Genomic DNA, 72,089 nt, shown 5'->3' with positions numbered 1-72,089 from the left:
AAATTAGGATGGATCTATGTTGCCGCTCAGACAGACATCGATATGGTTCAAAGCTAGCCTTTCAAAAATATCCATCACTGTTGATATGTTCCACTGGCCAATATTCAGTTAGGCAGGTTACCACACTCCACTTGGGCACCATGCTCTGCTGGAGTGAGATGCGAATACATTGGCCAGTTGGTCAGGACAGGTTTTTAATACTTGGCCAGGTACTCCATCCAGACTGGGTGCTGTCCTCGGATTCAGTCTCCTGAGGGCAGCCTGCACATCATCCTTATAATCAGAGAGGAGAGGATCATCAGGGGACATGAGGGGGGTGGGGAGGGCGGTGTGGGTGCGCCATGGTGGTTCATCCTTGTTCTTCTGGTTGAATTGGGTGTATAAGGAATTGAGTTAATCAGGGAGTGAAGTTTAGCCATCTCCTATTGTACTGGTCTTGGTTTTCCAGCAGGTTATGTCATTTAGGCCTGGCCACAGCTGTTGGATACCCTTCATTGTTTCCAATTTTGTCTGGAAACTCCATTGCCCAGGAGATGGCTTTCTGTAGATCATACCTGCTCCTTCTGTAGTGATCTGGATCTCAGGACTTAAATACCTGCGATCTAGCTCTCAGCAGGTTTTGGATTTTATTGTTCATCCAGGGCTTCAGGTTGGAGAAAACCCTCAACAATTTGGTGGGGACATACTCATCCACAGCTGTTTTGATAAAAAAAAATTTGATAACCCTGGTGTAATCATTCAGATCTTCAACTACTTGATTAAAACAAAATGGATAACATTTATTTAATTTCACAAATGATCAACTGAAAACAATCAGTATATTCTAACCTGAACAATGGCTTTAGGATATTTTGTGCTGTACAGCATGGAAACAGGCCTTTCAACCTAATTCATCCCATGCGAAGTGGAGTTTCCAGACAAAATTGGAAACACTGAAGGATGCCGAACAGCTGTGGCCAGGCCTAAATGACATATAAAACCAAGAAGCTTCTTTGAGCTGGTCGCTTATCCCTCGAAACCTTTCCTCATCACGTTCTTCTCCAAATGACTTTAAAATGCTCTAATAAACAGGGAAATCGCATCACTTCAAGTCCAGAATGTTTTACCTCTCCCTTATTGCCTTTCAGATGACAGTGATATTCTTCAAATCTGTGCATGATTTGTGGTGATTCTGTGGTCCCAATGACCAGGTAGGTGTGAAATTATAGAAATTTTGGCAGTAAGGATGAAGGATGATGCATAACCTGGTGGTGATCTTTCAGGTTTCATTGTTTCGTGCACACTGCAGTGCTTGTCCAATGTGGTAAAAATCACTTAGGAACAAGCCAAATTTAAGTTGCTGCAATGTTCGCCCTAAATGGTATATACAAAGTGTTCCAGTAAGAGTGCAGTTTTATGAAGGATGATCCGTCTTCCAGATTTTTAACACTCTGTAATGCAAAATCACTAGCTGTACACTGCATTGTTCTTTCTGTTTTTCACTTCACCAATCCAGGGGGTATTACTTCCAAAGGAAGTGGCTTATTATCCTGTCCATAGCAGTCTTTCCTCTTGTATATGTCTTCATTTTATCAGATCCCTTGCCAGCTATGGGTTCTACCTCCAGATGACAATTTCCCTTTTCAGTCATTCAGTTTTTTTTTCCAAGTTAACTGCATGCACTATATTAATTTACAGAACTCTTAACACCCACACATACCATCATCCATTAATGCACGACTGAAAATCAGCTAAGCACAGAGTAAGGCCATGGGTGTCTTTGTGTCAGGAAATTGTCTCCATATTCACTCCACTGGCACCTTTGTTTTGACGTAAAATTCGCACAAATAACATCAACAGCAATTCAACACATAAAAGACATCTACAGAAATGTTATCAGTTGTACTGGTCTGAAAGACAAGGATTCCTGTAATTGATCCTGGAAACATAAATTGAAAGCAGGAATGCTCAGCTATGGACAAATTCTCCTCACGTGTTAGTCAGGCAAACATGCATTCTGGGAAAGCTGGAAGTCCAGGCAAAAGAGAGTGCTCTCTGTTTTTGTTGGCTGAACAAAAAGAAGACAAAGGCTCCTCTTCTTGCATATGGAGACTAGGAAATTCCCTAATGCTGTAGAGAGCAACAAACTGTGGGCGTGACAGAGAGGTTGAACTTAAAATAACCCCAATGCTGGGAAGCTAGAATTGACTTCCATGTGCAGATTGTTCCATGTACATATGAGGTTGTATTTGAAGTCATTCATTTAAATAGTATGGTATTAGGAGAAACAGGATTAGTAAAACCTGGAATTAAAACAGAACATGCCAGAAATACTTAACAGGTCTGGGGAGTGATTTCTAGGTTGGAATTTTAATGGTTATTTTAATATTTTGTGATTTAATTTTCCTATTAACTGACCTATTGACATTTTTCTCCTTTTTCTGCTTTATTAATTTATATTAGTTTTGACATCCAGATGTATTAGTTTTGCATGCTCTACCTTTTCCTTTCCTGATTTGGTCCCAAATTCTTTCCCACTATAAATGTCTTTTCTTATCTACCAGAGCAAGTCCCATTTTAAATCACTGAAGTTTGCTCTTCTTTATTTGACCATTATCACCTTACATTTATTTTGACTCCTTTTGATAAATTCATTAAACTGAATTATTTGGCAATCATTGTTAGATTATTTTCTTCAGTAGTCCACATTTGTTGTTCAGAACCAATTCCAACACTGCTGCCCTTAGAATGTCCAAGAGACTGGTTGTACTACAGAAATTCCACTCCTTTTTACACATAACCTTATTTTACCAGTCTATATTGGGGTAATTAAAGTCTCAAGTACTATCTTCTCGTATTTGTTGCAATTCTCTGAAATTTCACAGCCAGCTCTTCAGCGCTTGACGTCCTGTTTTGCGGAAACTGCAAAAATGTTTGGCCTGGAAGTCAGCCTGAAGAAAACTGAGGTCCTCCATCAGCCAGCTCCCCACCATGACTACCAGCCCTCCCACATCTCCATCGGGCACACAAAACTCAAAACGGTCAACCAGTTTACCTATCTCGGCTGCACCATTTCTTCGGATGCAAGGATCGACAACAAGATAGACAACAGACTCGCCAAGGCAAATAGACCCTTTGGAAGACTACACAAAAGAGTCTGGAAAAACAACCAACTGAAAAACCTCACAAAGATTAGCGTATACAGAGCCGTTGTCATACCCACACTCCTGTTCGGGTCCGAATCATGGTTCCTCTACTGGCATCACCTACGGCCCCTAAAACGCTTCCACCAGCGTTGTCTCTGCTCCATCCTCAACATTCATTGGAGCAACTTCATCACCAACATCGAAGTACTCGAGATGGCAGAGGCTGACAGCATCGAATCCACGCTGCTGAAGATCCAACTGCGCTGGGTAGGTCACGTCTCCAGAATGGAGGACCATCGCCTTCCCAAAATTGTGTTCTATGGCGAGCTCTCCACTGGCTACTGAGACAGAGGTGCACCAAAGAAGAGCTACAAGGACTGCCTCAAGAAATCTCTTGGTGCCTGCCACATTCACCACCGCCAGTGGGCTGATATCACCTCAAACCGTGCATCTTGGCGCCTCACAGTTCGGCGGGCAGCAACCTCCTTTGAAGAAGACCACAGAGTCCACCTCACTGACAAAAGACAAAGGAGGAAAAACCCAACACCCAACCCCGACCAACCAATTTTCCCTTGCAACCACTGCAACCGTGTCTGCCTGTCCCGCATCGGACTTGTCAGCCACAAACGAGCCTGCAGCTGACGTGGACATTACCCCTCCATAAATCTTCATCTGCGAAGCCAAGCCAAAGAAAAAAATTTTGCTGCTTACAGTTCCAGTAGAAAAAGGTATCAGCTATGTGTCATCAGCACCTTTATTCCTAAACTCAAATGAAACTAATTTGGTACTAGAAATGAGTGAAGAGAAATGGTCAGTCAATATTTTTGGGTGGAACCCTTTCTCAAGACTATATACATCTGTCCTCCATCAGGAATCCCTCAGGGTCCTCCATTTCATTCTTGAATGCAGAGCCATAAAGGGTCCTGATCCAAAATGTTGACTGACCTTTCTTCTTCATGGAGGCTGCCTAGCATGTTGAGTCCTTCCAACTTCTTCTTGTTTAATCAAGATTCAAGTATCTGCAGTTTTTCCCTGTCCTAAAATCACCTAGTTTCCCCTTTCAGTGTCTTTGCTCCCATTTCTACTTTTCCTCTCATCATTTCTAAATATTTTGGGTTCAAATTGATTTGATCCAGCTGGCTATTTTTGTATGTGTCCTTTTAAAATTATGCTCACCTGTTTATCTAAATTTTGTGGGTGCTCGAAGAATTAGTCTTGGGTGTCATCTTGCTAGTCTAGTGACTCATGACCTCTTCAGAAAGAGAGCCTCTACTGTTCATTGGTGGGAAGAGGCTGCACTCACAGCTCAATATGTATGTGAGCCTCTCCTGACTCTGCCTCTTTTTGTCTGCTCTTCTGATCAACACAGCAGCTTTTGGACATGCACTCCAGTTATCTTTTCCCTCACTCAACTAATTTTGTTATTCAAACTCAATATATATGCTATGTCTTGCATGAATGTCTTTGCTACCTTTCAGTCAAGAATATGAACATTAAGAATGCTTGACTTTCTGGAAGCTTCTCAGTGGAGAAATAACATGGATCATTTTAAAGATCCATTATGCCCAGTCATTTCCAATCTTCAGTTATCATTAGGAGAAAGCAGGTTTTTGGTCAATATATTTTTAAGGGCTCTTTTAAAAAGTACTTTTTGTTCCAATTAACTTTCATTCATGGCAATAAAATATGTTCTATTACTATTTCCATTTTCTTTCAAAGTACACAACAACCCAGGGAATAAAGATGAAGGACAAACCCATTATCATGCTTTATCCACACAGGATTCAGTCAGACTTATGAAATAGCAGGGGGCACATAGTAAGTGAACCATAACTAGAGCTGCAGGACAGCTCTGTGTTAGAGTCAACTGTTAATACAGCAACAATCACTGAGGAAAAAAAAACTTCAGAAGTTCTTCAGAAAGTTGTTGTCCAGCCAAAGTGATCAGATTAGCCAGTGTATGCAGAAATTTGGTAAGGTTTAACTTTTAAAATTGTTCAACATTTTCCAGAATTATGATTTTTGATGACAGGAACAGAGTTGGACATTCAGCAACCCCTTCTGCATTCAATGAAGTTAAGAAATAAAACATTCATGCAGAAAATAGTTATAATCAGGCCATGAAAACAGTATCAACCATGACCTTCAAAAAGGAATTGGATTGATAGTGGAGAGAAAGCAATTTGCAGAGTGACAGCAAAACCGTGGGGAACTGATGACTTTCTCTATCAAGAGATGGTACAGATTCACGAGCTTCACGAGCATGGCCAAACTATTCAATATACGATCACATGATGTATCTCTATCTTCACTCGTTTAACCAATCTTGGCTACGTTTTCTTTTGTACCTTTATCTTGAGAAAAAGAATACCAATTTCAGATTTCAAATTATTAATTAGTTTATATTTACTGTTTTTGGAGAAATCCACATTATGAACTCTTTCTTGAATGCATTAGATTTCTCTTCCGACCATTTTTTTCTCAGCTTAATCTATCAATTCTATTAAAAATCTGAAAACAAAACAATGAAGTCATCACTTGATCTGCTTTAACCAAGTGAACATAAACCTAGTTCAAGCCCTGTAATATCATAGATCTACTTTTTCCACATTGGTCATCTTTCCCAGAATTGTGCATTGCACAGGTACAAACTGTGTACAGATGGTGAATGGAATCTTAAGAAGTGCAAATTAAGCCTCAGGCATGCAGAACTCTGGTTAGTGTTCCATGTTGAATTCTGCATCTCAGGAGAACATATCACCTTGGAATGCTGGAATGCTTGATTCACTCATTTGCCATGTAGGCTATGAAGGGGTTAAATTATAAAGACAGATTGACAAGATAAAACTTCTACTCCCATGAATAAAGAAGGTTCAGTAGCATTTTAATTGAGATTTTAGGGAGAAACTATTTTGCTTCATGGTACATTTGAGAACAAATTCATACATAGTTTATTCCACACAAAGGATGGCAGAAATCTATAACTGTTCCTGAAAAGGCAGTTTCTGTGCAATCAATTGGAAAGGTCAATACTGGGATTGATAAATCTTGCAGGAAAGCATTTTGAGGATTGTGCAACCAAAGCAGACACAGTTCAAGATACAGATCAGCTGTGATTTAATTGAATTGCAGAACATTCACGAGGGACTCAGCTCCTACACAGTCAAAGTATAATCAAATCTCTAAACAGAATGCAATAGAAAAATGATCATTTTGATTGCAAATGTCTCTCATTTCAAGCCATTTCCTTTCCAAGAAATGCTGATAGGAAATGCATGAGTGCACTCTATAGTAATGGCTTCTGATGTGAATTATTTGTATGAATAATGATGATTTCATTTTCAACAACTTCAGTTCCTGTAATACTTTCAATCTCTGCCACAATAAAGAGTCCGTTGTTTAATCTTTGTCCACCACATTTCAGAATAAAAGAGTCAGGTTTAGCAATCATTCTCAGTGCTGCAACCATAACTTGAACACAATTCCAGAGTAAAACACAAAGTCAAACCTAGTCTTCAATTTCCTCATCTTAATGGCATTAATTTCTCTTGCATACATGGTTTAATATTTGAGAAAACTGCACCCAAGTGTATTTGTTGGAATAGTGGAGATTGCATTAATTGTTAATGACTCCTCTCTTCCAGACAAGTTGCACCATATACCAATTTCAATTACTGTACGAGTCAGCCTCACACTCTGTAATCCTCCTCACAGTCACACCCCCATGACTCAAAAAATCTGACCTCTTTCCAAATGACAGCATTACTGAGCCTCTTGTTCCAGCAACCAACTTGCTGGAAAATAATGTTTCACTGCAACTCGCTAGAAAAGTTTAAAAGTAATGGTATAAACTCATTTCCCATGGGAATTCCTTGCAGTGGTGGAGAGGGCACTGATCATTTCTGCCTTCAATAATTTAGCAGTTGTAAGCCAATAGTGAGATATTTACAAGCCACTATATTGCACTACAGAACCAATAAAGAATACGAGATCATATCCTGGAATAGTAAGTGGGATTTAGAACTGCAAAACTAATATAATCTTATCTTAAACAATTTTGATTTCCTTCAAATATTTTTTTCACATCATTTTGTTCAATTAGCCATGGATCTGGATTATCCTGAGCTGACACCAGCAATGGCCAGTCACCTGCACTGCATAAACCCACATTTAAACCTTCAAAATGGATGCCATGAACACAAACTCAGTGCAGGGATGAACCTTAACCATGTTGTGACTGGCTCACATTCTTTTTTTGTAAATGGCTCCTCACCTTTACACTGGCCATTAGGAAAAAAAATGCTTGAAGACCAAGACTTCACTTCAGGTGCAAAACTCGCAGTCTAATGTGAAAATGTGATTCCTGTCTTCCTTTACACCTCTAAATTATTAAAACATTACAGCACGGTACAGGCCCTTTGACCCTCCATGTTGTGCTGAACCATATAAAAGTGCTAAACCCTCCCTATAACCTTATATTTTCATTCTGTCCATGTGCCTATCTCCTTGGCTTGACTTCGCGGACGAATACTTGTGAAGGGGTAATGTCCACGTCAGCTGCAGGTTCGTTTGTGGCTGACAAGTTCGATGCGGGACAGGCAGACACGGTTGCAGTGGTTGCAATGGAAAATTGGTTGGTTGGGGTTGGGTGTTGGGTTTTTCCTCCTTTATCTTTTGACAGTGAGGTGGGCTCTGCGGTCTTCTTCAAAGGAGGTTGCTGCCCGCCGAACTGTGAGGCGCCAGGATGCACGGTTTGAGGCGATATCAACCCACTGGCGATGGTCAATGTGGCAGGCACCAAGAGCTTTCTTTAGGCAGTCCTTGTACCTCTTCTTTGGTGCACCTCTGTCTCGGTGGCCAGTGGAGAGCTCGCCATAGAACACGATCTTGGGAAGGTGATGGTCCTCCATTCTGGAGTCGTGGCCTACCCAGTGCAGTTGGATCTTCAGCAGCATGGATTCGATGCTGTCGGCCTCAGCCATCTCGAGTACTTCGATGTTGGAGCTGAAGTCGCTCCAATGAATGTTGGGGATGGAGCGAAGACAACGCTGGTGGAAGCGTTCTAGGAGCCGTAGGTGATGCCGGTAGAGGACCCATGATTCGGAGCCGAACAGGAGTGTGGGTATGACAATGACTCTGTATACGCTAATCTTTGTGAGGTTTTTCAGTTGGTTGTTTTTCCAGACTCTTTTGTGTAGTCTTCCAAAGGCGCTATTTGCCTTGGCAAGTCTGTTGTCAATCTCGTTGTTGATCCTTGCATCCAAAGAAATGGTGCAGCCGAGATAGGTAAACTGGTTGACCGATTTGAGTTTTGTGTGCCCAGTGGAGATGTGGGGTGGCTGGTAGTCATGGTGGGGAGCTGGCTGATGGAGGACCTCAGTTTTCTTCAGGCTGACTTCCAGGCCAAACGTTTTGGCAGTTTCCGCAAAACAGGACGTCAAGCGCTGAAGAGCTGGCTCTGAATGGGCAACTAAAGCGGCACCGTCTGCAAAGAGTAGTTCACGGACAAGTTGCTCTTGTGTCTTGGTGTGAGCTTGCAGGCGCCTCAAATTGAAGAGACTGCCATCCATGCGGTACCGGACGTACACAGCGTCTTCATTGTTGAGGTCTTTCATGGCTTGTTTCAGCATCATGCTGAAGAAGATTGAAAAGAGGGTTGGTGCGAGAACGTAGCCTTGCTTCATGCCATTGTTAATGGAGAAAGGTTCTGAGAGCTCATTGCTGTATCTGACCCGATCTTGTTGGTTTTCGTGCAGTTGGATAACCATGTTGAGGAACTTTGGGGGGCATCCGAGGCACTCTAGTATTTGCCAAAGCCCTTTCCTACTCACAGTGTCGAAGGCTTTGGTGAGGTCAACAAAGGTGATGTAGAGTCCTTTGTTTTGTTCTCTGCACTTTTCTTGGAGCTGTCTGAGGGCAAAGACCATGTCAGTAGTTCCTCTGTTTGTGCGAAAGCCGCACTGTGATTCTGGGAGAACATTTTCGGCGACACTAGGTATTATTCTATTTAGGAGAATCCTAGCGAAGATTTTGCTTGCAATGGAGAGCAGCGTGATTCCCCTGTAGTTTGAGCAGCCTATCTAATAGTCTTTTAAAGGCCCCTAATGTTTCAGCCTCTACCACCACTCCTGGCAAGGCATTCCAGGCCTCAACAACTCTCTGTATAAAAACTTACCCCTGATGTCTCCCCTACACTCCCCTCCCTTAATCTTATACATATGTCCTCTATTCCCACCCTAGGCAGCAGGTATTGGCTGTCCACCTATAATCTCATAATTTTGTAGACCTCGATCAATTCCACTCTCATCCTTCTACGTTCCAAAGAGATAAGTCTCAGCTTTTCCAACCTTGCCTCATAAGACATGCCCTCCAATCCAGACAACATCCTGGTAAATCTCCTCTGCACCCTTTCCATAGCCTCCATATCTTTCCTCTAATGAGGTGACCAGAACTGGACGCAATTCTCCATATATGGTCTCACCAGAGACTTTTAAAGCTGCAATATAACTTTACTCTTATACACAATCCCCCTTAATAATGCCCAGAATCCCATAGGCTTTTTTCTAAACTATCCTATCAACCTAATCAACTACCTTGAGGGATGTATGGACATGAACACCAAGATTCCTCTGTTCATTATGTGCTTCTTACTTCTTGCAACGCAGTTCCAAAAAATCCAGAATAACTTGCTTTCACTCTGGTTTTGTGAGTTCTAATATGGTCAATGAGCCAATATGGGAATTGCCGACTTCCCAATAGATAAGACAGATGGTGCCTGACAAGGTGTAGTGTATTTAGGGGCAAGCTATGTCAAACATATTAAAACACTGGTGAAATACCATTGTGCTGTCTTTGCAAAATGTTCTATATCCATTGGATGACTTGGTGAACCAATTTTATTGTCCTCTCTTAGGTCAACATCCCCAGTAATAAGGTTCCAAATGCACTTGATGTGCAAGTCACAAACTTTGTGCAACGAATATCAGACTCTTAAAGCAAGCATTCTGTTCCCTTATGGCAATAGATTACCAGTTGGACAAGGAAAAGAATTTAAAGATGTCCTCAAAGCCATCTTCAAAATATATATAATTTCCACAAAGGAAATCACTGGCACATGTTTGAAGAAGAATCAGGTGTGCATTGAAAATCTGTCCATTTGTCAGAACCATTCTGATAAATGCAGAATATACAGTGTATTAGTGTATCACCATGCAAAGTGCAGAAATAAACATCGGCTGTTTCCACAAATATACTTCAATTACCTCTAACATAATGTCTTAGTCAATAGTATACCAAGTATCTATGGAAGTTTTGAAACTACTATGTGGAGACAAGTAAAAGATGAGAGACAGTTTATTAAAAATACCTATGTCAATATAATAACTTGCACTCAAAGCTAAATTTGCCATTGACTAAGAATTCTGTTTGTTAATCTTGGTGCCAACACAACATGATTTCAATGACCTCAGATTCCCTGAACAAGACCGCCTCATTTTCACAAGGGATGTCCAATCCCCACCCAAAATACACAATGGGTAGACCCATTGTTTCTCCTTACTCTTGCCCCACTGAACTAGTTTCATCTTATCTTCACTCCATGTTTTGTCCCCTGGTCTAATCCCTCTCCACCTCACATTCACAATACTTCACAAGCTCTCCATCTTTTCAGTGACTTCAGATTCTCTGAACTGGACCACCTCATCTTCACAATGGATGTCATTTATACCTCCATCCCCCATACATAAGAACTTAAAGCAGACACCCTCTACCAGCACCCTCCTTTGCCTGGCAGAACTTGTCCTCACTTTAAACAACTTCTTTAATTCATCCCACTTCCTCCAAATCAAAGAAGTAGCCATGGATACCAGCTACACCTTCCAGTTAGTGGGCTTTGTGGAGCAATCCATTCTGCAAGCCTACACAGGCCCCTCAACTATTCCTCCTATACATCAGGGCTGTCTCAAGCACCTGCGATGAGCTTTCAACTTCATTCACTTCGCTGCCAACTTCCTCCCCGATCTCACACTCACCTGGCTCATCTCTGCCAATAGTCTCCCCTTCATGGATCTCTCTGTCTCCATCTCAGGAGACAAGCTTTCCACCAACATATATTACAGACTCACTAAATCCCATAACTACCTTGACTACACCCTGTCCCCTGCAAGGATTCCATCCCCTTCTCTCAATTTCTCCATCTGTGTCGTATCTGTTCCCAGGATGATATTTTCCAGTCCAGATCTTCCAGAAACGTGGCTTCCCCTCCACTATCATCAACTCAACCTTCACCCACATCTCCTCCATTTCCCGCTCATCTGCCCTGGCTCCCCCTGCCATCAGCCACAACAAACAGAAACCCTCTTATCTTCACCAACCACCCCACCAACATCCAAATCCAACGCATTATCCGCGCAGAATTTCCAGCACTTACAATAGGATCCAACTACCAGACACATCTTCCCCTCACCTCCCCTCTCTGCCTTTCTGTAGGGACCACTCCCTCTGTAGCCCCTTTTCCACTGGCACCCTGTCCAATTAATTAACTCTGAATTTACTGGGACAGGATCCAATAGAAAAGGGACAGCACATTTATTTCCACCGGGAATTAACCACCTCAAACCCTACTCATATCCCCATCATTTGCTGACACCAGCGTGCTGATAAACCCATTTCCAGTTGAAGGTAGAACACTCCAATCCCTGGGAATGAATTGTATTCAGTGGCAAAGCAATTAGGGTCCCAGTTAAGTGTGGCCCAGTGGAAATGGCACAAAGGGATTCCTATTCCTGGGACGTTGCACAGCCAACTAACTGCAATGCCAGTGGAAAAGGGGGTTGTGCACTCATCCCTCCCCACCAATCACCCCTGGCACCTTCCCCTGTGGATGGAGGAGGTGCCATACTTGCACCCACATCTCCTCCCTTACCACAGTCCAGGGGCCTAAACAGGCCTTTCATTTGAAGCAACACTTCATTTGTGTATCAGCAGGACTGATTTACTGTTTCTGGTGCTCCCTTTGTGGCCTTCTCTATCCCCATTTAATGCACCAAACTTAAACTAAGCCTATTTTTTATAAACTAGGAGATTAAAACTATTATTGATAATTATCATTTAAGAGACTGCAATGAATGAATTTTAAGATCTACTTTCTTAAAGTCTTGCTCCATGCAACAAAGGACGGATGACTATTGGGCACATTTGAAAGCAGATGCACTCTTAGGAATGCCAAGAGAACACAATGAACTTTATTGGGTCCTTAGATGAAAATTTGTAGTTCATTTCAGCTCAATTATGATCACCAAGGTTGTCAATGTACACTGCATTTCAAATTTGCTATACTTATTAGCCAGCAGAAATGTAATCACCAATACTTAATTATTTCCATCACAGGAGCTTGTCTTTTCAGTAACCAGCGAGCAATAAAACCAAAAATATATTTTCTGCTGAGCAAAGTTTGTTTTTGAACACTTTCTATGAAAATGAGATATTGCTTCTCAATTAAATTTGACAGTTTAGTGCGATGGAATAAGAGCATTGTTCAAGCTATGCCTTTAGTAAATTCAGATTTTGTTTGAGAAATGAACCATCCAGCCAAAATATGTAATTCAAAATGTTCTTTTTTTTCTTCATTCATAGGCTTAGAGTTTTGAAGGAAAGACCAGGTGTCACCACCTATTAATGGCATTGGTAAAACTACATCTAGTGCATTGTGTACAATATTAGTCTCTTTCTTTACAAGAGGATACAAATACATTGGAGCCATTTTATTCAACTAAGAGGGAGAGTTTCAACTTCCGGGGCATTGGAACTGGTTCTAAGAGAGGTGGGACCATTGCAAATCAAATGGTCTACAACAGCCATTTCAACTTTTATGGATGCCTTTCCCTGTGAAGCAGTCAAGTTTACTTAGTTTCTTCTATACTCTCGTACCATAAATATATTTTATTATTTCAATGTGTGAACCCCGCCCCCCCCACCCTTAAAAGTGCTGTGCCCGTCGGAGGGTCTGAATAGCCCCTGTTGAGAAAGGCTAGTCTACACCTAGGCAGGACTGGGACCAATGTCCTCGGGGGATCGTTTACTGGTACTGTTGGTGAAAGTTTAAGCTCCTTGGGCAGTGTCTTAAGAACACAATGATGTCCTGGGCTAAGAAAATTGGAGTCCATAAAACCTATTTTCTTAGCCCAGGACATCATTGTATTCCTCAGGAATTGACCCCATGACGTGGATAAGTGATATTCTCCCTTCAGAATTTTCACAATTTTTGGTGCAAAGTACGACTTCAGCCATTGAGAGTTTTCCATTGACTTCAATTTTCTAGGTTTACTTTTTGCTGCACTCAAATGCTCATTCAATGGCATTCAATTCTAGAGAAAGTGAGAGAGACAGAAAGGAAAACAGAGACTGACTCTGCATTCATGCATATATGTGGATACTTACGTGTTAAATCTGAGCTGCAAAACTAATTATTAATGATCTTCGACCAATATGTCATCCAAGCAAATGAGGTGGCTGGTGTCGCAACAGCCACTGCCTGTGAAAATAGTTCACAAATTGATCTCTTCCACTCCTCAAAATAGATCAGAAGCAAACCATCCTTGCTCTCAAAGTACTGCCCAAGAAGATGAATTGTCTGCACTTTATTGATGATGAGTCAAAACTATGGATATATTGGACAAATTCATTTCAGCTTGTTTGTATGCATATGAGATAATTTTCCACTCTATCATTTGAATGAGCATGAATCGCAAAAAGTTAGGTTGCAGGTGCAGCAGGTTATTAAGAAGGCAAATGGAATGTTGGCCTTCATCGCTAGAGGAATTGAATTCAGGAGTAGGGAGGTAATGTTGCAACTGTATAAGGTACTGGTGAGACCGCACCTGGAGTACTGCGTCCAGTTCTGATCTCCATATTTGAGGAAGGATATACTGGCTTTGGAGATGGTCCAGAAGAGGTTTACTAGGTTGATCCCTGGGATGAAGGGGTTGACTTATGATGAAAGATTAAATCGTCTAGGATTGTATTTGCTCGAGTTCAGAAGAATGAGAGGAGTTCTTATAGAAACATATAGGATTATGAAGGATATGGATAGGATAGATGTAGGAAGGTTTTTTTGAGCTGGCCGGGGAAACTAAAATGAGAGGACACAGTCTCAAGATTTGGGGGAGTAGATTTAGGACAGAGATGAGGAAAAATAGTTTTTCCCAGAGAGTAGTGAATGTTTGGAATTCTCTAACCAGGGAAGTGGTTGAGGCTGCCTCATTAAACATATGTAAAATTCGGTTAGATAAATTTCTACATGATAGAGGAATTAGGGGATATGGGGAGAAGGCAGGTAGGTGGAGTTAGGTCATAAATTAGATCAGCCATAATCGTATGAAACGGCGGAGCAGGCTCAATGGGCCATTTTTGGCCTACTCCTGTTCCTACTTCCTAAGTTCCTATGTTCCTATGAATGCCAGTGATCAAACTAACTGGAAATGACTTTTTTAACTGGGAGATCAAGAATACACTAAAATAGATATATCAACACTTCTAGCTGCAAATATGTTGCAATCACGTCAGACTTCAACCCTGAACTCATGGAATACAGAACATAGAAATCTACAGCACAGTACAGGTTCTTTGGCCCACAGAGTTGTGCCGACCTATCCTACTCGATCAATTTCCTTTTTATATAATCCTCCATTTTACTCAGCTCCATGTACCTGTCAAGCAGTCTCTTAAAAGACCCTATTTTAACTGCCTCCACCCCTGTTGCAATAGCACATACCATGTACCCACCACTCTGCGTGAAGAACTTACCCTTTATATCCCCCTGTACTTACTCCATGCATCTTGGTGCCTCACAGTTCGGCGGGCAGCAACCTCCTTTGAAGAAGACCGCAGAGCCCACCTCACTGACAAAAGACAAAGGAGGAAAAACCCAACACCCAACCCCAACCATCCAATTTTTCCTTGCAACCGCTGCAACCGGGTCTGCCTGTCCCGCATCGGACTTGTCAACCACAAACGAGCCTGCAGTTGACGTGGACATTACCCCTCCATAAATCTTCGTCCGCGAAGCCAAGCCAAAGACTTACTCACAAGCACCTTCAAACTATGCCACTTCATATTCACCATTTCAGCTGTGGGAAAAAAAAGCCTCTGGCCAACCACGATTAATGCATCTCATCATCTACACCTCAATCAAGGTCACTCCTCATCCTCCGTCACTCCATGGAGAAAAGATCAAGTTTACTCAACCTACCCTCATAATACATGCTCTCCAATCCAATCCAATCCCTTGTAAATTTCCTCTGATAAAGCTGTGGATAAGAATACACATGACACATTGTTCAAGCTTTGTTTCAAAATTCAACTTTCTTGGCAACCAGAGTTTATATTCAATAATCAGATCATATTTCACACAATTTAGTCACCATTGCAAAAAAAAATAATCTTAAGAAAATTTCTGGAGCAAAATAACTTTGAAGAAAAGGTCACAACAAAGTTATCCTTGGTACTGCCATTGTTCTCATGAAGCCTTTCTGGGTCAATGCCTTCACTAGAATAAGAACAAAGATGAAATTGCATGGAATCATCTGGGAATGTATACAAGTACATTCTAGAATTGACCTCAAGCTATGGACAAAGAATGAACAGAAAGTGAGACTCTCCTTTCAGGATTTTCACATACCTGTATTCCTTACATGAAATCCTAACATTATTACAAAGATAACAAGGTCCCAAACCAAAACTAAAATGTTGATAAATAATATTAAGCCATTGAGAATAATATAATGCTTTCAGAATCTATTTTCCAACTGCTAATTTAAGACTAATTTATTTATTTTTCTAATTAGAAACACAGCCAGCTTCATGTCTTATCCACTGCAGCATGCTGAGCTTTAGAATACAACAGAGAATGCCTGGAAATATCACATTCTGAGCTGGAGAGTGCATTCTTATAAACTCAGAAATGTTAAACCTGCTGACTCACCTAAAATTCTGCAGAGGACATCAGAAACCAGGAACAGGTAAATCAATCATAGTTCTGGCTTAACATTATTTAATTCATGACATTTAGCAAAGGTCCTGCTTGAAATCAGTCAGTCTTGTTTTCCAGCAGTCTAATGTGAAGGGATTTGGAGGAGCAGAGATTTGTCTGGGTCTGCTTTCTGGATGAGATTTGGTCCTGTGTAGAGATATAAGCCAGAGCAAAGAGGAACAAAGTTTTAAGATTGGCTTCAGGCAAATCTGAATCTTTGGGATGACTTTCATATCTTCATATGCAACTCATCAAAATATGACTTTGGTCTGCTTCCCTATCTAAGTTCTAGGTGATTGAGGGAACAGAGGAGCAAGACTGTAGTTAGCATTAAACGAACACTCCATGTTTTTGAAGTTTGCATGTACGCCTGAAACCTCAATATTGACCATGGCTATTTCAGCAGACTAAGCCCATAATTGATAATTTCAAGGGCTTCATTTGGACATAAGTATAGATGGTTGAAAAGAAATTCTCTGCTTATTTAACAATGGTACATATTATTGAATTGATTGATTGCTAGTGAAACCTTTGATAAATGACATGTATTAGTTTTGTGCCTAATAAGTGTACCATACATAGAGCTTGTTAAAATTAGATCATCAAACCTCTTAAAAAGCCATGGCTATCATAGCTGCTCTTAAAGCCAATTGCCCATCTACCTCTCTAAAAAAAATAATTTGGGTGGTTTTGGGGTAGATTGGATTCATTAGAAATGTTAAAATTTCTTCTCTACGAGAAGCACTAAATTGGAGAAGCTTATATAAGCTCCAAACTGAAAGAAAACAAGGAGATTATGTTTAATATTTTCACAACCTTGTTAAAACTTCAGCTACTATATTGCGTTTAATTTACAACAACATGCCTCAGAATGGAGGTTGTGTTCCCTGAATTTGTATAAAAAGGTTAATTTTGTCTTGATAATGTAATTGGTTGAATAAAATGCTGAGGCAAAAAAGAAAATTATGTTATACATAGATTTGTTATAAATACAATGTTTTACTCATAAAAATATAATGAAGCAGATTCAAAGGCATCTTTCTGGAGGGAATTGGATGTGCACAGAAAAACAATAAAATTGCAAATGGTTAGGAATAGAACTTCAACTATCCATTATCTATTGATGCTCAAATTCCCCCAGCAATTTGTTTCCAGCTGTAATACAGAATGAGTTCTGCTCACTAAAACAAGATATACACATCCAGAAATAGTTGTGGATCCCAGAAGTACATTCTGCAGTTATTTCTGTTTTTCTTTTTCAATATTTTTATTAACATTGAAATTTCTCATCCAAAATACAGAGCATGTACGGATACATGTTAAAATTCAAAAAGATATATTACACTTAAAATTATATCATTTCATCCAAGGTACTCCACATTTTAATCAAACAGATTATATTGTATTGATTTTTTATTATTTTATTTTCAAAAATTAAAATCTAAACCCACTACCAAGAAAAAAGCTGTTTGGCCAAAAGAAAGATGACAGAATTTTTATCAGTGATAAATTACCTCATGAGTCAACAGTTCTACCTTCAAAACAAATCAAAGATTATAAAAATAATTCAAAATGGGTCCGCCCAGTGTTATAACATTTACACTTAAATCGGAAATTAAGCAACTAATCTTCTCTAAATTTAAACATGACATGAATATGATTTGGAGGGAGTAACATCCCTCCATCTGAGCAATACCACCTGCCTAGCCATAAGAGAAATGAAAGCTAATACATGCATTTCAGGTGCCGTTAAAGTTAGGTCACTCTCTTCAACAATACCAAATAAAGCAGTTAAGGGATTAGGTTTAAAATTAACTAAAAAAAGTTTGAAATACTTTGTTCCAATATTTCTCAAGACACTGATATGTCCCGAACATATGACTTAATGAAGCATCTCCATTGTTGCATTTATAATAACGAGGAGATACATCCACATAAAAACAAGATAGTTTGACTTTGGACATGTGAGCCCTTTGGACTACTTTAAATTGTAGGAGAGAGTGGTCGGCACATAAAAAAAATGTATTAACCAATTTGAAAATTATATCCCAAGTTTCTTCAGAAATTAAAAGCTGTAGGTCCTGTTCCGAGGCTTTTTAAAATTTTATCTGAGGGATCCTCTCTTATTCCCAACAACATATCATAGATGTTAGATATTGAACCATTATAGGATGGTTGTAAATTAAAATTACATCAATTAAATTCTTATCATTCTTCTTAGGAAATGTATGCAGTTAGTTCAAATGGCAAGTAAGTGACTTAAAAAGCCAGTTTGAAGAGTTAGAGGCATCTGAATCTTGAGAAGGTCACAAAAAGCTACCTTTTTTGCCTTCTGTTCCTTGAGTTTGAGTAATTTATTATCTTGTGTACGGAGATGCAGTGAAGCTATAACTGAATATTGCTTGGATGCCTCAGCAGGTCAAGTACCATCTATTAAAAGTAAAACATTTCAGATGAGGTCCACTAGAGTAATATTCATTGAGCTAAGACTTTAATTGTGTTTCTTTTTCTACAGAAGTTGCTTGACCCTTTGAGTATTTCCCGAATGTTCTTATTTCTGATTTCCAGCATCTTGAGCTTTTGTTTTCATATTCAGTTGATGATGGCAGTGACCAGAAATCATACATCTCCCTGTGATCACTTCACTCAGCACCTCCTCTCCGTTGGCAACCACGACGACTACCCAGTGGTCAACCATTTCAATTCTGGATCATACACCCACACTCATGGCCTTATGTACTGTCCTATCCTGACCACTCCAGAATGGAGGAATGACACCTTATTTTCCATCTGGACACTCTCCAGACACATGACATGACATGAACATTGACTTTACTGCTTTCCATTAAACCTGCTTGCCTTTTCTTTCCCCTCCACCCTCTCCTGCCTTTCCAGCTCTTTCACCCACCCACCCAATCATCCCCCCTCCCCCTTCTTGCTGTGGTTCCTGCCCTCCTTTCTCCTCCTATCATTACCTGCCTTTGCCACTCCCCTCCCCCCCCCCACTCTTTTGTTTGGATTCTTGCCGGCATTTTCTCATACTTTGATGAAGGGCTCAAGCCCGAAATGTGGCTTCTGTATCTTTACCTTTGATACATAAAGGACCCTGTTTGACCTGCTGAGCTTCTCCAGCATTTTAGTTTTTTTTACTTCAACCACAGTGTCTACAGAATTTTGTGATTAACTTCATTTTACTAAATGTAGTATCCTGAGGCACTGTTCCCCAAGTAACTTGATGGATGGTTGACTGACTTGCTGTGCATGTCTTTGAGGGTAATTGAAAATAGACAAGTGCGCTTGAGGAGTTATTTGACATATTAGACATCCCTCCATCTATTTCTTCTTACACCCAGTACAGATTTTAGAAGTAGGAAATAAAGATGTAAAAAACTCATTGCCTCTGGCAAAATTTCAATATGACAAAAATGAAATGTGATCACTGCTTCAAATGTTAACATTTGGGTCAGATTTTGACCCAAAATGGTCAATGCAATGTTTTCGGTCAAATTGCCTGTCCTTTGGATGACTCAACCTGAAGTTTGGTTTGGACAGGCTGAGGCTCAGTTCCACATTCACAAGATAGAATTGGATGCCACTAGGTACTATCATGTGGTAAGCATCCTCGACCAGGACACGGCCAGTTGAGTAGTGGATTTCCTTTGGGACTCACCAGCTCTTAGCAAGTATAAAGCCCTAAAAGCCCTCCTTCTCCAGATTTAAAATCTCTCATGGCGTGAGCAAGCTGGAAGCCTCCTCCATGTTGATGGCCTGGGGGACTGCACCTCTTTGAAGTTAATGAATGACGTGTTGGCACTGGCAGATGGCCATAGGCCTTGCTTGCTCTTCGATCAGTTGTTTTTAGAGCATATGGCAGAAGACATCTGCCTCATGTTGTCTGACGAGGACTTTTATAACTTTCAAACAGTGGCCACCCATTCAGAAATTCTGTGGTGTGTGAAACAGCAATGCACAAGGCCCACAGAAATTAGTGCTGAGTCACACCCAAAAGCCGAGGCTCCACGTGTACCGGCAACGAAGGTGCACATTTCTCCAGACAAGTATGACTCCTTGCCAACCACCTGGTGTTTTACCATCAACACTGGGGTTCTGCAGCTTGCCGCTGCCAACCCCCTTGAACATTACTGGGAAACACCATGGTCAGTTGTCACTAATGGCTACAGCAGCTGATCACCATAACAGCCGACGAATTCTTCCAGTGCAAATTTCTAGATGACACGGGTGCAGAGGTTAGTGTCCTTCCTCCTTCAGGCTTTGACCCCCATACCAGGAGTGTGGATCTAGCAGTCACTGCGGTGAATAACAGTTTGATTCATGTGTACTGCACATGGACTATACCCCTGAAATTCGATTACAATAAGTTCACATGGAAGTTCATTCTTGCTGCTGTTTCCCAGCCGTTGCTGGGTGTCGACTTCCTCAGAGCCCACTTACTGATGGTGGACTTAAAAGGGCGCCAGTTGGTGAACACCACAATGTTCCAGACTTTCTGCCTTGGAAAAGCCAGGCTAACCGCCCCACACCTAGACACCATGGAGAACTCGAACATCAAATTTGTCAAACTTCTTGCAGAGTTTCCAGATATTGTCACTCCCCAGTTCTCCACTGCCACACTCAAGCATGGTGTTACACACCACATCCACACCCAAGGACCTCCTCTACATGCCCGAGCCCGATGCATGCCGCCCAACAAGCTGCAGCTTGCAAAACAAGCGTTCCACAAAATGGAGGAACTTAGAATCATATGCATGTCTGATAGCCCATGGGCTACTACATATGGTGCCCAAACCCATGGGAGGCTGAAGACCTTGTGGAGATTACAGACGTAATCAATGATGCTACCACTTCAGATGCTACATTGTGCCCCATATACAGGACTTCACAGCTAATCTTGCTGGGGCCATGATATTTTCTAAAATTGACATGAAATACATGTAAACACAGAGGATGGCCCAAGACTGTCATCACAACACCATTCAGCCTCTTCAAATTTTTGAGATTGCCTTTTGGGCTCAAAAATGTTGCACAAACATTCCAGCAATTAATGCAATGGGGCTTGACATGGATTTATGTTTTGCATACTTAGATGACATACTCATTGCCAGATACTCACACAAAGAGCATCTAAAGCATCTGCATTTATTCTGCCACTTCCTACAGGAGTTCGGGCTGTGAACCATGCCAAGTGCAAATTCAGGTAGTTCTTTATCGAGTTCTTGGGACATCAAATCAGCAGCCGGGGTATCGTTCCTTTCCCTAGAAAGTTGGAAGCCATCCTTAAATTCGTGAGACCTGATACAATCAAAGGACTCCAGGAATTTGTGGGGATGGTCATTTTTTGTCGCCACTTTCTACCATCTGCAGTTCATATTATGGAAACCCTCTTCGACCTCATGTCCGCGGTGCCAAAGAACTCGAGTTGACAAAGGAGATAATGGTAACATTCCAGCAGACCAAAGACACCCTAGCGAAGGCAGCATTGCTGGCCCATCCATAAATGGATGCACCAACTACCTTGATGATAGACACATCTGACGAGGCAGTAGGCGGGGTCTTGGAACAGTTCACTAATGGACAATGGAAGCCTGTGGCATTTTTTAGTAGGCACCTCTGCCCTCTGGAAATGAAATACAGCACATTCAATAGGGAACTGCTGGCACTGTACCTAGCGGTCAGACACTTCTGCTATTTTTCGGAAGGCAGGGACTTCACGGTTTTTACTGACCACAAACTGCAAAGATTCATAATCGCTAAGGCATCAGATCCCTGATCAGCCTGCCAGCAATGCCACCCATCTTACATATCTGAGTTTTCAACCAGGATTAAACATATCTCCAGTAAGATTAATGTGGTGGCTAATCCCCAACCCTGCTCCTTCCTTCAAGCAGTACATGCTATCTCTCTAGGTGTAGACTACATAGAGCTCACCAAAGCTCTGATCCAGAATGACAAACTCCCGGCTTATAGAAATGCTGTTGAGAGCCTACAACTTGAGGATGTAGCCTTGGGCCACAAGGTACCACTCTCCTGTGCAATGTTTCCACAGGTCAGCCTCACCCTATCATCTCTGCTGATATTAAATTTTTAATAATTTCCAGTATAATTGTATTAAATCAAGTTGGTACCTAAATACACGATTCTCAGATTAAATTGACAAAAATTGTGCTAATGTTAGGCTTATCAGTTCAGTTCCAACTCAAGGTAATTTCTTTTTGTACTCATCAAGGGAAGAGATTTCATTTGTTTTTTCAATGTGGAATGATGCTCTATTTTAATTTACACACGTCATTAACCAGCTGCCCTAGAGAATGGAAGGGAAATCTTCTCCACTTCATACTAACACTAGCAGCATAATTTTAGGATTGAAGGTGATAACGTAGTGTGATGAGCCCAGAGGACCCCAAAACCCAGCAGCAATAAATATTCACTGAGACAAATGGTTACATAAACAAAAGTTGCTTTTAATTATCTTTAAACATGAAAACAGAATCACACTTTAACTTATCACTATTGACTTAATTAACCTAACTTAACCCCCTTCTAATTCTAAGCACATGTATATGCAATTTGTGTATAAATTCAGAAAAGTTATTTGGTTCACAGTCCAATCTCACTTCTCATTCCTCCAAGTTCACTGGTTGCAGGCAATTCTTATACTGTGCAAAGAATTTAACATTTATAAGGTTCATTAGGCTTTGGTGCTCAAAAGGTAAATGGTTACTGCTCAGGAAGGTTCTTTTTGGTTTTCAGAGAGAGATTCATTGTACACTGGACATCTACAACTGATTCCTTTTTAATCAGCCAGTCCAGTGTCTTGCTGATGAAACTTGCTCCATCAGATTCTCCAGATGATAACCTCTTTCTCTCAGGTCACCACAGATTTCTTTTTTGTTTCTCTTATTCCAAGTGAAACATTAGACAGCCAGTCCTCTCCTCTTTCATGAACCACAGGAGTTTTGACCAGGGTAAACTAAGCACTCACAACTTGTCTAACAAATGGAGTTTTCCACAAGCTTGCCAGCTTGTCCTGTTCCAGTTCCAGTTGCTGCTGCTTACTGTAAAACTGTTGAACTGATCCCTGTCTCTGCCTCTATCTCTGTCTCGGTCTCTGTCTATCTCTCAGAGAGAAAAAACCTCTTTGACTCTCTCAGCTTGCAAAACTACATGACCCTCTTAGAACAGCAAGATCAACTGCAGACAGTCTGCGGCTCTGACAAGCTCTTTCATCTGTTGCCTTTTTGTAAACAACAATCCATTAGTAAAGTCTCATGGGGACTCTCTAAAGCTTCTGTAAAGGTTCTGGGGTCAATATGTCTAACATGAGCAGAGCTTCAGTATTTTAAATAAGATCCATTTTAAAGTGTTTGTATGTGAACTGCATTAACAAACCTTTCCCCAATTTATCTCCAAAAAACTTATCTCCAAAATTGCCCTCACCAATGTCTTATACAACTCATAACATCCCAAATCCTGTACCCAATACTTTGAGTTATGAATGCCAATATGCCAAAAGCTCTCTTTACAACCCTATCCACATATGATGTCACTTTCAAGGAATTATGTATCTGTATTCCCAGATCCTTCTGTTCTACCTCACTCCTCAGTGCCCTACCATTTACCGTGTATGTCCTTTCTTGGTTTGCCTTTCCAAAATGAAAAACCACACACGTGTCTGCATTAAATCCCATCTGACTTTTTTCAGCCTATTTTACCAGCTAGTCCTGATTCCTCTGCACCCTTTGAAAACCTTCTTCACTGTCTACAGTACCTCCTATCTTAGCTCATCTGCAAATTTACTAATCCAATTTACCACATTAGCAGCCAGATCATTGATATAGATAATAAATGGTCCCAGTACTGATCCCTGAGACACACCACTAGTTACAGGCCCTCTAATCTGACAAACAATCATCCACCACTAATATTTGTTGAGGAACTTTGTTTAACTGCATGAAAACTAACAAGGTCGGGTCAGATACAGCAATGAGCTCTCTGAACCTTTCTCCATTAACAATGGCATGAAGCAAGGCTGTGTTCTCGCACCAACCCTCTTTTCAATCCTCTTCAGCATGATGCTGAAACAAGCCATGAAAGACCTCAACAATAAAGACGCTGTTTACATCCGGTACCGCACGGATGGCAGTCTCTTCAATCTGAAGCACCTGCAAGCTCACACCAAGACACAAGAGCAACTTGTCCGTGAACTACTCTTTGCAGACGATGCCACTTTAGTTGCCCATTCAGAGCCAGCTCTTCAGCGCTTGACGTCCTGTTTTGCGGAAACTGCCAAAATGTTTGGCCTGGAAGTCAGCCTGAAGAAAACTGAGGTCCTCCATCAGCCAGCTCCCCACCATGACTACCAGCCTTCCCACATCTCCATCGGGCACACAAAACTCAAAACGGTCAACCAGTTTACCTATCTTGGCTGCACCATTTCATCGGATGCAAGGATCGACAACAAGATAGACAACAGACTCGCCAAGGCAAATAGCGCCTTTGGAAGACTACACAAAAGAGTCTGGAAAAACAACCAACTGAAAAACCTCACAAAGATTAGCGTATACAGAGCCGTTATCATACCCACACTCCTGTTCGGCTCCGATTCATGGGTCCTCTACCGGCATCACCTACGGCTCCTAGAATGCTTCCACTAGCATTGCCTCCGCTCCATCTCAACATTCATTGGAGTGACTTCATTTCCAACATCGAAATACTCGAGATGGCAGAGGCCGACAGCATCGAGTCCACGCTGCTGAAGATCAAACTGCGCTGGGTAGGTCACGTCACCAGAATGGAGGACCATCGCCTTCCCAAGATCGTGTTATATGGCAAGCTCTCCACTGGCCACCGAGACAGAGGTGCACCAAAGATGAGGTACAAGGACTGCCTAAAGAAATCTCTTGGTGCCTGCCACATTGACCACCGCCAGTGGGCTGATATCGCCTCAAACCGTGCATCTTGGCGCCTCAGTTTGGCGGGCAGCAACCTCCTTTGAAGAAAACCACAGAGCCCACCTCACTGACAAAAGACAAAGGAGGAAAAACCAAACACCCAACCCCAACCAAATAATTTTCCCTTGCAACCGCTGCAACCGTGTCTGCCTGTCCCGCATCGGACTTGTCAGCCACAAACGAGCCTGCAGCTGACGTGGACATTACCCCTCCATAAATCTTCGTCCGTGAAGCCAAGCCAAAGAAGAATCTTTGGCTTCTCCCATCCAGACATTGTCGAATCCAGTTCACTACTTTACCATGAATACCAAGTGTTTGAACCTTCCTGACTAACCTCCCATGTGGGACCCTGTCAAAGGCCTTAGTAAAGTCCATGTAGACAACATCCACAGCCTTTTCTTCCTCAACTTTCCTGCTAACCTCCTCAATAAAACTCGATAAGATTGGTTAAACACAATCTACCACACATAAAGCCATTTTGACTATCCATAATCAGTCCCTGGCTATCCAAATAATTGTATAGCTGATCTCTTAGAACACCTTCCAATAATTTACCTACTGCTAATGTCAGGCTCACTGGCCTATAATTTCCAGGATTACATTTGAGCCTTTTTTTAAACAATGGAACAATGTAAGCTACCATCCAAACTTCCAGCACCACACCCATGGCGAAGGACATTTTAAATATTTCTGTCAGATTCTCTCTGATTTCTACACTAGCCTCCCAAAGGTTCCAAGGTAATATTTTGTCAGCCCCTTGGATTTATATATCTTCATTCATTTTAAGTCAGTAAGCACTTCCTCCTCTTTATTTTCTATTGGTTCCATGACCTCTCTGCTTAATTTCCTTATTTCCCATGACTCTATGCTCTTTCCTTAGAGGAAATAAAACATGTTATATCTCTCCCATCTTTTGTGGCTCCATACAAATCCGACCACTCTGATCTTCAAGGGGACCAATTTTGTCCCTTACTATCCTTTTGCTCTTAATATATCTATAGAAAACCTTAGGATTTTCCTTGACTGTCTTCCAATGCAACTTCCATCATGTTTTCTTTAAGCCTTCCTGATTTCTTTCTTGAGATTTTTCATGCATTTTTATACTCCTCAGTTACCTCATTTTCTCCAAGCTGTTTATGCCTGTTATACACCCTCTGTCTTCTTCCAAACTAGATCCCAAATATCCCTCAAAAACCAAAGTTCCCTATACCTTTTAACCTTGCCTTTCATCCTGACAGGAACATGCAGACTCCATACACTCAAAATTTCACCTTTAAAAGTCTTCCACTTACCTCGCATATCCTTGCTGAAAAACAACATCCCAATCCACACATTTCATATCCTTTCTCTTCCACAAAATTGGCCTTTCTCCAATTTAGAATCTCAGCCCGAAGCCCAGATCCATCTTCTCCATAATTAACTTGAAACTAATGGCATTATGATCACTGGACCCAAAATGTTCCTCTACACATACCTCTGTCACCTATCCTGACTTATTCCCCAATAGGAGATCCAGTATTGCACTCTCTCTAGTTGGTACCTCTCTATATAGTGGTTTAGAAAACTTTCCTAAACACATTTGACAAACTCCAAGCCATCCAGCCCTTTTACAGTATGGGAGTCCCAGATAATATGTGGAAAGTTAAAATCTCATACTATCACAACTTTATCTTTTCTTCAGCTATCTGCTATCGCTCTACAGATTTACTCCTCCAATTCTTGCTGACTATTGTGTGGTCTATAATACAACCTCAATACCTTTCCCGTTCCTCAGCTCCATCCATATAGCCTCAGTAAATGAGCCCTCTGGTCTGTCCTGCCTCAGCACCGCTGCGGTATTTTCCTTGATGAGCAATGCCACTCTTCCCCCTTTTATTTCCCCCCCACCCCCCCCGTTCTATTGCATCTAAAGCAACAGAAGCCTGGAACATTGAGCTGCCAGTTGTGCCCCTCCTGCAACCAATTCCATTAATGGCCACAATGTTATATTTCCACATGACAACCCACACTCTAAGATCATCTGCCTTTCCTACAATACTTCTTGCATTGAAATAGATGCACCTGAGAACATTTCCACCACATTCAACCTGTTGACTTCTTACAGTGCATGCAGTTTTAACATCATCTTTTCCCTCCCCCACTCATTTATTGTCATGTGCACCAATACAGTGAAAAGCTTTGTTTTGTGTGTATTTCAAGCAAGTAATTTACAGACAGACCACAGGTTATGAACGAGTTCCATTATCTGGGTCTGTCCATAAACCAAATTTATACTTAAGGTGGAACAGGTACTTATGGTTCTTATTTGTGAAGGAACGTTATGAGCCTGAAGCGCATGCACCAATTGGGCCACAATTATGCTTGTGTGAATTGAGGAATAGCCAGTTTGTAAGTATGGGTTGTTCATGACCTGCATGTTTGTAACCTGGGGACTCTCTGTATAATTATAAAGAGCATGACAGACTCGCCAAGGCAAATAGCGCCTTTGGAAGACTACACAAAAGAGTCTGGAAAAACAACCAACTGAAAAACCTCACAAAGATAAGCGTATACAGAGCCGTTGTCATACCCACACTCCTGTTCGACTCCGAATCATGGGTCCTCTACCGGTATCACCTACGGCTCCTAGAATGCTTCCATCAGCGTTTTCTCCGCTCCATCCTCAACATTCATTGGAGCGCCTTCATCCCTAACATCGAAGTACTCGAGATGGCAGAGGCCGACAGCATCGAATCCACGCTGCTGAAGATCCAGCTGCGCTGAGTGGGTCACGTCTCCAGAATGGAGGACCATCGCCTTCCCAAGATCGTGTTATATGGCGAGCTCTCCACTGGCCACTGTGACAGAGGTGCACCAAAGAAGAGGTACAAGGACTGCCTAAAGAAATCTCTTGGTGCCTGCCACATTGACCACCGCCAGTGGGCTGATATCGCCTCAAACCGTGCATCTTGGCGCCTCACAGTTCGGCGGGCAGCAACCTCCTTTGAAGAAGACCGCAGAGCCCACCTCACTGACAAAAGACAAAGGAGGAAAAACCCAACACCCAAGCCCAACCAACCAATTTTCCCCTGCAACCGCTGCAACCGTGTCTGCCTGTCCCGCATCGGACGTGTCAGCCACAAACGAGCCTGCAGCTGACGTGGACATTTACCCCCTCCATAAATCTTCATCCGCGAAGCCAAGCCAAAGAAGAAAAAGATAGTTCAATAATTAAACAATTGTGTGGGTATAATGTCAAAACAGTAAGTCAAAAAGTGCATGCAAGGGATGCAGAACATTTAAATAGTGTAGGAGCATCATTTTTTTTTTACCAATGATGGGTCCATTCAGGAGTCTGCTGATGGAAGGTGAGCATAGTTAATGTGATTGGGGCTGTATGGGTTCTTTAACACATTGACAGCTTTCCCAATGCAGCAGGAGGTATAGTGTAGGAATTGTTATGTGCATGGATAGAGAATATGTTAAAATCCAACTTATGTTTTACTTGCCATTAAATAAAGTGCAGTTTTGCTCCCTATTAGGAAATCTTCCTCATAATGTTTGTTTGGCCCAGATTGTTTTTGTACCACATTTGTGTCAACTAGGTCACAAAAAAATGTAGTTACTTAACAAATCCAACAATTTTTTAGCTACTCATGAAGTTCCACTTATTGTGTCTGTATTTCAACGTCTTGACCTTGTCTTTTAATTCTTCACAATCTATTCACTAACAGATATATTTCATTTATTTTTGCCTATCTATAGAATCTAGCACTGTTGGCCACAGATACCTCATTATTCCTAAGTCACAGAGGGAAAATTGAAACAAGCTTCCTGGGACTTGTGTGGTCTCTGTCAGAATTATGAAATGTTTGGCAATTTCTATTTCTTCTATTTCACAATTCTCTGTGTTGCTTATATTTTACTTCTACTTGGTGCTTTATTTAGCATTTACTCACTTAATAAGCTTTACTTTTTACTTCCTCAAGGCACCAGAATTATAATTTCCTAGCGTGTGGGCAGAACCTAAAGTTATTCTTCCATGTTTCTTCCTGAGGGCTAAAGCATCTGTGTTTAATGAAGCTTCTGTGCAGTCATACTCATTGCTTAAAAAGTTACTTTGTTGGTGTTGAAACTAATACTTCAGTGAAAGTTCCATCAAAGTTTTCTTGGAATAGCTCTCCGTCACAATTATCTGTCTATTTATATACTTTCACAGCTATTGGATTGTGATCCTGTTGAGATATTTCTTCCAGCAGGAACTATTTCACAATTTTACAATTTTACAATAAAAAAAAAATTCACAGGAATCTTCTAGAACAGCTGCTATGTGTTTTGTTGTACTTTATTTAAATTCTACAAAACTTAATCTTCCTCTGCTTGTATTTATATTTTTGTCATCTATGCATCTGATGCCAGGAGATTCTTCTTTGAATATGTGGGTGATCTGCTGCACTCAGCCTAAGAATGGTGAGAAAATTAATGTGGGGAGTTGGGGGGTGGGCGTGAGAATCAATCAGCCCCTCAAAGCTGTCAATATCATTTATATGTATTTTAAAAAACAGGTGTAATTTTGTGATCTTGACATGAAAAATAATGTTTATGAAGTACTCTATCCACCTCTTGCATAATTCTTCAGGTTTTTTTAATACTATTGAATTATGAAATGAAAATCAGATACTTTGGTAACACTGGAAAATGAAGAATTTACACCCTGAGACTTTCAGGTGCATTTAATGGATTTTTGGCGGCTGATCATGAAAATCACATTAAATCACATTAAATCTTTCCTATCATGTACTGCTTTTTTTTTAGATCTGAGCTATTTTTGTGATTTCTTGTTATATTTTAAATCTACTTCAAGCAAACAATACCATGAATAATATGTCATTGAAAATTCATTTTGTGCATTCGCACTTGGACGTCTTCCCTGCTGATCTTGGTCCAGTCAGTGAGAAACACGGTGAAAGGTTTCACAGGACATTGCGACCATGGGAAAGTGGTATCAAGGTAACTGGAATACATCAATGCTGGCCGATTATTGTTGCACACTGACATGGCAGTCTCCAATGCTGAGTACAAATAAAAATCTGCAGCATAACATTTTTATATCAGTTGAACTATCACAATGTATCAGCAATATTATGTGATTAAACATGCTAAATTCAATAAAAGCTCATTTAATGTTTCTCTAACATCCTACGTGATTCAGCAAATCTGAAATTATCTTTGTGTTCATCTTAAGTTGTCTATCATAATCCCGAATTTTTTTTCAGGCAGCAAATCTTTGGAAAAGAATATTCTCCATTGTATTGTGGTGGACAATCCACCCTGACAACATTTGTTCCCAGGTTGTGAAAGAAAATGTAAGTTGTAATATGAACAACAGAGGCAAAGTATATAATTCATTGTCCTTTCATAATCCTTTCAATCTAACCACATTCTCAAAGAATATTCATTTGGGCAGAGCACTGGAAGAATTTCTAGGCTGGAAACACATTCTTCCACCAATACCAGTCTTTAGGGGTGTAAAGACAATTAAAAGAAAATAATTAATAACAGAAACAATGCTGAAACTTATTGTATGTTTTTATTTGTATACAATATTCAATGCAAAAATATAAAAGGTTCTAAAATATATAGGATATTTTGGCAATTTTCTGTATTATGCATTGGGAATTAGAGAAATTAAGCTTAATGGGAAAGCCACAGACAAATGACTCCTATTTATCTGGTTCCCTCACTAATTAGTAATTTAGTAGGACAGAGTCATGCTACCTTCAACTCCCTGTATCAAATCCTAAGAATCAAAAAATTGGTCCTCATATTGTCCTGTATTTGCCTCAGGTGCAGTATCCCTGCTAGGAAGGCAGTATCACAGATTAGCCCATTCTATTTACTCTTCAATCAGGTGTCTTTATTTTTGAATCAGGCCAATTCCAATGACAGTTTGCTGCCTGTCCTACATCTCTGCTTCCTCACTGTACTCAAAGTGTAATCTGCCATTATGCCATTATGATATTAATCCAACATGAAAATTGGATTAATTATATTACTGATCTAATTCACATCATATAACCATCTAACCGTTTACAGCACGGAAACAGGCCATGGCGGCCCTTCAAGTCCATACCGGTTCGCTTGAACAACTCCACTAGCTCCTCCGCAAATTCCTGAAGAAGCAGAGGCTCTCTTCATGATGCAGAGCAGAAATGTGTATAAAATTGTGATTTGCCCATGCCCATCACTTAACATCAACCAAGAGGACAGCCATAACAAGATTTTTATAACTGAGTGAATTGAAAAATGTTTTAGAATCTTAGAGCGAGGAATGAAACATTAGAAGCCGGCCCTTTAACACAACTCATCCATGCCTGCCCAATTGTTCTCCCAGGAGAGTTCCATTTGCCCGTGTCTGGCCCATAGTCCTCTAAATCATCCATTCTCAACAGGGTCCATGCAGTCCCCACTGGCAGCCATAGCACATTTAGGGGGGGGGGGGGGGGGCAAGAACTGAAATAAATTATTTTTAATGTTGTTTATGTAGTTGGTAGAAGAGAAATACAGAAGAAACTAACTAAACGTGACTGCTACACACAGAAGGGAACCCATAAACTTTAAGCAGAGTTCTAAGAGGGTGATAGCCAAAAGAAAGGTTGGGAATGGCTGCTCTAAACCATTCTTATCCATGCACTTGTCCAACTGCCTTTTAAATGTTGACTGTGAACATTATGCATCTCATAATTTTGTTTACTTCTATAAGGCAACCTCTCAGCCTCCAACTCTCCAGGGAATAATGCACAGCCTATTCAGTCTCTCCTTATAATTCAGGCCTTCCAGTCCCAGGGGCATCCTAGTGAATCTATTCTGCACTCTTTCCAGCTTGAAAAGTTCCTATACCTAAGTAATCAGAACTACAAACAGTACTCCAAGTATTGTTGAAACATGAGATCCCAACACCTGTATCCCATGCTGTGATTGACAAAGGTAAGCATATCAAACACCTTCTTCACCACCCTGTCTAGATGAGTTGTCACTTTCAGATGTCAAGTACTTGTTCTTCTAGGTCTCTCTATTCCAGACAAGATGTAATATCAGACAAAATTACGAAGATTCACCATCACCAGAAAGTGCCTGGTGCCCTTTAAGTCAGAGACAGTGAAGCAAAAGAGAGTCCCTTCAAAGTTACTGAATGTCTGTGGATTCGCTTCCACTGCTCCTTTGCACCTGTAGTATAGACCAATCCAAACTATTGGCAACCCGAGATCCAGATCCAAAGCTCTGACACGATCAGGAAGTCTTCATTGCCTGAGGCACTGCAGGAGCCCCTCCTGCCCTTGGCTCCCTCTTGCATTCCTGTTCTGATATCTGGTACCCCTGCAGCCAGTCTCCAACCAGTTCCCAGCTGTCTGCAGCCTAGTGGAGTCCTTTGACTACAAGTCGCCTGCAGCCCACAGCCTGCGTGGGTTCCTTGCCTCGAGTTTCCAACAACCTGCTGCCTATGTTTTTTTCAGCCATGGAGCCCTTCACTGGTCTGCCGCTCTGGTCAGTGTCCTGTAGGGCCACCTTCTCTGCTTCTCCTTCTCAAACGAGGAGTGTCCTCCCTTTTTCTGGTGCCATGCACCAGTCCTCTGGTTCCCCAGAGTCTGGAAACCCTTGATGTCGCTGTCAACACGTGCTTCCATCTTGGGCCCAGATCGCATGGTTGCAGGTTTTAAAATAAAACACCGTCAGCTCCTTTAAGAGGCATTTAAAGTCTGTACGAAGCCATCAGTAGTAGGACTTAGTAGGTAGAACCCTGCAGAGGAGTGTTACATCTCCGCTCCATGCTCTTCCTGGGTCAGCATCTGCAGCTCAGGCTGTGCCGCAGCTTATTTCTTCCTGACGCAAATTGTACCAGATAGGAGTATAATTTACCTATCCACGTTCAACACCATCTAGGAGTATTACATGTTCGTGTGATAGGAAAGAGAGAGGCTTGTTTTAGAGCCACATCCAAAGAGAGATCATCCCCAGCATGGTGCTTCTTTCAGCAGTGCCCTTGGGATTTCAATAACCAAAATGAAAAGACGATCAACTGAGCTATGGTTGATATCTGTAAATAGGCCTGACAAATATCCCATGTTGTACAGGATTTCCCTGTCTACAATGAAACATCTGTCTTGCACGGTTTTAATACAGGATACCAATTTTTCCATGTTGCCAACCAATTAAATCCTTGGGTCATCCCAAGCACAGTAAAAGAAGTCACAGGCGATGAATACACCTCGCTTATTGCTAACTTCCAAATCACCCAGGCAAGCTGGGTGGAACTATAGATCATAGGATTTAGGAATGTAATTAGGCCATTCAGCCCATTGAGTCTGCACCAGCATTCAAATCATGGCTGATGCATTTTTCTTTTCAACCTCATTCTTCTGCCTTCTCCCCATAACCTTTGATGCCCTTACTAATAAAGAACTTCAATCTCTGCTTTAAAAAGACATAATGCCACCTCCGTAGCTATATGTCACAATGAATTCCATAGATTTACAACCCTCTGAATGAAGAAACTTCTCTTTTCTATTCTAAAGGAGCAACCTTTTATTCTGAGACTGTGTCCTCAAGTCCCAGATTCTCCCACCACTGAACACATCTTCACCACATCCACTCCATCCAGCCCTTTCAAAATTCGGTATATTTCTATAAGATCTCCCCACATCCTTCTAAAACCCAGCAAGTACAGGCCCAGAGTCATCAAACACTCCCCATACGTTGTTAGCTCCCTCATCCCAAGGATCATTCTCCCAACGCTCCACTGGAACATTTCCTACGCCAGTATAACTTTTCTTAGATATGGGGCCAATCAATACTTGCTTGCAATACTCTGGCCAACTCCTTACTCTTTGACTTTTTGTTCTAGTCTTCTTGAAATCATACTAACATTGCAGTTGCCTTCCTTTCTACCAACTAAATCTACCAGTTATATTTTAGGGTATCTTGCACTAGGATTCTAAGTCCCTATAGATCTCCTCTTTCTGAAATCTCTCCCCATTTAGAAAATAGGCTAATTCTTTACTCCTACCAAAATGCACTACATGCTATATTCTATCTGCCACATCTTTGTTCATCCTCCCTACCTATCCAATCTGCAGACTCTATATTTCCTCAATACCACCTGCCCCTCTATCTATCTTAGGTCATCCACAAACCTGGCCACCAACCCATCAATTCTAGTATCTAAATTATTTATATATCATGAAAAAAGTAGTGGCCTAAACACTGATCCCTGCGGTCAGTCACCGGCAGCTAACCAAAATAGTCCCTTTCACTCCTACTCATTTCCTTGTGCCAACCATTCAGTCTTTTAACATGTCAATACCTTTTAATGGTTCTTTTAACTTCAGCTCCAAATCAACACCAGTTCATGGCACAGCACCAAATCCAGAATTGCCTTTTTCTTAGTCGGCTTGACCACAAGCTGCTCTAAAAAGCAATCTCATGGACATTCAACAAATTCCTTCTCTTGCAATCTAGAGCAAACCTGATTTTCCAGGTCTACCTGTATATTGAACTCCCTCGTGGCCATTGTAACAGTGGCCTTTATACTTGCCTTCTCTAATTCATGTTGTAATTTGCACCCCATATTCTGGCTGTTATTTCGAAGCCTGTTTGTAACTCCTATCAGGGTCATTTTACTTACGCAATTTCTCAGCTCTTCCCAATACAATGTTGTGGGTGTAATTACGTGGGCAAGTTGGTTCAATTCTTGTTTCTCTTTCAAAGTTTGACACATTTGACTAATTTGCCAAACTACTTCAGAAGACAGATAGGAATCAAACACACAGTTGAAAATAGAAATGAGGTCAGACCAGGCTACAGCCATAGATTTTCTTCAATATATAATTCAATGATAAACATCAGTTAGTATTTTCGTGTCGGTTCACAATTTCATGACCATTTTCACTCATGACAGCTTCTTATTTTCAATTATTTTGTTTTGAAAACCTGATCCAAGGTCTCAAGCTGAGTTTGAAAGTTTTAAACACAATTGTTGGTCCATGCCTCTGGATTACATTAATAGTATAGCAATTATACAATTCTACTCTTCGACCGTTGATGATATTACCATCATCAATTTTCTTACCATCAACCAGGAACTTAACCAAAGCAGCCAGATAAATTCCATGACTGCATAAGTAAATAAGATGTAAAACAAGAAAATCTGCAGACACGGTGGATGAATTATAAAACACAAAGCTGGAAAAACTCAGCAGGTCAAGCAGTGTCCTTTATGAAACAATGTTTCAGGCTAGAGCCCTTCATGAAGGTATGGAAAAATGTCAGATGAGTTGTTAATTTATTGAATCCCCAAAACATTTCCACCATCTACAAGGCAGATATTAGGAGTATGATGGAAAATACTCCACTTACCTGGCTGAATGTGATTCTATTAAACTCATAAACTCTCCACAATCCACAGAAAAAACATTCCACTTGATTGGCACTTTTTCACAATCTTAAACATTCATTCTCTCCAGCACTTGTAGTCCACAGTTACTGTGTGTACCATGCATGAAATGCACTGGAATTACTAATAATAGCAACTCCCTCTCTTCTCTGATACCCATTCTGTTCATCACCCTGAAGTGCAAAGGCAGTCAGTCCATGAGAAAACTAGACCTGAAGATTCATCTCCACATTGCACATCACCTTGACTTAGAAGTACAGTATTTGTATCTGGAATTCAAGCTTCTTGCAGCCTCAACCAACTGCTTAAAAAAAATCAAGGAAATATAAGAAAAAAATGTAGGCAAAAATATATGGTGTAAAATTGGAAAAGTCAATGTTCTCTGAAATAACACATAAACCTTTGGTGAAGATGGGAGCAAATATTCAGCTAGTGGTGTGCCTTGGTCGTGCTTTGCTCATAGCAGCTGTTTGTATAAAGTCGTGTGAAACAGCAATGGATGAAGGGTCGGTAGATGCCATTCATTGTTGGGTGACTCTCTTAAAATGTCTCTTTATCCCAGCTTAGTATGAATTGCTTTATCTCTATACTTGTGGGAGGGTAGAGGGTGAGTTATCTATAATGTTATTGATCGTCTTCCGGGCAGCCTGTGGATAGGATTTAAGTTTTCAAAGAACGTGACTGAAAATCCTTTAAGGTTTATATATTCGTGAAAGTGAAGCTTTTAAGTATAGTATTTTTTTCTTTTAAACTGTTTATTTTTAATGCAGGTGTATTATCTAAGCATTATAAGAGTAAGTCTCAAGCCACACTTATTCAGCATTTACCAATCCCCATAGGTTCCGGTTACAAGGGATTTTACTGTATATTGTTGCTCCTCCATTATCATAGCGGTTAGCCCAAAACTATTGCAGCAACACCAACTGGGTTTGAATCCATCGCTGTAGGTCAGGAGCTTCTATATTCTCCCTATAGGTTTTCTCCAGGTTCTCCAATTTCCTCCCTTCCTCCAAAATGATACGTGGTTGGTAGTTTTACAAGATCACAAGAAAAACGAACAGAACATTTGGCTCATCGAGTCTCCTCCACCATTTCACCATGAGTTTCCCATCTAGTTCCAATTTCCAGCCTTTTCCCCATATCCCTTGATACCCTGACTAATCAGATACCCATCAATCTCTTCCTTAAACTCCCCAATGATCAAGCCTCCACAGCAGTTTGTGGCAACAAATTCCACAAATCCGCGAAACTCTGGCTAAAGAAATTTCTCCTCATCTCTGTTATAAATGGGTACCATCTAATTCTAAGACTATGCCCTCTTGACCTGGACTCACCCACCATCTACTCTGTCCAATACTTGCATTATTCAAAATGTTTCTATGAGATTCCCTCTCATTCTTCTATACTCCAGTTAATGGAGTCCAAGAGCCAATACACACTCCTTATGTGTTAGCCCTTGCATTCCAGGAATCATTCTTTCTCTGAAATCTCTCCAACCTTTCTAAGATAAGGGGCCCAAAAGAGCACACAGTACTCCAAATGAGGTCTCACCAGTGCCCTACAGAGCCTCATTAACACTTCCTTACTCTTGTACACTATTCTTCATGAAATGAATACCAACATGGTATTCGCTTTTTTTTTACTGTCGATCCAACTTGATGTTTAATTTTTAGGTTATCCTGCACGAGGACTCTCAAGTCCCTATCCACTTCCGAATTTTGAATTTTCTCCCATCAAAATAATAATCTTCCCATTTAAAAAAAATGTTTTCTTCCAAAATGTACAACTGTTCATTTCTCAACATTGTATCTCATCTGCCATTTCTTTGCTCACTTCTCCTAAACTGCCTAAGTCTCCCTGCAACATTTTGTTTTTTTCGACATTTCCTGCTCCTCCACCCATCTTGGTGTCACCTGCAACCTTAGCCACAAAACAATTCAATCCATAATCTAGATAATCGATATACATTGTACAAAATTAAGTAGCACAGTTTTCATAGGCTGGAAGGATCTGCTACCGTGCTGCATCATTAAGCTTTAAAATTATAAATGTATCTAAATCCTATTCTTCTTTATCCAACATTGAACCAGAAGTTTTAAAGAGTCGAATTGCAACAGCTCATAAATAGCATCTCAATAATTGTTTGGATATGCATTAAATTCCAATTTTGTCCATATCCTGAAGATAAATTTTGAAATTGTTATGTTGAGAATGTACTCTGGACTCTAAAATATCATCTGCTGCCAAGATGAGTGAGTGTGTGCTAAAAGCAGAGGCTGGACAAACTTGTTTTTATTTTAGTCTGAACTAGTAGTTCTCAACCTTTTCCTTTCCACTCACATAACATTTAAAATAATCCCTATAAGTGCTCTGTGATTAGTAAGGGTTTGTTTAAGGTGGTATGTGAGTGGGAGGGGAAGGTTGAGAATCATTGCTCTAGACCCAATTGTTACTGAAAATTTTGCTTGAGAAAAATTGTCACTGGCCCATTTTCTTTGGAATTATGAAACTGTACACATAACGAGCCAATTAGGTACGATTAGAACAGTGGTTTTCAAACTTTTTCTTTCCACCCACGTACCACCTTAAGCAATCCCTTACTAATCACAGAGCATCTATGGCATAGGGATTACTTAAAGTGGTTTGTGAGTGGAAAGAAAAAGGTTGAGAACCACTGCTCTGGACCATTGAAGTCTGCAGAGAAACTTGAGAGCAATTCATAAAATTATGAGAGGCATACATAGAATTGACAGTCAGAATCTTTTTCCTTGGGTTAATATGTCATGTAGTAGAGGACAATCATTAAAAGTGAGGGAGAAAGTTTAAAAGAGACATGGAGAGCAAGTTTCATTAACAGAGAGTGGTAGGTGCCAGGAGCAGAGATAGTGATTAAAGCAAATACAACAGTGGTGTTTAAGAGGTTTCTCTATATATACAGATGAATATGCAAGCAGCAGAGGTTTATTTTAATTTGACATCATGTTCAGTGCAGATATTATGGGCTGAAAGGCCATTCCTATGCTGCAATGGTCGATGTTTTACATGAGCAGCATGCAGAAAATAATCATCCTAACTTATCCACATCCCACAAGACAACAGAATTTCAAAGGGCTGAATTCAGGGGGCAAAAAGAAAATTGGAAAACAGTTCAAAGTACATCTTAAACTGAATACTATCAGCAGAAACCCCATTATCTCTGAAAGTAAAATATTACCCATTGTAAGGTTGTTGCCAATATTTGTCCTAATTACATAATGATTAAGAATTTACAATGAATCAGGTAGGTAAGGTATAACAAGAAATAGTCAGCCCAAGCAGTGCCTCTTTTTGAAAATGTCAACAGTAAATGATTGCAAATGAGTTGTTTAAAAGTAAAATCAGAATCATATTTTTTTGTCATGAACAAGTCATAAAATTCATTGTTTCGCAGAGCAATCACAGTGCAAACATTCATATAAATAATCATACAAAAATAAATTAAAATAGTACATGAAAAGTCAAAGTAAGGCAGTGTAGAGGGCTAAATTGGCGTAGCAAACAGCCAGCGCGGCAGGGCACAGGGACTTCCCCCCCACCGCACAGAAGTTCCAGGCTGCAGGAGCAGGGGAACGGCCAAGCCTCAAAGCACGTTATGACTGAGCTTGTCACCTGCCCTAAAAAGGAATGCGCCTGGTTTGAATAAACAGTCGTTACTGGTTTACTTTACTTGCTTTAAAAGTGCTACAGTGGTGACCCCAAACAGACCCCACAGCATGCAGCAAGATGAATCCTGCTGACTCGTACACAGCCCAAGTGGCTGCTGCCAGCGGATCTCCCGTGGAAGTTTACTCCATAAGCATTCACTTGCTGCCATTCTGGGCAATCCAGCCATGCAGCTGGCTGCAACTTGCAGAATCACAGTTCACCCTGTGAAGAATAACAGCCGAGGACATGAAGTTCTGGCATGTGCTCAGTGCCCTGGACCCTGCCACAGCAACAAAAGTTGCCCCATTTATCAACAACCCACCTGTAGATTGCAAGTTCACAATGTTTAAACAGTTTCTGCTTGAGTCATTTGAACTTATTTGGCACGAACTGGCTATTCACATGCTTAATACGCAGGGCCTAGATGATCGCAACCCCTCAGAACTGATGCAGGAGCTAGTGGCCCTTGCAGGCAGATACACAAAGTGCTTCCTGTTTGAGGCCCTGTTCCTTTCCAAGTGGCCAGTCCACGTTGCAGCTGCCATCTCCAACATGGAGTTTGTCAAACCACACCTCATGGTGAGAGAAGCAGACTGGCTTTTCCGCACTCCGCAACCCAACTCCATGCATGTGTAGCCCATTTGCACTGTGGAAGCAACAGCACAAACCTTGGCCACCTCGGGCACCACCATGGTGGCCATCACAGCAGTCCAGCCACAAACAGCAGAGACCACATCGAGAAAACAGCAGGGTACTGCTATTACCACAGTCAGTGGGGCCGCAATGCCTAGAGGTGCATACCGCCCTGCACCTTTTCAGGCTGAAAACCCAGTCGAATGTAGGGAAACAAGCAAGCTGGCCACCATTAGTGGCTTCGGCGGTTGGCACCAGAAAAAGCCTGCTTTACATTTGCGACTGGAAGGCCCAGTGAGAATTCCTGATAGACACTGGTGCAGAAATCAGTCTAGTTCTACCCACATTCTTTGAGCAGAAGAACCATGCCAACGGTTCAACCATCCCCACCTATAGGATGCATTATGTGGCCATTCACACTGGGAACACTGTTTTAAGGTGGGACTGTACAGTAGCCTCAGAAGGCCAGGCCCTCCTAGGAGTAGATTTCCTCCAGGCGAACAAACGCCTGGTCAACTTCAAGCGATGCTGCCTGGTTAATGCCACTACTTTTCAGGTTTTCCCCCTCAAACTATACCAATGTACTTTCCGGCCTTTGGGAGTCCATGCTCTTGAACAAAACAAGTACACTGTACTGCTCACAGACTTCCCTGCCCTACTGGTCCCCAACTTCCACAATGTGAAACCAGCACATGGCGTGCAACACCACATTGAGACCACTGGATTACCCATGCACTGCCCAAAGATAATCTTCTCCAAGCCAAGACCGAGTTTGCCATGATGGAGGAATTGGGGATTGTCTGCCATTCCAACAGCCCATGGGCTTTGCCTCTGTTCATGGTCCCAAAGAACTCTGGCAGCTGGCGCCCATGTGGAGACTACCGCAGGCTCAAAGATGCCATGGTACCAGACAGATACCCCATCCCACACATACAGGACTTTGCTACACAACTCCAAGGTGCCCAGATTTTTTCCAAAGTCGGTCTGGTGAAGGGCTACCACCAGATCCTAGTGCACCAGAATGACATTCAGAAGACTGCAATAATCATCCTGTTTGGCCTGAGAATGCCTTTTGGGCTGAAAGATGCAGCCCAAAAATTCCAGCGCCTCATGGACGTAGTGGCAAGAGACCTGGTGTCTGGGCTGGCAATGAAGATGTCATCCAGCGACACAAGACACAAGACACCAGGACCCACAAAGAGCATTTAAAACGCCTGTTTGTCCAGCTGCAGAATTTTGGGCTAACCATCAACCTGTGCAAGTGCTAGTTTGGTTTGTCCACCATCAACTTCCTTAGGCACTGCATCTCCAGCGCAGGAGCAACACCTTTGCCTGACAAGGTTGAGGCCATTTTGAACTTTCCCAGGGCCAAAACCCTCAAAAGCCTGCAGGAATTCCTTGGAATGGTGAATTTCTATCATCGCTTCCTCCCAGGAGCAGCAGCCACCACGCGGCCTCTCTTCAACCTCGTTAAGGCATGTAACAAGGAGCCCAGCTGGTCTGCAGAGGCACTACAGGCATTTGAGGAGACCAAAACAGCACTTTCGAAAGCCACATTTCTGGCACATCTGGATCCAGACTTATCCCTGTCAGTAACGACAGATGCCTCAGACCAGAGAGTGGGCGCAGTGCTGCAACAGTGGGTAGATCACCAGTGACGGCCACTAGCTTTCTTCAGCAAACACCTCTGATCACCTGAGCTGAAGTACAGTGCTTTTGATCATGAACTGCTGGCAATGTACCTGGCCATATACCATTTCCAATACATCGTCAAAGGCCAAGTGTTCATGGCTTACACAGACAACAGGCTGGTGCAGGCACTAAGCAAAGTCTCGGACCCCTGGCCGGCGAGGCAACAACGGCACCTTTTGTACATCTCTGAATATACAACAGGCATCCGCCATGTAGCGGGTAAGTCCAGGCACTGTCCAGGCCAACGTTCTCCAAGGTGACAGGTGGTATCAACACAGCTCAGCTCGCCAGGGACCAGGCTGAAGATACCAACTCACAGGCATACAACACCGCCATCACCAGCCTACAAATTGAGGAGTTCACACCAAACCCAGGAAGCCCAACACTCCTGTGCAATATGTCTACAGGCCACCCCAGGCCAATCCTACCCGCAACCTGGAGACGGCGAGTATTCAATCAAGTGCAAAAACCTGTATAAAATACCAGTGAGCCAAAGTCCATTGGCACACTAAAGGCCCAGTGCAACGTTTCCTGCCTACATCAGACAGGTTCAACCATGTGCACATGGACATTGTAGGGTCTCTTCCCATCAGCCAGGGAATGAGGTACCTTTTCACCATGGTCAAATGCTTTACACGCTGGCCAGATGCGATGCCCATGCCAGCCTGTGACACGGAGACCTGTGTGAGAGCCTTTACCTCACAGTGGGTCGCCCATTTTGGTGTCCCTTCCCACATAACTTCAGACCAGGGAGCCCAGTTTACCTCTTCCCTCTGGATGACCATGACCAAATTCTGCAGCAGCGAGCTACACCATACAACCACTTACCATGCCCAATCTAATGAGCTAGTAGAGTGCTTTCAGCGCCATCTAAAAGCAGCCCTCAAATCACAGTGCATGTCCCAACTGGATGGATGAACACCCATGCGCATCTACATAGAACCTAAAGAGGGTGTCTCCACCTCATTGGTGGAGATGGTCTACGACAAACCGCTCTCCATCCCAGGCAACATCAATTTTGGCTTCATGGAACCATCACTGAACACCCTGGACATCCTACAGCGGCTGAGGAACCACACTGCCTACCCTTGTCCACATCCTACCACCACCCATGGGATGCCAACCAGCCACGTTCCACAAGAACTCAAAGCCACGGACTTTGTCTTTGTACCCCCCTGCAGTGCCCTTTCAAGGTACAGAGAAGGGAGGGGGTTGCATATACTCTAGACATTGGAGGCAGACACAACATGTTTACAGTCAACCTGCTCAAGAAAGCCCACTTGGACTGTTCAGAGCCTTTCCCTGCCCGTACACTAGGGTACCAGGGGTGCCCGCCCAAAGACAATCTCCCAAACCTCTCCCAAAGAGGCTGCAATTCTTGGAGTGGGGGGGGGGGGCATGGTGTGGGTCAACACCGCACACGACAGGCTGAAATGCCATAGCAAACAGCCAGCGCAGCAGGGCACAGGGACATCCCCCCACTGCACAGAAGTTTCAGGCTGCAGGAGCATATTGCCAGGGGAATGGCCAAGCCTCACAGCAGCATTTTGACATCACTCCTGTGATTCTGTCGTCTCCCCTACAAAGGTACGCGCGTGATTTGAATAAACGGCAGTTACTGGTTTACTTGCTTGGTGTGGACAGCATTTATTTCAGCAGATCTGCCTTTAGCAGAGCTGCAGCAGAGTCTTTGGTTCATTGATATTTCAGGAATCTGGTGGCAGAGGGGAAGAAGTTGTCCTTGGTGGTCCTTGGTCCGAGTGCCTGTCTTCAGGCTCTTGTACCTTTTTACCGATTGTACCAGAGTGAAGAGGGTCCTTGAGGATAGAGGCTGCTTTCTTAAGACACCACCTCTTACAGATGCCCTTGATGGAGTGAAGTCTGGTGCCCATGATATCATAGGCTGAGTTAACAACCCTCTGCAATTTTTTCTTGTCCTGACCATTGGCACCTCTGTACCAGACAGAGATGTAACCAGCCAGAATTATCCCATTACTTCAATTTCCTTAATCCTTCCTACAGGGCTGCACTTGTTAAGTAAGTGCATGAAATATTTTTATGATATTAATTTCCCTTGGCAGGGTCACATCAGAATCTATTTTAAATTTACTTCTTATAGATTTTCTGAAAAACAAAGCAAGCCAAAATGGAACTACAGACATTGGCTAATAAAGTACCTTACCTGTTCCCAACAGCTTCATAAATGAGAAAAGGAGACATACATACTGTAAGAAAATATCTCTGGCCAGCCTAAGCCCATGCCTTGGATCCTTTTGATTGGTTAAGGACCAGAAATGTATTGGTGTTCTCTATACCTGGGTGTTAGTGCAAGATCATATGGCATTTTCTACAGCATGAAAGCCCACAGCACCAACTTTGGAAGGAAAACATGCACCTTTAGATGTCTATCACATCACTAGAGTCTGTAGGACATGCTTACAAAGTGCTTTGGGTTATGCTTCATAATTTCACGAACAGGAATAAAGAACAGACATAAAAGAGAACAAGCTTGGAATGAATAATTTCCTTGGGATTGGCTCTATTAAGTCTCTGGATGCATCGTTGTTGAATAATTCTTGATTTTTCATTCTTGGCAATCCTTTGGAAAAAGGAGATTACTTGGCTTTTTGAGAATCCTCCAAGTTTACTGGAAGGATAACTTCCCTTGGCCAGGCCAACATCTCCAGCATTGAGCCCAAGGTTGCACTCAATCAGCTGGGTTTGGCATGTGAAAGACACTCCATTCTTAACGTAGTCATGGGATTAAATTACAATGTGAACAGTGAAAAAAATTCAAGGATATGCTCATGGGGAGTTTGAAAGAAAAGCAGCATCCTTGAGTACACAGAAGCCCCATTAAATGGAAGAAGGAGCATACCAGCTGACAAATTATGTACCTGCTGATCCCATTGGCATCTACTGCTCTTTCTGTAGATGTGCCTGTGGTTTCTACATTGGCCTTATGACTGACATCACAACCCACAAAATCAGAGTGAACCAATTTCAACTATATCTCAAGAAATTGCCATTCAAGAAAGAAAATGAGTAATTTAGGTGACTTAGTAGTGAACTTCTGCTTTCATGTGCAAATTATGCAAATTGAGACTGATAACTCTTCAGTGAAGGGCTCAGACCCAAATTGTCAGTAATATATCTTTACCTCTGATAGATGCTGCTTACCTACTAACCAGAATTCTTCCCTTGGTCACACCGCATGTCAAAGTGACGCAGTGCAGATTCTAGTTAACCATGGGAAGGATGGGAGAACTTCTAAGTCAACAACAATATTATCCTGTTGGAAACATCAAATATTGTTTTTGAGGCAAAACACTAATGAAAATTAAAAAGAAAAAAAAAAGATCTGCTGCAAAACATCAAGAGCATCCAAGAAAGTAAATTTTCCCACTGTGGTTTTAACAATGTTCATTGCTTTTACATTCTGCAGTTTATAGATATTCATTCTGGAGCACTTGAATAGATTATATTATTTTTCAAACTGATGATAATTTCTAGTAATTATCTATTTGTATTCACCTTGTAATCATCAACTTTATTCAGATTATCCAACTTTAGTGTTCAGAAGTTATTGATTAACACTGATATGACAAATTCATTAAAACTTTTGTCTTTTCTTCACCCTTCAATTATATTATAAACATTTGATCTTTTAGATTTTTCAAAGAACAGTTCATGATCCATCCTACTCTAGTATCTCTTGCAGGTTTAGGCAACACTGAAAATATCTGATTGCAACTCCGTTGGTTCTTCATTCTTCAACATTATAACAACCTACCTTCAATTCCAAATGTGACCTTTTTTTCAGACTCCTCTGCTGCTGTTCACACATCATCTTCATGGGCTCCAGTATTGCTCATATTTTTCAAAAGAGCAGAGAATGAATTCTTATTGCCTGGTCTAATGATTTATTTTCAGAAATCCATGATCCTGAAATAACCTGCTGTTCTGAATTGTCCTATTTTGTATATTCCCACCACCTGATTCTTGAATGATAGCTTTCATCTTATGTCCATCTCACCGGCTCTGTACAAAACCCGGGAACCAGTGGACTGTAAAGGTGCATTCAACAGGATGCTCTTTATTGACTACAGTTCAGCATTTAACACCATCCTCTCCTCAAAACTGATAAGCAAACTCCAAGCTGGGACTCAACAGCCTACTGTGTAATTGGTGCATGAATTTACTCACCTTTAGACCACAATCAGTGAGGATTGGCAAGAACATTTCCTCCACAATGAGTACTAGAGCATTCTTAGCCCCCTCCTCTACTCACTTTACACCTATGAATGTGTAGCTCGGTATGACAATAACACCATTTACAGATTTGCAGACAATACCACTGTAGTGGATTATATAAAGAAAGATAATAAGTCAGAATACAGGAGGAAGATTGAAAACTTGGCTGAATGATGCACCAACAACAACTTTGCACTCAATGTCACCAAAACTAAGGAGCTGATGTTGACTTTAGGAAAGGAAAGCCAGGGGACGTGGCAAGATGCTGAAGTGTGAAGATGTGGGAAGTCATCTCTCCTCAACTGGACAGTTTAAAACTCAAAATTAATGATCTGAAAAGTTAAGGAAAAGTTTCCTATGATATGAGAATGAAAGAAGCAAAAAGAGGGAAAATACAACTACATTTTAAAGCATTGGAAAAGAAAGAAGAATTTGGGCCTACTGTAGAACTGAAGCCTCAGGATCGATTTTCGTTGGAACCGAAGCCCCAGCATATTCCTTCAGATAAGTTGTCTGAAGCGGCGACATCCTCAATGCGTGCAGCGATGCAAGATGGCGCTGCCGCTAAAATCTCTCTGGCTACGCTCCAAGAGGTGCGTGGGAGCGCCATGTTGAGCACTGCTGGTAGTGTGGCCAAGCGCGGGAGGACCGGGGGTTTCGAGTACGAACGTGTCGGCCCATCTTTGGGCACGTTGGTGCGTGCCAATACGTCCTCACTTGAGACGTGATCCTGCGCGACTGCTGCTGAAAGTATGCGCACTAGAGCGCAAAACCCTCGAATGAGTCTGGGCCGCGGGGTGGCCCATCTACCACTGTGCTGACGAAGTTGGCCCAGCATGGAGAGGAGTCCAGCTGTGCAGCCAGACTGCTGGAGAGGTAAGAGCAATACATGAAGAAGAGGAGGAAGAAGTTACTGACTATTTAGATGAAGAAGATAATGAGCTTCTTATGGCTGCAATGGAGGGTAAGCCTAAAACCTTAAAGGCACCTTCACCGTATCAATCTCCAAGTCTGCGGAGTCCTTCGCCTGGACACGATGTGGTAACTATGTTAGAAGGGATAACTAATCAAAATGAAAATTTAATGGACTATATATCTACTAGCTTTAATAGTATTGACAAACAGTTTGCTGATATTAGGGTTAGAATAACTGACATGTCTAGGGACATTGCTTCAATTAAGTTGGACATTAAGAAATGTTTGAAAGCTGATGTGGTTCAAGACAGAGTGAAGAATGTTGAAGATAATGTTGACCAGATTGAAGAATCTATTACTGGATGGCAAATGGAGAAGAAAAACTTTTTGCAGAAGATGGATTCATTGGAAAATCAAAATTGTCGAAATAATATTAAAATAGTGGGTTTACCTGAGGGTATTGAGGGAGTAAATCCTACAAGGTTTTTTTTAAAGAATGGATTTCTGATGTTTTGGGTCCTGAATATTTTCCTGAGGGTTTGGAATTAGACAGAGCCCATCATGCTTTAAGAAGGAAACCTTTACCAGTTCCACCGCCGCGGGCAGTTTTGGTTAGGTGTCTCAGGTATCAAGATCAGGAGATGATTTTACGTGCGGCAATTCAGCAAGCTCGTATGAATCAAAGCCCGATGATGATACAGGATAATAAGGTCTTTTTCTATGCTGATTTGAGACAGGAGGTTATTTTGAGACGGAAGGAGTTAAATTCGGTTAAAGCGGTTTTGTGGAAGAAGGGATATCGGTCTGTTTTTCGATATCCAGCATATTTTAAGGTGTTCTAAGGGCAGTACCAGTCACAATTTTTTGAAAGGGCACAAGATGCATTAATATTTTGCTAATTCTTTGCGAGATTCCAAGTTGACTCAAGATCTTTCTACAAAACCTTTGGTGACTATAAATAAAGCTGGAAATGGACAGGGAGGTAGAACAATTGGTGGATTTGGAGGTGGAAGTTCCGACTACATCCAAATCTTGATTGGACTATGTACTTTATTCTGGAGTTATCTAGTGGGGGAAAAGATGATGACCCACTTATTACCGAAGTCATCAACCACTGATGGTATTAACCGCACCTGGTTAATAGAGGGGGGTACTGCACTTGCAGTCTTTTTTAGAGGGGTTATTAGTATCATTTGGGGGGGTGGGGAGGGTTTTTTTCTCTTGTTGTTTGGGGGGTAGTAGTTTGGAGCCTTAGTTGTATTTGATTTTTATTGTGTATTTGATTTATTTTACTTGTAATATCTAACTTAAATTTTGCAACTTTTAATGTTAAGGGTTTGAATAATCTGATAAAAAGGAAATGTGTATTAGCTTATATTAAGAAAATGAAAGTGGATATTGCTTTTTTGCAAGAAACACTTTTGATGGAAAAAGATCATTTAAAATTGAACAGGAATTGGGTGGGCCAAGTTATTTCATCTTCTTTTAATTCTAAAGCATGTGGAGTTGCTATTTTAATTCATAAAATAATGTCTTTTACATTGGACTCAGTATTGGAAAAGAAGGGTAGAGTATTGATGGTAAATTGTAAGATTTTTTCTGCATTATGGACATTGTTAAATGTTTATGCTCCTAATGTAGATGATGAAAAGTTTATCACTGAAGTCTTTTTGAGATTAAATCAGGCAAATCATAATATATTGGTGGGAGGAGATTTTAATTATTGTCTAGAACCTTTATTGGATAAATCCACAAAGTCTGTAAGAAAATTAAAGATGGCAGATCGTCTGGCAGAAATTATGAAGGATTTAAATTTGGTGGACATTTGGAGAAGCAGGTATCCTACTGAAAAAGACTTTTTTATTTTATCCAGCTAGACATGAATTTATTTTCAAGAATTTATTTTTTTTATTATCTGCTCAATTACAAGGGAGAATAGTTAGTGTTGATTATAAAAGTCGAATGTTGTCAGATCATTCACTTTTATTGATTTCTTGTGTTAGTTCTGATGTGGTTCTAATTAGTTATCGATGGAGATTTAATATTTTGCTATTGAAACAGCCGGAATTTATTACTTTTATTAGAGATCAAATTATTACGTTTTTACAATTAAATGAGAATTCAGTGCAAAGTAAATTTGTGTTTTGAGATGCTTTGAAAGCATATTTAAGAGGTCAAATTATTAGTTATACTGCTAAAGTTAAGAAAAAATGTTTGGTAGCTAGTAATAGGCTTGAGGAAGAGATTAAAAATTTAGAGAAGGATTTGCAGAGGAATGTTTCTGAAGATAAAAATATATAGTTGTTGTGGGCGCACAGCGCAGTATTGTGAACCGCCACCATCAGTTCACAAACTTACCTGACACATTGAGGGCTAGCAGTGCTGGGTGCCATAGTACAGCAAGTAGATCAGATGAAGCCCCTTCCTAAAGGGGCGGGGCACTAATAGCTCATAGCTTTGCTGTTTACTAACGAGCTCATTAACAGGCAGGGAATAAAAGGTCTAGTGTATGTCTGCAATAAACCAGTCTTGAGTTGACTACCTTTGTGTGTGTTTGCCTTTATTTAGTAGCATCTACTGTAGTAGCCACTACACAGTTATCTAATTTGAAAATGCATTATAATACTTCACAAACATATCAGTATGAAAAGTTAATTCAAAGATCAAAACAGCAGTATTATGAATTGGGAGAAAGGGCACATAAGGATTTAGCTTGGCAGTTGAAAACAGGACAAGTTTCTAGGGCAATAAATGATGTTAAAAATGGTATGAATATATATAAACTTCAAGAAATTAATGATGAATTTTATTCTTTTTAATCAGGATTTATACAAGTCAGAGGTTGAGCAAGATGTTGATAGAGTATAATCTTTTTGGCTGAATTAGGTCTTCCATTTTTGAATGATTTAGAAATTCAAGAATTAGATTATTCTTTTAAGGATATTGAAGTCAAAGAGGTGTTACAAATGATGCCTAATGGGAAATCTCCAGGAGAGGATGAATTTAAATTGGAAATTTAGAAGGAATTTTATGACTTACTCATTCTGGTATTTCAACAAGTCTTAGAACAAGCAGTAGAAACGCAATCTCTTCCAGAATCTTTTTCCAGAGCACTGATTATAGTCATTCCAAAAAAAGATAGAGATGCATTAAAAGTAGCCTCGTATAGACCAATCTCTTTGCTAAATGTAGATTATAAAATTGTAGCTAAAGTGTTGGCAAATAGGATAGCCAAATATTTAATAATAAATAACATAACATAACAATCACAGCACGGAAACAAGCCATTAGGCCCTTCTAGTCTGCACCGAACCAAACACTCCTCTCTAGTCCCACCTACCTGCACAATGACCATAACCCTCCACCTTTTTCTCATCCATATACCTGTCCAGGTTTTTCTTAAATAATAAAATTGACTCTGCCGCCACTATTTCTCCCGGAAGCTCGTTCCACACCGCTACCACTCTCTGAGTAAAGAAGTTCCCCCTCATGTTACCTCTAAACCTCTGCCCCTTAACTCTTAACTTATGTCCTCTTGTTTCAATCTCTCCTACTCTTAACGGAAATAGTCTATCCACATACACTCTGTCTATCCCTTTCATAATCTTAAATACCTCTATCAAATCCCCTCTCAACCTTCTACGCTCCAAAGAATAAAGACCTAATCTGCCCAATCTTTCCCTGTACTCTAGATGTTTAAACATTCTCAATCTTCTCTGCACTCTCTCCACTCTGTTTATATCCTTCCTATAATTAGGCGACCAAAACTGCACACAGAACTCTAAATTAGGCCGCACCAACGCCTTATACAATCTCAACATCACCTCCCAACTCCTATATTCCATGCAATGATTGACAAAGGCCAGCATACTAAAAGCCTTCATCACCACCCTATTCACATGAGTTTCTACCTTCAGGGAATGATGTACCGTTACTCCTAAATCCTTCTGCTCTTTTGTATTCATCAATGCTCTCCCATTTACTACGTATGTCCTGTTCTGATTCTTCTTACCAAAATGAAGCACCTCAAACTTATCAGCATTAAATTCCATCTGCCATTTTTCAGCCCACTTTTCTAAGCAGCCCAAATCCCTCTGCAATCCTTGAAAACCTTCTTCATTATCCACTATTCCGCCTATCTTAGTATCGTCTGCATATTTACTAATCCAATTCACCACCCCATCATCTAGATCATTAATGTATATAACGAACAACAATGGGCCCAATACAGATCCCTGAGGCACACCACTGGTCACCGGCCTCCAACCTGACAGATAATTTTTCACTACCATTCTCTGGCCTCTCTCTTTCAGCCAATGTTCAATCCATTTGACTATCTCAAAATTTATACCTAAAGACTGCACCTTCCTAACTAACCTTCCATGTGGTACCTTATCGAAGGCCTTACTGAAGTCCATATAGACAACATCCACCGCGCTACCCTCATCCACATTCCTAGTCACCTCTTCAAAAAATTCAATCAAATTTGTCAAACAGGACTTTCTGCCCACAAATCCGTGTTGAGTACTCCTGATCAGACCCTGTCTATCCAGATATTTATAAGTACTATCTCTAAGAACTTTCTCCATTAATTTACCTACCACAGACGTCAAACTTACAGGCCGATAGTTGCCAGGCTTCCTCCTTGAACCCTTTTTAAATAACAGAACCACATGCGCAATACGCCAATCCTCCGGCACTATCCCCATTTCTAATGACATTTGGAAAATTACCGTCAGAGCCTCTGCTATTTCCTCCTTTACTTCTCTCAATGTCCTGGGGAAGATCCTGTCTGGTCCCGGAGACTTATCCACCTTTATATTCCTCAAAAGCCCTAACACTACATCTTTCGTAATCACTATATTCTCCATATTTACCCAATTTGCTTTTTTTATCTCACATATCCCAATATCCTTCTCCTTGGTGAATACCGAAGAAAAGAAACTGTTCAATATCTCCCCCATTTCTCTAGGCTCCACACACAGTTTTCCGCTCTGATTCTCTAAGGAACCAATTTTGTCTCTCGCTTTCCTTTTACCATTAACATATTTGTAGAACCCTTTTGGATTTTTCACCCTGCTTGCTATAGTCTCCTCATACCTTCTTTTAGCTTTCCTAATTCCTCTCTTAAGATTCCTCTTACATTCAATGTATTTTTCAAACATCTCCTTAATTCCATGCTTCTTATACCTAATGTACCCCTCCCTTTTTCTTCAAACCAAGTTTCCAATATTCCTTGAAAACCACGGCTCTCTCCCACCTTTTGCCCCTCCTTTAAACCTAACAGGAACATAAAGCTTTTGCACTCTCAAAATATGATCTTTAAAAGACTTCCATCTCTCTACTACATCCTGCCCATAAAACAAATTGTCCCAATGCACACCCTGTAAGTCCTTTCGCATCTCCTCAAATCTAGCTTTTCCCCAATCAAAAACCTCAACCTTTGGCCCTGACTTATCTCTTTCCATAATGACATTGAAACTGATGGCATTATGATCACTGGACCCGAAGTGTTCGCCAACACTAACCTCCGTCACTTGACCCATCCCATTTGCCAACAGTAGATCTAACACTGCTCCTTCTCTGGTCGGCACCTCTACATATTGTTGTAAAAAACTATCTTGCACACATTTCACAAACTCTAACCCATCCAGCCCTTTCACAGAATGTGTTTCCCAATCTATATGTGGAAAATTAAAATCTCCCATAATTACAACCCTGTGCTTATCACAAATATCCACTATCTCCCTACAGATTTGCTCCTCTAGGTCTCGGTCCCCTCCGGGTGGTCTATAATACACCCCTACAAGTGTAACCTCTCCTTTCCCACTCCTCAGTTCCACCCAAATAGCCTCCGTGGACGAGCCCTCTAATCTATCCTGCCTAAGCACCGCTGTAATATTCTCCCTGACAAGCAATGCAACACCACCTCCTCTTGCCCCTCGGACTCTATCACACCTAAAGCAACAAAACCCAGGGATATTCAGCTGCCAATCACATCCCTCCTGCAACCATGTCTCACTAATCGCTACCACATAATACTTCCAAATTTCAATCCACATCTTCAGCTCATCCACCTTTTTTACAATACTCCTGGCATTAAAATATATGAATTTCAGAGATTTCCCAATTCTTAATCCCTGTTTTCCTTCATCTTTAATAACAACATTGTTTACTTTTCCTGCCAATTGCCCTTCATCTTCTTCCAGAGCATTTCCTTTCTCTATCACCTTCCCATCCATATTCAAATACTTACTACAAACTTTCTTTGTTTGCATTCTAACTTCTCCTTACTGCTCTGTACTATTTTGCTCCCTCCCCCCAACCATCCTAGTTTAAAGGATCCTGAGTGGCCCTAGCCCTTACCAAAGTTAACTTATGTGGATTAAGCAGGATTTATTCAAAATTGCTATTCAGCTGATAATGTTGTTAAAATTATTATGTTAATTAATGCTTCTAGAGAATGATATGATTTACTTTTAGTAATGACTTTCATGCAGAAAAAGCTTTTGATTATGTTGAATGGCATTTTTTATTTAGAGTTTTAGAACATTTTAAATTTGGTCCAGTTTTTATTGGATGGTTAAAAGCTTTATATAATAACTCTTTAGCTTTAAAAAAAAGAGAAGGAAAGGAAAGCCAATCTGGTGATCATTGGGGGATCAGAGGGGAGAGGGTGAGCAAATTTAAGGTCTTGGGAGTCACTATCTCAGAGGATCTTTCCTAAACCAAACACACCAAAGGCATCGTGAAAAAAGCATGTCAGCATCTTTACTTCCTCAGGAGTTTGCGGAGGTTTGGTATGACAGCAGAAACACTGGAAAATTTCCACAAATATGTGGTGTAAAGTCTGCTGACTGGCTGCATCATGGTCTGGTTTGGGGACAACAATACCTCTGAGCATAAAGCCCTCCAAAATCTAGTGGACACACCCCAAGACAACACAGGCAAAAACCTTCCCCACTATTGAGGATATCTACAGGGGTGCTGCCAACAGAGAACAGCAACAATCATAAAGGATCTACACCACCCAGCACACTCTCTGTTCTCGCTGCTGCCATCAGGAAAGAGGTATAAGTGCCACAAGACTTACATCAGCAAGTTCAGGTACAGCTGCTACCCCTCCATCATCAGACTCCTCAACAACAACTTTCAATCAGGTACTCATTTAAGGACTCTTATTTGTATACTTTATTGATATTTTTTATTCTCTTTGTATTGCACAGTCAGTTTGTTTAATTTTTTTTAAATCTGTTTAGAATTCTTTATTTGTTTACAGTAGATGCAGTGTGCATTTTTTTTTGTACTACCAATAAGTGGTAGTACAGATGGCGTTTTCTGCCTCACTGGCAGAAAAAAAATCTCAGGTGGTATGTGATGACATGTATGTACTCTAACAATAAGTCTGAAATCTGAATGCTTGCTTTCTCCAAAGAGGTGAAATCTTTCCAAATAGCTAAAATTTCTCAATTCTTTACATCAGATCCCAATCTCAAAGCAATTACTAAGCAATTAATAAACCAATTTTGCCTTAGCTGCATTATCATGTTGATGTACCTGATTTTCTCTTTCCATACTTAATCACATTTTCAATGAATCTTCACCTTTGATGTTCATTTTTCAATACAAGATATTTTAAGAACACAGTTAATAACTGAATATGACAGTTGCACTTGTCAGAATATGTATCCAATATAGGTTTCATGGTGTAATGCAAGGACGAGGTATTGAAAAAAAATAAATAGACCAAGATTTGGCTTCCATAATTATTTCTTTTAACAAAGTAGTCCAATAGCTTAAGCTGAAAACAATGCAAGAGCTTGAACCAATATGAGCATGAAATTGTTGGAAGCTCAAAAAGGAAAACTAAGCTATAAAAGTCATCTTAACCATATAACCACTTACAGCACAGAACAGGCCAGTTCGGCCCTACTAGTCCATGCCGTAGCAAATCCCCACCCTCTTAGTCCCACTGACCAGCACCTGGTCCATACCCCTCTAGTCCCCTCCTATCCATGTAACGATCCAGTCTTTCCTTAAATGTAATCAATGATCCCACCTCGACCACGTCTGCCGGAAGCTCCACATCCCCACCACCCTCTGCATAAAGAAATTTCCCCTCATGTTCCCCTTATAATTTTCCCCCTTCAATCTTAAACCATGTCCTCTAGTTTGAATCTCCCCCTTTCTTAATTGAAAAAGCCTATCCACATTTACTCTGTCTGTCCCTTTTAAAATCTTAAAATCTTCTACTCTCCAGAGAAAAAAGCCCCAGTCTGCACAACCTTTCCCTGTAACTCAGACCCTGAAATCCTGTCAACATTTTTGTGAACCTTCTCTGCACTCTCTCTATTTTGTTTATATGTTTCCTATAATTTGGTGACCAAAACTGTACAGAGTACTCCAAATTTGGCCTCACCAATGCCTTGTACAATTTCATCATAACCTCCCTACTCTTGAATTCAATACTCCGATTTATGAAGGCCAACATTCCAAATGCCTTCTTCACCACACCATCTACCTGAGTATCAGCCTTGAGGGTACTATTTACCATCACTCCTAAATCCCTTTGTTGCTCTGCACTCCTCAATTGTCTACCATTCAACGTATATGACCTATTTAAATTTTCCTTTCCAAAATGTAGCCCCTCACATTTATCTGTATTAAATTCCATCAGCCATTTCTCAGCCCACACCTCCAGCCTTCCTAAATCACCTTTTAGTCATGTCCTGTTGAACTTTTTAGTTACCGGTAAGTAATTATAACTCCAGTGTACTCTATTCCAATAGAGCAGTGGTTTTCAATCTTTTTCTTTCCACTCAAATCCCACCTTAAATAATCCCTATGCCATAGGTGTTCCATGATTAGTAGGGCATTACTTAAGGTGGGATGTGAGTGGAAAGAAAATGTTTGAAAACCACTGTTGTACAGCATTAGGCATTCTACTCTAGGCAACCCCCCCCCCCTCATAATTGGGGGTGTGAGGTCGGGGAGAAGGGAGGGGTTGTAATCTAATAGAGAGCACCAGTAGACAAAAGAAACGTGAAGAATGCATTATAAAAATTTATAACAGGAGAATAATGGGATTATATCAATCTCAAATGTACTTGGTAAACTTTAAAACTGTAATTATGCAAGTTGTTACATAATAATATTAGGAGTGTCCCATGTTACAATGTTTCAGTAATGGAAATTTACTCTCACTAAATTCATGGATGATTACCAAAAGATGTGAGATACAGAACAAAACTTCACTATATAAATGTTTTATTTCTTGAGACATGCACAGATGATCTGGCCTCACATTATGTAAAATCACTACATGGATAATTTTCTTAGATTGCAACCCCTCCCTTCTCCCCGACCTCACTCCCCCAATTATGAGGAAGGGTGGGGGGGGGGTTGCCTTGAGTGGAATGCCTAATGCTGTACAACAGTGGTTTGAAACTTTTTCTTTCCACTCACATACCCTTAAGTAATCCCTATGCCATAGTTGCTCTGTGATTAGTACTCTTTGCAGACGATGCCGCTTTAGTTGCCCATTCAGAGCCAGCTCTTCAGCGCTTGACGTCCTGCTTTGCGGAAACTGCCAAAATGTTTGGCCTGGAAGTCAGCCTGAAGAAAACTGAGGTCCTCCATCAGCCAGCTCCCCACCATGACTACCAGCCCCCCCACATCTCCATCGGGCACACAAAACTCAAAACGGTCAACCAGTTTACCTATCTCGGCTGCACCATTTCATCAGATGCAAGGATCGACAATGAGATAGACAACAGACTCGCCAAGGCAAATAGCGCCTTTGGAAGACTACACAAAAGAGTCTGGAAAAACAACCAACTGAAAAACCTCACAAAGATAAGCGTATACAGAGCCGTTGTCATACCCACACTCCTGTTCGGCTCCGAATCATGGGTCCTCTACCGGCACCACCTACGGCTCCTAGAACGCTTCCACCAGCGTTGTCTCCGCTCCATCCTCAACATCCATTGGAGCGCTTTCATCCCTAACGTCGAAGTACTCGAGATGGCAGAGGTCGACAGCATCGAGTCCACGCTGCTGAAGATCCAGCTGCGCTGGATGGGTCACATCTCCAGAATGGAGGACCATCGCCTTCCCAAGATCGTGTTATATGGCGAGCTCTCCACTGGCCACCGTGACAGAGGTGCACCAAAGAAAAGGTACAAGGACTGCCTAAAGAAATCTCTTGGTGCCTGCCACATTGACCACCGCCAGTGGGCTGATAACGCCTCAAACCGTGCATCTTGGCGCCTCACAGTTTGGCGGGCAGCAACCTCCTTTGAAGAAGACCGCAGAGCCCACCTCACTGACAAAAGGCAAAGGAGGAAAAACCCAACACCCAACCCCAACCAACCAATTTTCCCCTGCAACCATTGCAACCGTGTCTGCCTGTCCCGCATCGGACTTGTCAGCCACAAACGAGCCTGCAGCTGACGTGGACTTTTTACACCCTCCATAAATCTTCGTCCGCGAAGCCAAGCCAAAGAAACTTAAGGTGGTATGTGAATGGGGAAAACAAAGGTTGAGAACCATAGCTCTAGACCCAATTATCACTAAAATATTTTGCTTGAGAAAAATTGTCCTTGGCCCATTTCCTTTGGAGTTATGAAACAGTGCACGTAATGAGTCGATTAGGTACGATTAAAACAGTGGGTTTCAATTTTTTTTCCACTCAAATCCCACTTTAAGAAATCCCTTACAAATCACAGAGCACCTATGGCATAGAGAATACTTAAAGAGGTATGTGAGTGGAAAGAAAAAGTGTGAAAACCATTGCTGTAGAACAATTAAAGAGTCAGACTGGACTGTCAATCCACAGATTTAATGAATATGTATAAATGAACAGACCACTGATTAGAGTTGCATTTTCCTGTTATATTAAGAGCTGCCATGCCCATTCTGGTCATATTATGGCAACTCTATGGCAAGAGATTATGGCAACCAATACAGATGTCAGGGAAAATTCATGGGAACATTATGTGGTCATTGTTTGGTCCAGATATCCACAAAAATATCATTAAAGATATATTGTAATATTTCTCAAATATATGACAATACAGGGCAATTAGGTAGGATACATACCTCATAATAATTGTGGATTTGACCATATTTTAGATGATGAGATAAATGATCAAATAAAACATGAAATAGTGAGATATAAAATCAAAATGAAAATTTATTGTACATTCTTTCCAGATCGAATCAATAATCAATTTCTGGTATATCACTGATTTTATTTATATTATTTTCCCATTTATGGCCTTTTATAAATGAGTAATTTAAACAATTAGCAAATTTAATTTAATTTAAATTCAAATGATGGTTTGTTGCATTCAGGAATACAAAGCGTACATTTTAAACAATGTGATTGTGGCCATTTTTGATTAAATGGAACCCATTTTCTGGTTGGTGTAATGGCCATTCTCAAATTAATAATAAATATAAAATTTACAAACCAAGAAAACCTCCAAGCTTCCTTATTTATCCAATTTTTCATCTTTATTCAGTGGCAAAGGAGTTGAAAATTTCATCAAGGAGAATGATGTGACTTAGAGAGTGAGTATTTTTTTAAAATATGACAAGTTTTAACTGTATTCTCACTTCAGGTGGAAGAAGAGTGTTTGAATTCATGGGACATTGGGACCACTATTAGGGACTGGCTCCACCAAACCATGCTGGCCACCAGGTACCTGGCAAATCACATAACTGGAGTAGTGGAAAGGGCTTTCAACAAAATAGTTTGGGGGCAGGGAGTTGAGTTCAACAGATTGAGAAAGTATAAAATATATTGGTAGTCCATTTGAAGAAGACATGTTGTTATGCTGTTCATCTGTAGACATGAAGTGCGGAGTCAAGCCCAATCGGGGGACTGGAAGTCTGTTGTTGTAATAACTGTGTCTGTTGCCTTGTGACGCCATTCATGGTTTTCCATCAGCTTTTGGCAGCACCTATCTTCAAAACTGCTGTAGGCCTCATAGCACAGGGCTCACCACTGAGATCTGTCAACAGCTGCAGCTTCTAGTTCTCTTGGCTGGATGCCATGTTAGTGCAGGGTTTCCTTCACAGCATCTTTATAGCGCTTGCATGGATGACCTTGAAGTCTCCTTCTGGTCTCCAGTTCACCATAGAGCATCTAACGAGGCATAGGGTGGTCATCCATTCCGATAACGTGTCCCACCCACCACATCTGGATTCTGATGATGAGGGACTCAATGCTGGTGGCCTTCACGAGACCCAAGACTTCAAGTTGGAGACGCAGTCTTGCCAACAGATGCCAAAAATGGAATGGAGTGTGCTCATGTGAAATTTGATGTGATATCAATGCAGAGTCCAGGTCTCACATCCATATTGGAGGGAAGGGATGACCACAGCTCTGTAGACTTTCAGCTTTGTGGAGGTGCAGATGTTGTGTTGATTGAGCACTCTGGTATGCCACCTCCCCAGAGTCTGGCTGACCTTGCTGATCCTGGAGTCTATTTCTTTGTCCAAAGACCCATCACTTGAGTTGATGCTCCCCAAGTATTTGAAGTTGTTTACATTGGTCAGCTGGGTGTTGTCAATAGAGATTGTTAGTTATTTGGTGTTGGTGTTTGGCATGGACTGATGGAGTACTCCAGTCTTGTTCAGGTTGATGGTCAGGCCAAAGAGTGTAGCAGTGTCTGAGGATTTGTTCAGCATTAACTGTAGACCACTATCTTTGTGCACCAAGAGTGCACAGTCATCAGCAAAAATGATTTCTAGAACTACTATGTAGAAGCACTTCATCCATGTATTCAAGCAGCAAAGTCAAAGAGAGAGCGTCCAGTCGGTACCTGATGTATACTCCCTCCTCCAGAACTTGGACAGCATGTGACAACATGCAAGTGAAGAACAGATTGAACAAGACTGGGGCTAGTTCACAGCCCTGCTTCACCCCACTAAAAATGGCAAATACAGCTGATGTGTCACCACTGCAAAGGACCTGTCTGATCATTCCATCGTGGAGCAGCTGAATCATTTTACAAATTCCCTTGGGCATCGTAATGACTTAGGATGATCCAGAGAGCCTCCCTATTTACAGTTTCAAATGCCTTTGTCAGGTCAATGAAGACAGGGTAAAGAGGTTTATTCTGCTCAATGCTCTTCTCTTGAACTTGTCTCATGGCAAAATTATATCCACTGTACTCCGTTCTGGCCGAAAGCTGCTCTGCATCTCCGGGAGATTCCTTTCTGAGATAATGATAAGTCTATTCAGGAGGATGTGGGTGAAAATCTTGCAGTGAGATACCCCCTGTAGTTTCCACAGTTAGATTTGCTTCCCTTATTTTTGGAGAGAGTCACGATGAGGACATCGCAGAAGTCATCAGGCATATCCTCTGTGATTCAGATGTCTTCCAGGGTGTTTTGGAATGCCTGTAATGCATTTGGGCTTAGAGCTTTGTAGATCTCAGCAGGAATTGCCTTGTTGCTTTATTTGAATTCATCAGCAAGATCACTTTATTGATCTCATCAATCAAGGGTGACAGGTCGATGTTATCCAGGACTCGCTGCTGTAAGGTAAAACATCATGAGATGGGAATGTGTAGGGAGTTACCCTGTACAGGGCTGTAACAAGAAGGGGAGGTGTCCTTGTACTCCTGTTAGGTAAAACATCATGAGATGGGAATGTACAGGGCTGTAACAAGATGTGAATGCATCCTTGTACTTACAAGATAAGAGAGACATTGATGGATTGAGAGGCAGGAAGCTAGCAGGGAAAGGATAGCAACAGTTTTAGTCATTGGACAAGTAATGATATGATGATGTTCTAAGCACATATCCAAGGGTATAAAAAATCACCATTTTGCTGATAACGGCAGAATGCATTCTCCGATTAACATGGTTGGTCGCAAGTGTTACAATCCGGTAATAAAGAACAAAGAACCCTGATTTCGACTCAGCCTGGTGTTTGTCTCACTCATTCATGAACAAAGCAGACCTAACACTGCTAAGGGATCTACTGTAAGACATCAGGATCAACTGTGGACAACCTATTGAGTAGCTTGGAAAAGTGTTTAGCCCAGTGGTTTTTCAATCCTTCCTGGTCTTTGATCAGGCTTAACCCTTCAGCGAGAGGGAGCAGCTTGATTTAGAAGGAAAATAAATTGAGATTATGGTGCTCAAAAATTCTCTGGTCACATAACTAGGCTGGTGGATAGGGCTTTAAATTAAACATTTGGGGTGGGGGGTTGGTTTCAACAGTTGGAGAAAGTATGGATAAGCTAAAGGGAAGGAGGGCACAGAAGAGGTTCTTGAAGCCTCCAGAATAAAAAAGGAAGGGAAAAGCAACGATAGCATTAATTTTGAGAAGACTAGAATGTAAAAGCAAAGATACAATGCTGAGGCTTTAAAAGGTGTTGGTTGGACCCCTTTTGGAATATTGTAAGCAATTTTGGACCTCACATATGTAAGGATGTGCTGGCATTAGAGAGGAGACAAACATGATAACCTGCAAGCACTGTGTTGTTGTAAAACACCAAAATACTGGAGGAATTCACCATCTGGTCTATTCAGCATCTATAGGAGATGAAGATTTATTGCCGATGTTTTGGGCCTGAGTCCTTCAAGGAAAAATCAGAAGCAGGATATATCAGAAAGTTACAAAATTCAAACAATGGGGGAGGAATCTAGTCCAACAAAAGGTGTTAATTGGATGTGATAAGGGACAATGTAGAATTTATAATGTCGGTACAGAAGGAGATGGAATGGAGAGGCAACATGATTTGGGGGTTTAAATGAAAACCAGTGAAGCAGATATTAATGCCACCTGGTTTGAGGATGCCCAGTCAGAAGGTAAGGTGTTGTTCCTCCAATGTATGAATGGTCTCAGTCTAGCAGTACGAGACCATGGACAGATGTCGGCAAGGGAATGGAATGTAGAATTGAAATGAGTGGCCACTAGGAAATCTACGCTATTGCAGTGGACAGAACCAAGATGCTCAACAAAGTGATCTCCCAGTCTGCGTCCAGACTCTTTAATATAGTGGAGGCCGTAACAGGAGCACTGGATACAGTTGATGACCCCTGCAGATTCACAAGTGAAATGTTCCTTCACTTGTAAGGACTGTTTGGTGTTAGAGAGGGTCCAGAGGAGGTTTACAATAATAATCTTGTTGATGAGAGGGTTAGCATATGAGGATCGTTTGTGGCTATGGTTTGTGATATTTTGCACTGAGCCTCACTGGAGTTTTGTAGGATGGGGGGGGGGGGGGGGGATCTCATTGAAATATACCACATATTGAAAGAGCTGGATAGAATGGATGTTGAAAGGTGTTTCCAGAAGTGAGATAGACCAGAATCAAAGGGTACAGCCCAATAATAAAAGGGCGTCCCTTTAGAACAGATATGAGAAGAAATTTCTTCAGCCAGCGGGTGGTGAATCTGTGGAATTTGTTGCCTCAGGTGGCTTAGAGGCCAAATATTTGGGTATATTTAAGTGGATGTTGATAGGTTTCTGATTCATAAGGGTGTCAAAATCAAGGGGAGAAGGCAGGAGAAAGGGTTTGAAAGGAAAAATAATTAGCCATGATTCCAATGGAAGATCAGGCTCTATGGGCTGAATGGCCTAATTCTATGTCTTGTGTTCTTATGTTCTTATCAAAATGATCATCAAAATATGCTTGCAAGCCTCAGAATTGATACATTCATTATACAGTACATCTGAAGGGGATACATTTACTTGCCATTTATATTTGTTCTAACTTGATGTTTTATAATTTTACCTATGCTTCCATTCATACTAAAATATTCAGTCCTTGAGGATCGAAATATAAATTGAGGGGAATGGAGATCATGGAATTTTTGACACATTTTAGGCTTGCTAGATTTTTCATTTACTTAGAATAAAAGTTGATTGCTGTCAGCAGGTAAGTCCATCAACCATACGTCTGCTTTGTCCATCATCAACTTTGTGAGTTTCTCCAGTGAGATATGGGAGCATGCACAAAACACACCAAGAATTCTGCCCACACAATACCTGATGGATTCACTGGGGCTATTGAACCACTGAGGAAAGGTATTTCAAGTCACCAAATGATATTAACTAAGTTGTTAAAAATTTGACCCCTGAAGATATATCATCACTTAGGTCAAAGTGGGAAATAGCATTAGTATCCTTACAATTGCCACAACATAAAATAATTTTGAATTGCTTTGTCTCTTAACTCCTGGATAAGAGAGTGTTATTGAATCATACGCATTCTAATATAAAAGATTAAATGAAACAATATGAATGGTTTCAACTGTGTTCCTAGCCTATTAGCACAAAATTGTTTCCCACTTTAAAATCCTGGACCCACAGCAATTTAACTAGACCTTCAGCAGGCCTTCAGCTTGTTGAAAAGTTGAAGTGCCTGATTACATGGACCCACTATTTGAGAGAATCTCACAAATTATCTTGAAAGTATTAAACTTTTTCCTGGCCTTAAAAGTGATGTGAATGGCCCAGTAGATCAATAGGGTTGATAAAAAATTAGACTTACTGGTCTCCAAAAGTGTACAGTGTGCCTCACCAGTAGTACCAGCTCTGAAAAGAGTTCATATTCCTAAATAAGGAGTGCCAACTTTGGCCAGCTGAGGAGTGGGTGGGAATTAGCAAAAGCCAAAGGGTGGTTGGACACCTAATGGAATGAAGTACTCCAAGTGACTGTTCAGCTCCCTGGCCCTACAATGAGGTGTATGCTCAGGGTCAGCACCAAAGTGGGGGGGGGGGGGGAGGGGGAGGCATCCATGGGCATTCCCCCCCCCCACCGCCCGAGGTTCTGTGTTGTCCATATACTCACGGCCATCGCTCGCCCTTAGACCTGCCCCTGCCCGCCTCACTAGCATACGTCAAACATAACTAGCATCTAGCTTGACACACGCTAGTGACTCCAGCAGCACTTTTATCTGCTACATTGGAGGGATGGAGGGCCATAATGTTCATCAGCAGGTAGGTACAAGCATCACCCGCAACCCCCAACCCCCACCTCACTAAGCAAATTTAAGAGCTTTGCATTATGCCCACCCTTTCACACTCGTTTATGTGCCAACCCTGTGTATAGTCAGTGATCTCTCAGACTCCAATTCCATGGCACTGTGGTGGTGGCCTTTTGCTAACCTTTGGGAGTGCTGTCCATGAAACCTTTGGCCTTGAAACTTTGAAGCGTAACGCATAGTACACACAGAAACACAGCATAACTTTTGAGGCACAAGAATAACTGTCCTTATGCTCCCTGGAACCAGGTCTACATTCAGCAGGTTCATGGTTATTCCTGTGTCCTATCCCACAATGCTGCCTGATTCCCATTTGCTCTGCTAAATGGAACAAAATTCTGGATTGGAAATGAACTGATGAAAGGTTACGACATTTACAGATGATCTTTTTGCATGACAGAGAGGCTGAAGAGGAGAAATGACCTTACCCTGTACCCTTTTCTTCATTTGTCTGAACTATAAATTTATTGTTGTATTACAATGAACACTCGTTTGTTCTTATTAACTCAATAGTGTGTCAATCGCTTCTGATCCTTTGGGAGTTGACTGAAACTCAATAAAATTAAAAGTATACACGAAAGAAATTTAGAAATAAAATTCACGCGGAATCCCAGTTCACTTCGCTGCCAAGCCTGTAACAATGGACTTTAGCAGAATATATTGAGCTACAGGAAGTTTATTTTCGGAAATAACATGTTTTCATCCTCCACCTGTCAATACCTTTTCAAAACTGGATACTCTCCTGGACACCAACACAACCATCGGCAATAGCCTGTGCTGAACAAAATCTTATTTGCTGATGCAAAAAGTAGAGGATCACATTGAAAATTAGAGCGAAATTTATTGTTTTCATAATATACAAGAGTGGATTGTTTTGGCGTCAGGGCATTTTGTCCCCAAAGTAATCAGCGTCCACTCACTTTTCCTCATCTAGATCTGCAGATGAGTTTTTGATGGGTTCCAACTAATGTGTTTTCACTCTCTAACTTCCAGTTTACATGACTATATAATGATTATTTTGGCCAAAAATACCAAGTAATGTAATTAACTAATTAAAGAGGAACATATGGTCTCTTATAGATCTGGTAAAGTGAGCTTCATATCTGTACTGCTTCTTTATTTATTTACATCTTTAAGTTAGGCATAACAATTAGAAAGTAATGGAAGACGAAATACGTACTTTGAAAAAGTGTGTAAATGTGGGTCAACAAATCAGACAATGGCCTGTTCACATACAGAAGTTTCATTGTGTTTAGCGAAGAGTTTTCTATTTCAATATTGAAATAGAAATTTACAAGAAATACATATCCACTTGTAATATTAAAAATAATATATCTACAAATATATTAAAATGTTATACCTGTTTTACCATTAAAATTCTATTTCACAGTAGCAGTACCACTGGTGAAATGGTATAATTGCAGTGAAAGATACTTACAGACTGTTTATGTTATAAATGTGATGAAGGAATTTATAATAGAATATAAAAACACAGATAAATGTCTGATTTTAAAATAGCTTTGTAAATCCATTCGTGTATCCTGACAGAATTATATTCCAACATTGTCTCAGTCCAAACTCCATAATAAATCAAAAATAAAAATGAGATTCCAAATAAAAATGCTGCCAGGTAGTAAAGACTCACATTGCTGCATCTCTAAGAGAGCTTGAAGGCAAATGTCCTCTGTGAAGTTTCAGAAAACTAGAAATTCATGGCCAGATACCATGAGCTAAAAATAGCAATGGGCAAAAATTAGATAAATTACCAAGCAGTGTTACTGGATAAGCAGCAGCCAGTGATAACAAGCATTTTCTTTGCCCTTGAACTGTTCGACACCTGGTACTGTTAATTTTCAGGCTGTTTAATCAGAAATTCGTGAACCATATAATCAAACAATTTGAGATGATTAAAATGATCACTTAAAATTGATTACTAAGACAATCTCAAAACTTTTATCCAGTATAAAGGTCAAATGCATAAACATAAAGGAATTGAATTTTTGTAAAATCAAATGCAAAGATTTACTCTATGTATTATTCATAATAGCAACTATTAATATTTTCTTTGCAAGTGAATGCACTCAGACTTTCACATAGACTTCGATTTCTCATTCACAATTAGAAGTTCATTCTGCTTAAATCCTCTGAAGCTCTCCATAGACATCTTCTTTTCTTTGGCTTGGCTTCGCGGACGAAGATTTATGGAGGGTGTAAAAAGTCCACGTCAGCTGCAGGCTCGTTTGTGGCTGACAAGTCCGATGCGGGACAGGCAGACACGGTTGCAATGGTTGCAGGGGAAAATTGGTTGGTTGGGGTTGGGTGTTGGGTTTTTCCTCCTTTGCCTTTTGTCAGTGAGGTGGGCTCTGCGGTCTTCTTCAAAGGAGGCTGCTGCCCGCCAAACTGTGAGGCGCCAAGATGCACGGTTTGAGGCGTTATCAGCCCACTGGCGGTGGTCAATGTGGCAGGCACCAAGAGATTTCTTTAGGCAGTTCTTGTACCTTTTCTTTGGTGCACCTCTGTCACGGTGGCCAGTGGAGAGCTCGCCATATAATACGATCTTGGGAAGGCGATGGTCCTCCATTCTGGAGACGTGACCCATCCAGCGCAGCTGGATCTTCAGCAGCGTGGACTCGATGCTGTCGACCTCTGCCATCTCGAGTACCTCGACGTTAGGGGTGTGAGCGCTCCAATGGATGTTGAGGATGGAGCGGAGACAACGCTGGTGGAAGCGTTCTAGGAGCCGTAGGTGGTGCCGGTAGAGGACCCATGATTCGGAGCCGAACAGGAGTGTGGGTATGACAACGGCTCTGTATACGCTTATCTTTGTGAGGTTTTTCAGTTGGTTGTTTTTCCAGACTCTTTTGTCTAGTCTTCCAAAGGCGCTATTTGCCTTGGCGAGTCTGTTGTCTATCTCATTGTCGATCCTTGCATCTGATGAAATGGTGCAGCCGAGATAGGTAAACTGGTTGACCGTTTTGAGTTTTGTGTGCCCGATGGAGATGTGGGGGGGCTGGTAGTCATGGTGGGGAGCTGGCTGATGGAGGACCTCAGTTTTCTTCAGGCTGACTTCCAGGCCAAACATTTTGGCAGTTTCCGCAAAGCAGGACGTCAAGCGCTGAAGAGCTGGCTCTGAATGGGCAACTAAAGCGGCATCATCTGCAAAGAGTAGTTCACGGACAAGTTTCTCTTGTGTCTTGGTGTGAGCTTGCAGGCGCCTCAGATTGAAGAGACTGCCATCCGTGCGGTACCGGATGTAAACAGCGTCTTCATTGTTGGGGTCTTTCATGGCTTGGTTCAGCATCATGCTGAAGAAGATTGAAAAGAGGGTTGGTGCGAGAACACAGCCTTGCTTCACGCCATTGTTAATGGAGAAGGGTTCAGAGAGCTCATTGCTGTATCTGACCCGACCTTGTTGGTTTTCGTGCAGTTGGATAATCATGTTGAGGAACTTTGGGGGACATCCGATGCGCTCTAGTATTTGCCAAAGCCCTTTCCTGCTCACGGTGTCGAAGGCTTTGGTGAGGTCAACAAAGGTGATGTAGAGTCCTTTGTTTTGTTCTCTACACTTTTCTTGGAGCTGTCTGAGGGCAAAGACCATGTCAGTGGTTCCTCTGTTAGCGCGAAAGCCGCACTGTGATTCTGGGAGAATATTCTCAGCGACACTAGGTATTATTCTATTTAGTAGAATCCTAGCGAAGATTTTGCCTGCAATGGAGAGCAACGTGATTCCCCTGTAGTTTGAGCAGTCTGATTTCTCGCCTTTGTTTTTGTACAGGGTGATGATGGTGGCATCACGAAGATCCTGAGGCAGTTTACCTTGGTCCCAACAAAGCTTGAAAAACTCATGCAGTTTGGCATGCAGAGTTTTGCCGCCAGCCTTCCAGACTTCTGGGGGGATTCCATCCATACCTGCTGCTTTGCCACTTTTCAGTTGTTCGATTGCCTTATATGTCTCATCCAGGGTGGGAACCTCATCCAGCTCTAGCCTTAGGGGCTGTTGAGGGAGCTGGAGCAGGGCGGAATCTTGGACTGAGCGGTTGGTACTGAAAAGAGATTGGAAGTGTTCTGACCATCGGTTGAGGATGGAGATCTTGTCGCTGAGGAGGACTTTGCCGTCTGAGCTGCGCAGCGGGCTTTGGACTTGGGGTGAGGGGCCGTACACAGCCTTTAGAGCCTCGTAGAAACCCCTGAAGTCGCCAATGTCCGCGCTGAGCTGTGTTCGTTTTGCGAGGCTAGTCCACCACTCATTTTGGATCTCCCGGAGTTTGCGCTGAAGATGGCTGCATGCGCGACGGAAGGCTTGTTTCTTCTCTGGACAGGACGGCTTTGTAAGGTGAGCCTGGTGGGCAGCTCGCTTCTTTGCCAGCAGCTCCTGGATTTCCTGGCTGTTTTCGTCAAACCAGTCCTTGTTTTTCCTGGAGGAGAAGCCCAGTACCTCTTCAGTGGATTGCAGTATGGTAGTCTTCAACTGATCCCAGAGGGTTTCAGGGGACGGGTCCGTGAGGCGGGTTGCAACGTCGAGCTTTGCTTTGAGGTTTGCCTGGAAGTTTCCTCTCGCTTCGTCTGACTGCAGTTTTCCAACATTGAACCTCTTTCTGGGGGCTTTATTGTTCCTGGGCTTTGGCTTGAAGTGAAGGTTGAGCTTGCAGCGAACCAGCCGGTGGTCAGTGTGGCATTCCGCGCTAGGCATGACCCTGGTGTGGAGCACATCTTGTTTGTCACTTTCTCGCACCAGGATGTAGTCCAGGAGGTGCCAGTGTTTGGATCGGGGATGCATCCAGGTGGTCTTAAGGCTGTCCCTCTGCTGAAAAAGGGTGTTTGTAATGACAAGCCGCTATTCTGCGCAGAGCTCCAACAGGAGGCGCCCATTGTCGTTGCACTTGCCGACGCCATGCTTGCCCAGGATTCCTGGCCAGGTTTCTGAGTCTTTGCCGACACGAGCGTTGAAGTCGCCCAGGATGACAACCTTGTCGGCTGTAGGGGTACGTTGGATGAGGTTGCACAGGTCGGTGTAGAACTTGTTCTTTTCTGCTGGTTCTGCCTGGAGGGTTGGAGCATAGACACTGATGAGGGTGATGTGACGCTTGTTTTGAAGTGGGAGTCGCATGGACATGATTCGGTCCGAGAGGCCTGTCGGAAGGTTTTCGAGTTTGGAGGCAATGAAGCTCTTGACCATGAAGCCTACACCAGATAGGCGTCGTTCATCCGAAGGCTTGCCAGACCAGTAGAGTGTGTAGCCCGCGCCGCGTTCTTGGAAGCTGCCTACATCTGCCAGGCGGACTTCACTGAGAGCGGCTATGTCGATGTCAAGTCTGAGGAGTTCATGTGCAATGAGGGCAGACCGACGTTCAGGTCGATGGCTGTCAGTCTTATCTAGCATGGTTCTGATGTTCCAGCATGCTAGCTTGAGTTTGTGAGCATCTTTTGAGGGGGAGGACGTGGAGGGGGAGGACGTGGAGGGGGAGGATGTGGAGGGGGAGGACGTTGAGGGGGAGGACGTGGACCTGTCCTCGGGCCTGCGCAAAGGAGCTTTTAGGTGGAGTGCAGTGCGCGCAGTACTGGCCCCACCCTTTACACCCATGGTTCGTGTGCCGTGGCCAAGCAAGCTGGGACGTGGCAGCGAGGTCCTTGGGTCGTAGGTTTTATATCGGAGTGTACCTACATACAGTAGGTAATAATGGCATTGTGAAAAACACACGTCAGCACCTCTACTTCCTCAGCAGTTTGTGGAGGTTTGGTAAGACCTGGTAAATTTCTACAGATGTGTGGTGGGAAGTGTGCTAACTTTCTGAATCGTGGTCTGGTACGGGTTACCAATACCCAAGCAGAAAGCCCTGTTAGGGTTCGGGTTAGGGTTAGGGTTAGGGTTAGGGACACAGAGCAGGACATCACAGGCAAAACCTTCCCCACCATTACAAATATCTATAGGAAATACTGCCATCGGAAAGCAGTAGCAATCATCAATGATCCACATCACCCAGCACACACCCTGTTCTCACTGCTTCCATTAGACTTGCACCACCAGGTTCAGGAACAGCTGCTACCCCTCCACCAACAAACTCAATCAGGGAATCATTTGGGGACTCTTACTTGTACTCAATTTTTTTCTCTCTAAATTATTTGTTTACATGTATACATATCTTCTTGAGTACAGTGTTTTGCACCAACAATAATTGGTAATTCTACCTCATCTGCAGGCAAAAGAATTCCAGGGTTGGTTGTATGTGATGTCATGCATGTATTCTGACAATAAATCTGAATTTTGAAACATTAAAGCTCAACAAAGTGAGAAATATTGCCTCCAAGACAGGTTGCAATGTCTAGGCCTCAACACCCAGTCTTTCTTCTCAGTTGATTTTCTCGCTCCATCCTTATCTCAATTGCCATCATTCCTCTTAATACTACAGCATGCTTTCACTTCCTTGTACACAACCAACAGCAGGTTAAATATACTCCTTCCTTTGCTATTACTTCCCTACCTTTTACACAACTGCCCTGTTTTATTCACATTCTACCTCTGAACGCATGTCCTATCGTTGTCCTGCTACTATCTTTTCTTGATTGGAGAGAGAAAATGAAAGCAGTGATTTATTCAATTACCAGTTTGATAGGGCCATGGAAACCATCAAGGTGAATGATCAATACGCTAACTGTTTTTTTGATTCAGATTCAACAGAGAGCTTTATTCACCCAGACCTGGTCCAATGATGTGCACTTGCTGTCTATCTGACTGACCAGAAAATTTCGCTGGCCACAAGAGCCTACTCAACGGGCATCAAGGGGTATTATGTGGTGACTTTGAAACTTCAGGACATCAGATTTATGGGTTTTAAGTCATTAGTCCTGTCTCAAATGTGTGCTCCTGTATTGTTGGGGTTCGATTTTCAATGCCATTTTAAATTGGAGTCATTGCATTATGGGGGTCCCCAAGACCCACTCTCTGTCTGCCACCACCACTCCACTCTGAATACCTCCTGCCAGCAACAGCCCACGTCAGTCCTCGCGCCCTGAACCAGGCGCTCCACTTGTAGTCTCTCCACTCACTGAGTCGATCCTCCAGCACTCTTCGCCAACCTCACTCCTGACTGGAAACCGATTGACACCAAAATCCAGCAGTACAGCTTCGAGGACAGGAAATTCATTAAAAGTGATATGCGCAGACTGCTGGATGAGGGCATCATTGAGCCCAGTGCAAGACCCTGGAGGGCACAGGTAGTAGTCGTGAAAAATGGGGAGAAGCTGCAGATGGTGGTTGACTACAGCTAAACGGGCAATCGCTTCATACTCTTAGATGCTTACCCACTCCCACGAATCACAGATGTGGTGAATCAGATTGCCCAATACAATGTGCTTTCCACCATCGACCATTGATCAGCATACCACCAGCTCCTGATCCATCTGGAGATCCGCCCCTTCACGGCCTTCGAAGCGGACGGGTGCTTGTACTAATTCCTCAGGGTCCCCTTTGGTGTCACTAATGGAACCGCAGTCTTCCAACAGGAAATGGATGGTAGACCAGAATGGGCTGACAGTTACATTTCCGAATCTGGATAATGTCACCATCTATGGCTATGACCCGTGAGACCACGACGCCAAACTTGAGAGAATCTTTCAAAAAGCAAAACAGTTGAACCTAGCCTATAATTTCGAGAAGTGTGTGTTCCGGACGACTTGCCTCACAATTCTAGGTTGTGTGGTGGAAAATGGAGTGGTAAGGCTAGATCCCAACCGCATGCGCCCTCTCATGGACCTTCCACGACACAGAAGGCACTCAAACACTGCCTGGGGTTTTTTCTTATTACGCCCAATGGGTCCCCCAGTACGCTGACAAGGCACGGCCACTCATTAAATCCACCTCCTTCCCTTTGTCAGCAGAAGCCAGAGTGGCCTTCGATTGCATCAAGTCAGACATCGTCGTGGCCACCCTGCATGCCGTAGATGAATTGATACCCTTCCATGTAGAGAGCGATACTTCCGACTTTGCACTGGCAGCCACTTTAAACCAGGCTGGCAGGCCTGTCACCTTCTTTTCCAGGACCCTCCATGGCCCAGAAAGCCATTACTCCTCTTTCGAGAAGGAGGCCCAGGCCATTGTGGAAGTCATACGTCATTGGAAACACTACCTTGCTGGCAGACACTTTACACTGCTGACCGATCAATGCACTGTCTCATTCATGTTCAGCAACAACCAGATGTGTAAGATCAAAAAAGACAAATTTGCCAGGTGGAGAATCAAGCTCTCTACCTTCAACTATGACATCCTCAATGACAAACTCAATGACCTGCCCAATGCCCAATACCCAATGCCCATTCCCGTTGGACATGCGCTGGTGTACAACTGGACAGGCTGC

The sequence above is a fragment of the Narcine bancroftii genome, chromosome 3 (assembly GCF_036971445.1).
Source record: "Narcine bancroftii isolate sNarBan1 chromosome 3, sNarBan1.hap1, whole genome shotgun sequence".
Taxonomy (NCBI): domain Eukaryota; kingdom Metazoa; phylum Chordata; class Chondrichthyes; order Torpediniformes; family Narcinidae; genus Narcine; species Narcine bancroftii.
The sequence above is the reverse complement of the archived record's forward strand: the minus strand, read 5'-3'. Positions refer to the sequence as shown.